Source organism: Papaver somniferum, chromosome 8 (genome assembly GCF_003573695.1).
Source record: "Papaver somniferum cultivar HN1 chromosome 8, ASM357369v1, whole genome shotgun sequence".
NCBI lineage: Eukaryota > Viridiplantae > Streptophyta > Magnoliopsida > Ranunculales > Papaveraceae > Papaver > Papaver somniferum.
The window spans coordinates 74,007,452-74,079,540 of NC_039365.1; the positions used below are offsets into that span (position 1 = coordinate 74,007,452).

At 37.8% G+C, this 72,089-nt stretch overlaps 1 protein-coding gene and 2 pseudogenes across 1 annotated transcript; all 3 read right to left on the reverse strand.

The window, feature by feature from the left end:
• Positions 1-23,103: 23,103 nt before the first annotated feature.
• On the reverse strand, positions 23,104-23,203 carry LOC113307176 (annotated as a pseudogene).
• An 8,742-nt stretch (positions 23,204-31,945) lies between these two features.
• On the reverse strand, positions 31,946-41,711 carry LOC113301583 (annotated as a pseudogene).
• Positions 41,712-44,513: 2,802 nt separating this feature from the next.
• On the reverse strand, positions 44,514-45,955 carry LOC113301585. Its single transcript, XM_026550362.1, has 2 exons — positions 45,474-45,955; positions 44,514-45,341 (listed from the first exon to the last, which is right to left on the reverse strand). Exons 1-2 carry the CDS (start codon positions 45,918-45,920, stop codon positions 44,871-44,873), a joined length of 918 nt encoding a protein of 305 aa, XP_026406147.1. The 5' UTR covers positions 45,921-45,955; the 3' UTR covers positions 44,514-44,870.
• Positions 45,956-72,089: the final 26,134 nt, after the last annotated feature.

The following is a 72,089-nucleotide window of genomic DNA, read 5'->3' on the forward strand; positions in this document are numbered from 1 at the left end:
ATCAACTGGACTAAACAAATGATCCCGTATTTTTGTTAAGCCATAAACAATACACGCAAACCAAAATACATTGACTTGCACAATTATATTCTTAACCGGAAGCAATTGAACAAGTATAAACATTACAACACCGTAATTGGACCGTATGTCGTCAAGCAAAAACACTTGATACCCAACAATAAAGAAGATACCAAACAATAAGCCAAATAAATTAACATGGTTTTTATTAACCGGAAACAATTGAATCACATAAAAAATCCATACAACATAATGGAACATATCAATTATACCGATTTTGTCAAGCAAAAGCAAAATATATACAATATAAACATGCTTTTCTTAAACAGGCAAAAGACTAACTAACAAATTTGTTACCTCAATTTCCGCAGCCACTACTCCCAAAAGAGATATATCATTAAGCGCAAATATGAACTCTCCCTCAGTGTGATGTCATCCTCTCACAAGAACAAAAGAACAACAACAAAAGAAACCTTTGCCAGAGAAAGGTTGAAACAGTTTTAACTAATGCGTGCCAATAACAAAATTTGAAAACCCAGAAGACATATGTTATGCTAAACACAACTCATGTAAACACAAATTAATTCAACATATTATGACTTTTCACATATGAGTTTCAATCGGAAAACCTTATGATCCTTTGATAAAGCCTACAAGCATGGTCTAGAACTTAATCCCTCACTAAATAAAAAAGCCACACAAATCATAAGGGTTACATCATATGAGATCGAATATTAAGGTTAATAAAAACCGAAATCAGACATCTCATAAACCGAAAAGACATAGCAAAAATAAAGACATTCATTCACAGGCTATGTAATAGGAAACTATCACATGAAACAAATATTATAAAATAATAATTTTATTCATAAATAATAATGATAGTTTTACTCAAAATAGACTTTGTAAAATTCTTGAAGTAAATCAAAACATTGATGTCTATTTCCGAAGCAGGGACAGAATCAAATCTCTTCATGATATTGAGATCTCTTTCGCTTGATAGGAATAATTCTCCGAATTCTTTAAAGAGATCCTTGATCGAAGAATAATTCCTCAACCTTGAGTAGGTTAGGTTCTCCTTCGTTTACTCTTTTCATAAGTAATTCTTGTTGCTTGACAAGAAGAGCTTGAGTAGGTTAGGTTCTCCTTCGTTTACTTTGCACAAGTTCGTGCCATTTTGTGAAACTCTTTCTCATAATCGATCATGGAATATGAAAGATTGATCTGATTGCAAGAGGTGGTTCCGATTTCATTGGAGTTATAGAACCCAGAAGGATCACATGCCATTTTTTCATCATACCTTTATGAAACCCTTGCAGAGTGCTTTGCATGGTAATCTGTATTGTACATAATTCTTGTTCTGGGAGCAATAGACAAGATTTTTCTCCTCAAGAGACAAAGATTACCGAAACATATATATCAATAGTTTCCAAATACCTGGTCACCGATTATGGAAATCAAAAATACTCTTCTTTAATATAGAGGAACCGAAAATTTTCAATACTAAAGATTTTAAGAAAGTGCCTTCATGTGAGTATATCCATAGATCTCGCAAGTTTTAGACTATTTGTGCTATATACACTGAACTCATCAAACAATAGTTTGAGCACTTCATGAGTCAGTGTATATAATCAAGATACTAAGTATCTAGTTGGGACAAACTATTCTCTTTAACAATTATAGAGAATCTTCCTTTATCGGTTCTCTTAGGAATCTTATTCTTGTTATAAGACACACCAAACTTATCACAGAAATGACTATCATCAAGATATGTAGGTATTACCTTATGTATTGATGAACTGGGGAATTTTCCTTGTTTTGTTCCACTATCTTCTTTGGTACCCATTTCTACGAGTTGCTAGTCTTTAGATCCTCTTTCCTCTTGTGATGTACTACACTTTGACATCTCTTTTGAGCATTCTTGTGAGAATTCTTTGATTAGAGAAAATTAGAGTTATGTATGATTGCTTTCGAAAAAGGTCTCATGTTATAACCTTGACTAGAAGTTGTTCTCTCAGATCTTGAACAAGGTAATTGTTGACAATCTCTTACAACATGACCTTTAATTCCACAATGAAAACATCGTCTGTAATGATGTTTATAATGTTGTGGAAGACTCTGATGTGAGTAGTTCGTGTTAGGATTAAAGGTTCGCATGTTATGTTTTCAATATAACATGACTTGAAAGATACGTTAGGAATTGAAACAAGTTCAAGTCAATATTATTAACCTCAAGTGGAAGGACGATGCCGTCGTTGTATTCGTTACTTCTTCTCATTCTTCAGGTCTTCGGAGTAATACTTGTATGTCTCAACATTCGACTCTAGATGAATTTTGATACTAAAATATGACAACCAACCTTGACACACCAATGTTATGGTGATTTCAACTGAGCTATGCTCTAATACAAGGACATCAAGGAATGAAGAAAGTGATTGGAGGGAGACGGTGGTACGTATATTACTAATTGTGTTTGTATATGTTTATATATATATATATTTTTATTATCTATGAATAATTACAGTTTGTGTGTTTGATATGAAAAAATAGGTGGAACGAGTTAATTGGGTGGTCAAGGACATGACCCATAACATTAATTTGGGCGAGAATTTAAAGTCCCTGAATAAAGATTACTTCAGAATCGAGTTAAAGGCATAATAATCCTTGAGAAAGGAGGTATATATGCTTATGAAGAGGACTGACCAAGGAGAAGTAAGAGGGCTAGGTCTCCTTCTTCTAGCGACGACTCAGATACTCCCTCCGGTGAGCATGTTCAATCAAAGCAAGGAAATGTGATTTAGGCGGTCGAGGTGGTCGAGGCGGTCGAGGTGGAGGTAAAAAAGGCGAAAAAGGTGGTCGTGGTAGAGGTGAAAAAGTTGGTCGTGCTGGAACAAGTTCTCGAGGTGGACGTGGTGGAAGAGACGCCAATACAAGGTGGATGTAGAAGAGGTAAAAAATCTAGAGTTGTAGAACATGTTGTGCAAGAGGATAAAGAGGACGACGATTTGGATTCGGAGGAGGAATCCAGTGAATGACTAACGCAGATGTAGTGGCTGTTTGGTATTTTACTTCATGGTTTTTTTATTATCTCAGACTTTGTCTATTTACTTTTTTCGTTGTTTGGTTATGGATTTGGACGGATGAATTTTTATAACTTTGCATGTACTAGTGAATTTTAGTATTTCCATTTGTCTAATCTAAGAAAAATGATGAAACAATCAACATTATTGAAAATTTTGAGCACTTTCGGCTAGGTCGATGCTTCAAATAACTTAGCCGTAAATGCATATAATTGTTGTCAAAAAACTTGCACAGGTTCTCGGTTAGAAACTCCCGGCCGTTAACCAACAAGCGGATAGGAAAACCATCCGCAAACGGTTTACGGTTAGAAAAAACCTAGCTGTATGTTACTCTGATAACCCAAAAAGAAATTTACTCCTAGTTACGACTAGATATCCAAGCTGTGTTTCATCGTCACGGTTAGGACTCCAAACCGTAATTCTGACATATACCAACAACTCTGGTTTACGGAGTGAATTCTTAGTCGTAAACAAAGAACGGTTGGAAAAAGCATCCGTAATTTGTTTACGGTTGGGAAATACCTGGCCGCATATTGCATTGATAACTCATAAATAAATTGACTCTTAGTTGCGGCTACATATCCAGACCGTTTTTTGTGTCAAGGTTAGGACTCCAAGCCGTAAATCTGACATAGAGTAAAAACCAAGTTCTACGGCCTGGATTCCTAGCCGTTAATCTGACATATCCCCAAACCTACAGGTTTATGCTTAGTTACGGCTTGGTCGACATACCCATTTCCTAGCCGTAAATACCACAAGATACCCCTTTCTACCACATCCTATCAGCTATTTTTTGAATTTTGAAAAATAGATCCTTTATAAAGATGATTTATAGAAGGTTCTAGTTTCTCAACCACTTATTTATGCTAGAAATAACTCCACATCCATATAACCCCCCATTCCAAATCAAAATCACACCTTCTACCTCAATAATCTCCAACAAAACCCCTAAAAAATGAATGCAATGTACTCAAAGGATAAAACCAACTTTACTTTGGAAGAAGACTTATCTCTTTGCAAAAAAATTTGTATTATGTTATCCAAAGAGGGGATAAGAACAAAGGAAAGGTGGTTTAGCTAGTCAATCGTATTGGAGTAATGATACAGATGAGCAAGTTATAACACACGCGCTGGATTATTTGGAAGTTAAGGACCCGAATGTCGTAACTTAGCTCAAGAGGAGTCCATTTTGATGGGAAACAACCCAAATATCAAGACAAATTCCATCTATAGATCCACATGGTCACCAGAATTTTGCCAAATTCCATCGTTTAGGGCTTCAAAATGCCGTTTTTGGAAAGTTTTTTTTTTCTTAATAACTTATCGTTGGGAGTCCGTTTGGGTCGCCGTTTGTGGCATATTGTTTTATTTAGCGAGTACTTTAATTACTTTAGATAACCTAAAATTTGCCAAAAGTAGCAAATTAGGGTTTGAGTCGGTTTTGGGTAGTTTTAATCCTTTCGTGTTGCACAAGTTAGGGTTTTGTCCCAAGTTTATTTAAGAGTCTGCAAAGTTATTATTCTGGACAGTTGAGTTTGATTAATATAATTATTTTATTGAACTTGTTCAAGTTTAATTCTGATCTTTATTTATAGTCGTGAGAAAAAGGTCTAAATAATTATCTTCGTTCATAGTCGTTATTCCTAGGAATAATTCGAGGTCTGAACAAACTATCCTTTTTTTGTCTTTTGATAATATCCGTTGCACTAAGTAAGATTTTTGAAAAAATTTGTAGTGAAACATGTAACACTAACAACCGCGATGGGGTTGAATTTTATCTTCGATTTTCAGACATACGCAAAAAAGTGGAAGAATATATGGTATTACTTCGTATGTGCAAGCAACTTCAACTTAGAGGTGAGACTGATGAAGAATTCGTAGCTCAAGCTAAGAAGGAATGAAAAAAATGGAAAGGTTATAATTTCAACTTTGAAGCTCAATTCGCCATCATCAAAGACTTCTTGATGCATCGAAAGGGATGTTTTTAAAACCAACTTTGTAACGGGGATCTATTAAGTATGAATGGGTTTTATTGTGGTCTAATTAATGAAAGTATTACTTCTTTTCAATCGTAGTATGTATTCATGTTGAAACTCAAAATTTCTCAACTTACATAATCATTTACAGACGGAAACATTTCCTTCTAAACATGGTGACCCAGCCGTAATACAGACTCAGGTGATTCTGGGAAAAATAACGTCCATAAGTTCTTCGCTTCCCATCCGTTATTAGTATTTGCGGCTTGGAGTTCCTCGATTCCAACCATACTAACCTATTTATGACTGGTTCGACATATTGTCCCAGCCGTAACTGGTAAAAAACTCAGATTTGCTATGATTTTTAATGGATGTGAATCGATAAAATTATTATTGGGAGTTGATTATAAGGTTTTCCTTTGTATTGTGACAAAGGGTTTCATCATTTTTCTTCAAACAAAAATACAAAGTGCAAGTTCGACATACTTCCTTAACTGGGCAAAATACGAAAACAGTTCCAAGAAATCTAATCCAATTTTTTATATCAATGGATCATGAGTTAAGAAAGATATCAGTAGAATTAAAAAAATTATTTTTGAATTCCTCAATTTGGAATCAATTTCGCATAAGACCTTGTTCAATTTTGTTAGGACAAACTAATGGACCTTTCGTTTTTTAAACAACCCATTTTCGGCTGATAAGAGAAGCAGCGGTGGGGCTGGTGATTTTAACAGTTGCGAGGCTTGGGAGGTCTAAAATTATTTAGACTAAAGCAAGAAGATAACTAGGTTGGGTGATGGTTACCTGGACTAAATTTGGTTCATAATTAAAAGGAAACTGAGTAGTGGGTTGCATTTAGGAAAAGCATAGGTGGTAAATAGGTAAAACCTTGATTTTGATGAATCAAAGTTTCAGTTTACTAGTAATTGAATTGAATCTATTTAGAAAATTACACAGCCAGTTTTTTAGAGTATTTTTTGTTATTATGCATGATGTTTCATTTAGTTTTCTAATTCATTTTTTTACAGTTAATTAAAGTTGTGTGCTTGCTAAATGTAAATCACCAAACTGTACGTTAACGAACAAAAAAAACCAAAAAAATTGGACGGCCTTCGGCCGCCTAGTGTTGAGGTGTCAACTTTGTATGCAAAAAAATTATTCTCTATATTCTGAAGTTCTGCCTTACTCTTAGAAAAATCTCATTTCAACTATCTTCAAAAAAAAATAGTGAAAAGGCTAATTAACCCACACTGTTAATGATGTGAATGTAATTAAGTTTGTGTATATGGGGTTGTAGATGGGGAAAAACGAGTCGCTGGTTTTTCAGGGAATTGAAGAGACGAGCGTTTTGTCGAGACTCCTCAACCGAGCAAACTGTTCAACCTCACACAGATGCACTGTAAAGGAAGTGCTTAGATTCGAGAGATCAATCTGTAGGACTACGTCCTAAACCAAGTCAATGGCTGTTCCAGATTCAATTCGGTCGCAAAGAGGGAAATGGGTTGATCTGTAGGAGGGAAGCTGAGAATTGTGTGGGATCAATGATGATCAAGGATTGTGGATGTGTTGAAGGTTTCTGCAATAATGATGAACTGTTGAGTTCGAATAAGGTCTGGTAGATTGATGAATTCCTGAGAGTAATTACTCGAGAAATTCTATGTTGACAATTGCTGATAGCTAGTGATCATTCGTTGTCTGTTGTTTTTAATCATGGATTCAGAGACTTATTTATATCATCAGAGTTGTGAACACCTTGATCCCTGTAAGTGTGACGGTTTCTTGAGTGAAAGAGTGGGAAAGTGGGAGATCGTGGTGCAACCAGTTCCAGGTCGTGCGGAGACTGGGTTGATCATTTACCCACTACTTTGCTAACTCCTTCAACCGTTGACACGACTTACTCAAATTTCTCATTGTGGATGAATCCACGTGATGTAGGCCGCCAGACCAAAACCCTAGTTGTTATCCCCCAATTTGACGTGATTCATGTCTCACGAATCGTGGAGTCTGAATGACAGACGTGTATTGATTAGTCAGTTGTTGACTGATTAGACAGTGAGTGAGTCTAGGTTTTGTTGAATCGAGCATAAGTGGTGAATGCTCAGCGATTCATGGATCGAACATGTAATTCTCTGAAATGGTGTCAGTATTGTAGATTCGGTGATGAATTACTGACCAGCGAGAGCAAGTATCGCTCGATTCGACGAATTACTGAATATTGAGAATTTGACGAGCAACTGAGCAAGTATTGCTCAATTCGACAAAATACTGAATGTTGATAATTTATCGTGCAATCGAGCAAGAATGCTCAATTCGAAAAATTACTGAGAATTCACTAAATTTTGATAGTTGGATCAATATTTGAGCAATTGAGCAAGTATGCTCAATTCGACGAAATATTTATTGGTGACGTGACCCAATAAAATATTAAAATATTGGTATATTACCAAATAATATATGACTAATTCCGACGTTGGTTGCTGAATCAATATAAATTCATTAGTTCTTTAATCTTTCTCAGAATGATTATTCGTAGAACATTTATTCGAAACCCTAATTTCATATCATAGTTGATGAATCGCTGAAAATAGGTCATGAGTGAGAGAGGGATCGATCACATGGGATGATGGGCGTCCATGTGGTTCCCAGTGCTCGAGTGAGCATGCACCAGAGTTCTCAGTTTGAGGATTGGTAAAAGAATGATGATTAAATGCCGGTTTCATCATTACTGAAATATCGCTGGGTTCAGCATTAGGTGATAAAACCTAGGTATGAAGGATAGAGGACCGACCAAGAGAGCATGGACCGGCTCTTGGTGGTCACGAGACCAGTTGTTGGCCGTTTGACCAATCCCCAGGTTGGCTGGAGAGAGTTTGGGCGCAAATTAGGTCAGAATTTGAAAACATGTGGGACCAGCTTTGTGCAAGCCCTAAGGATGACTCTGGCCGGTCATGAAGGCATGCACGCTTTTCCGTGGTGTTTGTGTCTCCGTGCTGAGAGTTTCAATATTTTCTGATGTGCGTTCGAGCAACATTGTGAATTTTCATAAGAGTTTCATCTTGACTGAAATTATTGATTTTTGTCAGAATGAGCATGCATGCTCAATTGATCAATATTTTGTAAATATTAAAATAAGTGTATTTTAAGATTTAAAATTGTCGTGGGAGGCTAGCCGGTCGTGTGACCATGTTGGCTTTTGGTTTTTCATGATTCGAGCAAAATTTGAGAATTTATGACGAAATCGTGATTTTTGCTCAAACCAAAGAGTTTCATGAATTGAGGAAAATAATAATTATAAAAGACTAGGGATTGCAAGGTGTGGGACAGGGCACGGCTTGGGCATGGCTGGTTGGCTATGTTGCCCGTCCCGCACACCTTTCCCTATTTTATAATATTATTTTTCATGAATCCGTGAAGTTATGGAGAATCCATGAGTTTTGTTGAAACGGAGGAGTTTCATGAGATTAGGGAATAATAATTATAAAAAGCTAGGGATTGTGAGGTATGGGACCGGCCACGGCTCGGGCATGGCCGGTCAGCTAGGTTGCCCGGTCCCGCACACCTTTCCCTATTTTATAATAATATTTTCATGAATCCATAAAGTTATGGGGAATTCATGAGTTTTGCACAAACAAGGAAAGTTGCTAAATTGAAGGAGTTTTTCATGAGTTCATGAAAATAACAAAATAGGGCAAAATAATGGAAGAGGCATGGGACCGTCCACGGCTAGGGCATGGCCGGCCGGCCGGTGGGCCCGGCCCCTGGGCGCCTCTTATTATTTTATTATTGTTTGTTGTTTTCTCATGTTTTGCGTAGGATTCCTCATCTGTCCATATTTTTGGATGCTCGTTTGTGCATCCGGGTGCTCAGTCGTGCATCATTGTCGAGTACACTTGCACCATTTTTGTGGGGCTTACTCAGTGATGGTCCAGATGCCCGGTTTGTTGAGTATTTATTACTGATTGATGAAATTCGGTGGAGAATGATTCATAAAACTGAGCAATAAAGTGAGCAGTCATTTATTATCAGTCCATAGAATCAGCTGTGGATTTGACCATGGATTCGGAATAATAAAATGATAATTTTATTACCGTCTCATGGAATCGTAGATTTGACCATGAAATCGGAGTAATAAGATAGGTGGTGATATTACCATTTCATGAGATCAGCGTGAATTCGACCATGAAATCGGAGTAATATCTATTACCATTTCATGAGATCAGTCGTGGATTCGATCATGAAATCGGAGTAATACATTTATCTATTACCATTCCAATAGAACCAGTAGCGAGTTTGACCATGGAATAGGAGCAATAAGATAAGATAGGTTATCTTCTAGGAATTCAGTGGTGAATATGACGTAGAATTTAATTTCTTGCGTATAGTCAGTGAATCAGCGAGTGTTGCCAATGTCCCGAATACGTTTTGCCCTCTCAACATTTCATGTATGGAGGACCGCCTGGGTCTATACACGGACACTCTACATATTCAGGGAACAGTGAGTGTCACCGGCCTCCTGAAGGCGTTATTTCTCTCAATCTTACGGAGAACTGCCCAATCGTTCTTCTATGTAGAGGCGAATTCCTCTATGTAGTCAGGGAACAGTGAGTATCACCGACATCCTGAAGGCGTCAAGCTCTCAATCTTATGGAGAACCGCCTAATTACATTATTCTACATAGAGGCTATGATGAAATGCCCGGTGTCGAACGCTCCGTAGAGGCCTTTCGAGCGACATATGCATCATACTTCGTAAAACACGAATCATCACATGGATCCCTGAAACCGTGTCGGAAACATGCAGTATCATGATTTTACGGTTTTGACCTTTGTTGAAAATCCACCATCAACATTAATTCCCCTGCTTAGTGAGGGACAATCATGTTCTGTAGTAAGCACTAGATGGTGATTTTCAGTCGACAAGAGATCAGTGGTTGAACTCAGTCTACAAAGGTATTCTCAGAATCTCCAATTTACTCCAATGACACCATATGCGAGCAAATGTTCAGGTGGATACCCTTTAATGTGATAGAGCGTCAACCCGTGAGCACGGAGAAATGAGGCACTGCTGATTTGAGCGACCGAAGGTCTAGTTTTGGTCGGTTTAGCGTTTGCGGGCCCGAGCCCGAAAAAGAAATCTTTGTTTTAGGAACAGACGTTCGTTCGTTTGTTAGTTTAAGAAACAAACAAAATAGAATTGAGTCTAATGATAAAGATTTTTTCTATGCGCTTTCACGGAAGCCAAAATTTTATTTTTTAAATATGTGAGATTTCCAACAGGGAATAAAATCTCGTTTCAAAGGTGGATGCTCGCGAGAGGGAGCAAAATATATACATATATTTTCAAAGTTAAGTGAGTTTCACGTTAAAATATATATTTTATAAAATCAATGTTTTGATTTTGAACAACTGTTGGAAATAGACAATTATTCATGGTGAAATAATGTCTGTATGTGAGTTTTCACAATTGTAGAATGGACGGTTGTCCAATTTTTAAAAAACCAGTGAATGTTCACACAGTGAAAACTTATGTGAAATTAAGTTTTTGATTTTCAGTAATTGCTAGAAGTAAACAATTTTTGATGAAATATTGTTTGCATGGATTTTGTGATCTGGTAGTGTATGCACAAAACCAATGAGTGTTCACTCGATGGGAGTTGCTCACACGGTGAAAATAACGTGAACTGTTCACATGATGGAAGTTTCGTGAATTTTTCATAGTTTTATAAAAATCATGTTATGGTTTTGAATAACGAATTTTGTTCGTCTTTGCAGGTTTAAAGGAGCGAACAAATTCTCGAGATTGTAATCACTACGGCTAGTGAAATTGTAAATAGGTAAGAGTTGGATGGTTACCATTTTTGTAGACGCTGTTGTGAGCACCTTTATTCCATGATTCATTGTTTTGTCGAATCCTGCGCTTTGTATGAACGATGTGCTGAAGTAGCCACTTTGCAAGAATGACTGACTCCCATGATGATACTCCCAAGGATGGCGTTTCCATAGATGACATCTCTACGGATGTAACTTTAAGAAATGGTACTTTTGGGACCTCTGAGTGATGGTGATAGATCCTTCATACTGGGTTGTACTTCTGGTTATTTCATTAGCTTTAACACGGGATGATCGTATACTGAGATCACGGATCAATGTAGACTCCATGGAAATGGGAGAAAGTCTACGGGAGCGGAGAACCCAGAAGTAAGGACTACAGGATGTTAGCAAATTATGTGCAGTCCCTAGACGTTTCTTTGGTGAGTTGTAGCGCTCTTTGTGTCATGACTTTTCCATGCCCGTGCAATTAGGATCACGAGACCAAGATTTGTTATTTCTTTTCAGACTTTTGCTCCATCGATTGACGGCCTCCAACTTGTTCCCGGGCAAACAATCCAGCACTGATGAAGAAGTCGATGTAAGCATCTCTTTCGTGCAGGCGATCGTGGCATCTCCTTGAATCAAATAATAATAACTATTGTTGATGAATCCAGGAAGAAATCACTATAGATAAGCAGCATGTTGATGAAGTGCACTCTTCCTTGGGGCATAGGAATATGGAGAATTCCCGAAATCCCGAACCGAATGGAGATAGCGGCGTTGTCAATGGAGATTCCGGCATTGTCGATCCAGAAAATTTCAGAATTCCGCCTTTTAATAGAAATGTTGTAGAATCTTCTTCCGAAGTCGGATTTTCACGGTCTGCATATGTATCTTCGTGCCCAGATAATTTTTTAGCAAAGAAGATTTTTGAGTTTTGAGCATGTTTAGGGCCTGAAAAGGGAGAAACAGTAAACTTCCAGGAGACTTTCAGAACTTTTTCAGATTGTATGTTGTCTAATGTTTTGGCCACATCTCCTTGCTCGTTTCTTCAATTGCTTTGAGTTTTGGATATGTTGTAGAGGACATCCATAAGAAGAGAATGGTATATGATCCATACCTATATTCTTCACCAATTGATCCCGGCTCGTCGGTTTGTACAGGATAGTGTAAAATCATCTCAGACGAGCTTGCTGTAAAACACTCATGTTCTGTCTTTAGACTATTCTCTTGTGTCTTAAACGGTTGATGAAGGATTTTAATGTCATTGATTCATTTGAGATCATGAAACCTTGATTTATACATGAGTGTGGTGCTTGCAGTGTCATCTTGTTTCTGTTAGTCGCGGAAACATCACTTCTGAAACCCTGGTCACGGGACCATAACTGAGGTTGCTCTCGAGAGGGGGTAATGTAATGACCATGGTTTCATGTCCCGGTGGTAGAATTCCTTTTATGATGAATGATCAGCACATGAGAGTCCGGTGCCACGGGTCTTGGACTGTGAAACAAATCGCCATAATCAGTGGACCGTCAGTCCCCAGTATTTTGTCAGATCTCTCCTTTTTGTTTTCCTTTCTTCTGGCAAGACCTAGATAGAGGACCCAGGTAGAGAAATTGATATAAATACATAGATGGTCGGAGTTGGAGATACCTTTATGAAGGACTTAGTGGGAAGACGTGGTGGACACCGATCGACTGTGGAAGTTATGAATCCCGTCTAAGAATTGCTGCTTGCATGTTGTATGCTCTGGAAGCTGTATGAACCTCATACGACGTCGGAATTCGATGCTTGACCCCAAATTTTGAAGCTAAGAGACTGAGTTATCACATGAGAAACGAATCACTCAATTCGGGGTTGCAGAGGTCAGACAACGAAGCGCGCACATTTGTAATTTGTAATCCCGTACAAAATTTTCAGATTTCGTAGACCTGACGGTAAAAGCCATATCTTTCAGCTCGTATGTCCAACTGATGCTCCCTTTTGGTATGTTGTAGAAGATACATAGACGAACATCTTTCGTTGAGGAAGTATTGTCCTATTACCCACCCATTGGTACATTTTTGTAAACCCATGACCTGAAGTGTGTTGTATTTCATTTGTAGAAGTGATGAAAACATCTTGTAGAAGACTTTGGTTTATGCCCGTCTGTCGTGTAAGCTTTGGGAAGATGTTCATGTTACCATATTTTCAGGTATAAACATATTGATATGAATCATTAGAGCTTGAATAAGTATGATCCATAGAGTGACGCTTCATAGAATGGATAGTTGATGAAGCCGGATGTTTCGTCTGAGGCTGATGAGACCACAGTTGAATTTTCTCCAGAAATTCTTGTTTATGTTGAGACGATGAACAAATTTCCTCCACGCGTCCTTTTTGATGCCGATACTATGGTTGGAGTTGCTCCAGAGACCGAGAATGATAGTCTTTGCTCTTTCATCCAGTGAGCCTTTACATGCACGAATCAATTGGTGAATTGAGCACTCCTTAGATGAAGGTGTACTAGGATTTCAACCCAAATTCTCCTGAATATGACTTCACTTTGAAGTGGTTTCTTCAGTGAATCAATGTTCTTGTGGCTGATAACAGCGACAGTCTCCATTCTGTATGTGATTGGTGAAGAGAGGAAGTTCCCCAGTCGTGCAGGGGCTTGTGATGTAGAGAGGTTCTGTTTGACGACGTTTCATGGAATCACATCAGGTTGTGATAACTTATGTGGATAACATTTATTGAAATAGATTGAATTGATATTTCCAATAAAATCAAGTCCCCGGTGCATCCCTCATTCACTTAGCAGAGTTGAAGGAGTTTGTAGCATCCATTGATGAATGATGTTGCATCTGCTTCAGAAGTCTTATCATGGGATAGTGAAGACTTATCGATTTTAATTCAGCTACACTTTGATCGTGTCGGTATTGAACCAGTGTGTCATCGTCGAGATGTTGTGCTGAAGCTATAAGCGTCGAATGTCTTATGCTTGATCGTCTCGGCTCCGTGTATCTTCTGTCAATTCAGTATTCCGCTTTGAGGGATTCAACACTTGTGCATACATCAGAGATTTCTGATTTTGTGGCACTCGTGGACATTCCTGCAAGTGAAATTCCCAAAGTGTTATTTTCCATGCTTTCGTCATCTCTCAGTGGTGAATATCACGGTGATTTGCTCGATTCGAAGCGGTGTCATGTTCAACCACTTGGTGAAATATTGCTGGAGTGAGATTACCCACTCATAGCGTCTTGTAATAGCAGAGATGCTAGCTGAATTGAGTCCCCATGCTAGAATAACATGTGAGGGAATGAAAGACATAGACATGGAAGGAGTGAGACTTGCCTGAATGTGAAACCTCTTGATGAATTTCTATGTATATTTTGCAGGTTATTGTTTTAACCTCGTCAGAGTTCGAATTTCCTCCAAGTGCTCTGATGATGGAACATCCGCCAAATCTTCTGCATCAGAACTTTCTTTGTTGGAGATATGTGCAACAAAAGACGCTTTGTTTGTAGTCATGTTTTCAGCATTGGTCCGTGCTATCACGTCATATCTTGGATTTTCCTGATTATGTGAAACTTGTTATATGTTCAGGTTGAACGTATTTTCTCCTTGAGAGTGATGTAGATATAAGCATCTCTGAGCGTTCCTTCATGGTCTCTGATTGAGATGGGTGCATGAGTAGCTTCTTGTCGAATGATGCCTATGACTCTAAGGGATTTCAGTGTAATGATGTTGATGACGGTGTCAGCATCGATCAACATTCTTTCGAATTGATTTCCCCTTGTTTCAAGTAGTCCCCAATCATGCATCTCCTTTTCTGTGGATGAAGGTTCAAGGAGTATTTCCGAGATGGACGGACGTCTGACACAATGTACTTTGGTGCTTTGAACATGTCTTTCCCTTGGGATTATTCATTTCTTCTTCAGTTGGCTGTCTCCTGATGAATGTCAACTTGGTTGCACCATCTTGAATCCAGACTTCCAGTAACTCGATCACTTCTTCAATGAGAAGAGAGAAGTTTGAATCTGTCTGATCATTTCCTTGTTTGTTGATGCAGGGTTGAGGTTTGTGCATTTCAGGATTGGTTATCCTTTCTTTGAGCTTCCGAAGGATCCTGAGAGATTGGAGAAGTATGCTTCTGCTGTGGTGCTTCGGATTTCCTTTGCTTCCTTCAGCAACAACGTTCATGGAATGTTGGAGGTTGTGTTGTCTATTGAAGCGACGCTGAGTATCACGAGGTTCTCAGTCTAGGTCTTTCTCTTTCAGTAAAGCATGCGCGGTAATTGCTGATCGCTTGCTTGCTTCATGAAGTTCTGAAAAAGTTTGGAAATCGCAGATTCTCCGGCAAGGCTCTGTAGACAGGGATCATTCCATTGATGCACAAGTCCACCAGTTGTTGTTCGGTAACATTCAGATCATGGCAATCCAAGGCTTGAACCCTGAACCTCTTCACATATTCGTTCGGGTGTTCAGTGTTCTTCTGAGTCATCCTTCCTAAGTCATAAAGAGTAATCTGCTCTGAGACGAAGAAGTATTTCATGTAGAAGGCATTGATCATTTCTACCCAACTTGCGATGCTTCCTGGTGCAATGTTATTGTACCATGTGTACGCTCGGCCCGTCAAAGATTTTGAAATTTCTTTCAAACGGACGACATGGTTGTGCTCATGTTCGTCTAGCGCTTCTAGGAACCGAGAGACATGTTCTAGAGCGTTCCCCGTTCCGTTGTACAACGTGAATGTTGGAGAAGTGTAGCCTTTTGGGAGAGGGATCTTTTGTATAGCAGCAGGGTACGGAGGTTGACGACGGTGGACAGTTGGCGTAGTTCCTTTCCCACGGTCCTCCATGAAGCGTTCCAGATCTTCACGAGTGATGAAACCGTCGAGCTCCTTTGATGTCGGTTTCTCCGCATATTTGTGGACTTCATCATCGTCGACTACATGGACTGGGACAACTTCTGGATCGACGGTTGAAGCTGCTTCTTGGCGTTTTCCCTTCTCTTGAGTTTTTTCTGACATCTTGTCAGTGAGAGTTTCGAGATAATTGCATAGATCCTTCTGTGTTGCAGCCATGTCAGTTTGATTTTTGGCAAGATTCTCTTGCGCCTTCATGAGATCAGCTATGGTAGGAGGATTCTCTCTGAGTTCCTCGGGATATAGACCAAAGCGAGGATGATTTTTGATGTTGGTGTGAGGAGGAGTAGTATCAACAACACCGATGTTGGGAGCAGGAGTGGTTTCTAGAGTACCACCGTTTTTGATAATGCTAGCGTTGTTCGGGTTAGGATTTGTAATTGAACATGACCCAAGATCAATCATTTTGTGAAAATGCAAGATTGTGACCGAGAGATTAATCTCCCATTGTGGTCGCCAATCTGTAGATGGGGAAAAACGAGTCACTGGTTTTTCAGGGAATTGAAGAGACGAGCGTGTTTTCGAGACTCCTCAACCGAGCAAACAATTCAACCTCACACAGATGCACTGCAAAGGGAGTGCTTAGATTCGAGAGATCAATCTGTAGGACTCCAGCCTAAACCAAGTCAATGGCCATTCCAGAGTCAATTTGGTCGCAAAGAGGGAAATGGGTTGATCTGTATGAGGGAAGCTGAGAATTGTGTGGGATCAATGATGATCAAGGATTGTGGATGTGTTGAAGGTTTCTGCAATAATGATGAACTGTTGAGTTCGAATAAGTTCTGGTAGATTGATGAATTCCTGAGAGTAATTACTCGAGAAATTCTATGTTGACAATTGCTGATAGCTAGTGATCATTCGTTGTCTGTTGTTTTTAATCATGGATTCAGAGACTTATTTATATTGTCATAGTTTTGAACACCTTGATACCTGTAAGTGTGACGGTTTCTTGAGTGAAAGAGTGGGAAAGTGGGAGATGTGGTACAACCAGTTCCAGGTCGTGCGGAGACTGGGTTGATCGCTTACCCACTACTTTGCTAACTCCTCCAACCGTTGACACGACTTACTCACATTTCTCGTTGTGGATGAATCCACGTGATGTAGGTCGCAGACCAAAACCCTAGTTGTTATCCCCCAATTTGACGTGATTGATGTCTCACGAATCGTGGAGTCTGAATGACAGACGTGTATTGATTAGTCAGTTGTTGACTGATTAGACAGTGAGTGAGTCTAGGTTTTGTTGAATCGAGCATAACTGGTGAATACTCAGCGATTCATGGATCGAACATGTAATTCTCTGAAATGGTGTCAGTATTGTAGATTCAGTGATGAATTACTGACCAGCGAGCGCAAGTATCGCTCGATTCGACGAATTACTGAATATTGAGAATTTGACGAGCAACTGAGCAAGTATTGCTCAATTCGACAAAATACTGAATGTTGATAATTTATCATGCAATCGAGCAAGTATTCTCAATTCGACAAATTACTGATAATTCACTAAATATTGATAGCTGGATCAATATTTGAGCAATTGAGCAAGTATGCTCAATTCGACGAAATATTTATTGGTGAAGTGACCCAATAAAATATTAAAATATTGACAGATTACCAAATATTATATGATTAATTCAGACGTTGGTTGCTGAATCAATATAAATTCAGTAGTTCTTGAATCTTGCTCAGAATGATGATTCGTATAACATTTATTCGAAACCCTAATTTCATATCATAGTTGATGAATCACTGAAAAATAGGTCATGAGTGAGAGAGGGACCGACCACATGGGATGATGGGCGTCCATGTGGTGCCCAGTGCTCGAGTAAGCATGCACCAGAGTTCTCAGTTTGAGGATTGGTGAAAGAATGATGATTAAATGACGGTTTCATCATTACTGAAATATTGCTGGGTTCAGCATTAGGTGATAAAACCTAGGTATGAAGGATGGGGGACCGACCAAGAGAGCATGGGACTGGCTCTTGGTGGTCACGAGACCAGTTGTTGGCTGTTTGACCAATCCCCATGTTGGTTGGAGAGAGTTTGGGCGCAAATTATGTCAGAATTATGAAAACGTGTGGGACCGTCTTTGTGCAATCCCTAAGGATGACTCTGGTCGGTCATGAAGGCATGCACGCTTTGTCGTGGTGTCCGTGTCTCCGTACTGAGAGTTTCAGTATTTTCTGATGTGCGTTCGAGCAACATTGTGAATTTTTAGAAGAGTTTCATCTTGACTGAAATTCTTGATTTTTGTCAGAATGAGTATGTATGCTCAATTGATCAATATTTTGTAAATATTAAAATAAGTGTATTTTAACATTTAAAATTGTCGTGGGAGGCTAGCCGGTCGTGTGTCCATGTTGGCTTTTGGTTTTACATGATTCGAGCAAAATTTGAGAAGTTATGACGAAATCATGATTTTTGCTCAAACCAAGGAGTTTCATGAATTGAGGAAAATAATAATTATAAAAGACTAGGGATTGCAAGGTGTGGGACAGGGCACGGCTTGGGCATGGCTGGTTGGCTATGTTGCCCGTCCCGCACACCTTTCCCTATTTTATAATATTATTTTTCATGAATCCGTGAAGTTATGGAGAATCCATGAGTTTTGTTGAAATGGAGGAGTTTCATGAGATTAGGGAATATTTATAAAAAGCTAGGGATTGTGAGGTGTGGGACCGGCCACAGCTCGGGCATGGCTTGCCGGCTTGGTTACCCGGTCCCGCACACCTTTTTCCATTTTATAATAATATTTTCATGAATCCATAAAGTTATGGGGAATTCATGAGTTTTGCACAAACAAGGAAAGTTGCTAAATTGAAGGAGTTTTTCATGAGTTCATGAAAATAACAAAATATGGCAAAATAATGGAAGAGACATGGGACCGGCCACGACTAGGGCATGGCCGGCCGGCCGGTGGGTCCTGCCCCCTGGACTCCTCTTATTATTTTATTATTATTTGTTTTTTTCTCCTGTTTTGCGTAGGATTCCTCATATGTCCATTTTTTTTGATGCTCGTTTGTGCATCCGGGTGCTCAGTCGTGCATCATTGTCGAGTACACTTGCACCATTTTTTGTGGGTCTTACTCAGTGATGGTCCAGATGCCCGGTTGTTGAGTATTTATTACTGATTTATGAAATTCGGTGGAGAATGATTCATAAAACTGAGCAATAAAGTGAACAGTCATTTATTATCAGTCCATAGAGTCAGCTGTGGATTTGACCGTGGATTCGGAATAATAAAATGATAATTTTATTACCATCTTATGGAATCATAGATTTGACCATGAAATCGGAGTAATAAGATAGGTGGTGATATTACCATTTCATGAGATCAATCGTGGATTCGACCATGAAATCGGAGTAATATCTATTACCATTTCATGAGATCAGCCGTAGATTCGATCATGAAATCGAAGTAATACATTTATCTATTACCATTCCATAGAACCATACGTGAGTTTGACCATGGAATAGGAGCAATAAGATAAGATAGATTATCTTCTAGGAATTCAATGGTGAATATGGCATAGAATTTAATCTCTTGATTATAGTCAGTGAATTAGCGAGTGTTGCCAATGTCCCGAAGACGTTTTGCCCTCTCAACATTTCATGTATGGAGGACAGCTTGAGTCTATACACGGACACTCTACATAGTCAGGGAACAGTGAGTGTCACCGGCCTCCTGAAGGCGTTATTGCTCTCAATCTTAAGGAGAACTGATAGAGACATTTTTGTGTCTAATTTGTCTCGATTCTATATATTGTTAGAGCTCATTTTTGTACTTATTATGGTGTTTTATGTGTGTGTAGGTATTTTTGGCCAATAAACATTTTTGGAAAAATCGGCTCGAAAAGTTGTCTAAAGAACCTGGAGGAAATGATATTGGCACCCACAGATTGGATAAGGGGCACCCCATGGCACCCCCAAGAGAGCCGCTATCTACACCCCTACTCTGGATAGGGGGAATCCTTTATCTTCACCAGAATTTTGGTGGGAAAAACTAAATTCAAATTCAGTTTTGCAGCGGAATTTTCAGGCGAGATTTTGCTGGAGTTTTGGGCGGATTCAATGGGCTCTTTGGATTGAATATATCCTATTATGACTAAACAGGGCTGGTAGGTGCGATTTGATCGAATGAGTTGGGCTAGATAAGCCGGAAGAAGAAATCAGAGGTGTGGAGTTTCACGGGACTGTTGAGATTTCATGAATCGGATTTGGAGTGATTCAGCTGCATATTTTTGTTGGGCTGGACTTCTTAAATCATAACAGGGTTGGAGTGTATGTTTGGATCAAGTATTTTGGGCTGAAAAACCATGTTGGAGCGAAACAGAGGAGCTGGATGTTTATCAAAGTTCTGTTGATGACTAGGAGGAGATTTAGTCGGAGTTTGACGTGGAGATGGATTGGAATTTATTTGATGAGTCAAAAAAGGATTGGTATGAGCTTTAGATTCGATAAAACAGTGACAAATCTTCGGTTTGAGCGAAACAGGGAAGTGAAGTTATTATCGGACTTTCTGGTTATATATGGGAGTTGGCGAGATTCTGGAGAGGATGTTTATCAAAGTTCTGTTGATGACTAGGAGGAGATTTAGTCGGAGTTTGACGTGGAGATGGATTGGAATTTATTTGATGAGTCAAAAAAGGATTGGTATGAGCTTTAGATTCGATAAAACAGTGACAAATCTTCGGTTTGAGCGAAACAGGGAAGTGAAGTTATTATCGGACTTTCTGGTTATATATATGGGAGTTGGCGAGATTCTGGAGAGGTTAACTATATTTGGGACTTTATCTTACCTTATTTGAGAAGTTTACAACTCACAGAACCTCGTAGAGAAGCTTGGCAGGGAAAGAAATCCCGAGACTTGAGGTGGAGGAAAGATAAGAATAGCCGAAGATTTCTTGAAGTTCAATCGACCTGTGGGCTATAAAAGGAGTTGGGATAGCTCATAGAATACCTACGCACACTTTGGGAAAGTTTAGAACATAGCAGAGCATAAAAACACCAAGTTGCAGAGATACATGCGAGAGGAAGAAGAAGAACACATAACAGCAGTAAAAGACAGTCGCAGAATCCGTGGCCTTTTCTTTCAAATTCAATCACTTTGTCACAATTTGTGTAACAATTATTCAGTGTTCGCAACAGTTCTGTGTTAGGGTACTTTGTAACAGTGGTTCGTAACAATTATATCCGTTACAAACACACTGTTTTATACCTTCTCTTCTTTTTAATCAACTTTTGAGCAACAAACATGTATTTTGAGCAAGTGGTTAATATGAGGAGATAAACCCCATTTCTGAGGCGATAGAGGAAGCTATTTTTCCAACAAAAAGTGGTATATTCTTATTTATTTATTTATCGCAATTATTTTTATGATTGTTTTGCCTTGAGTGAAAATTGTTTGAATGATTCTTGTTAAGCAATTGTTATTTCTTTTGATAGAGCATGCTTGGACCTAGGTTTTTGATGTTCTATGCTTCGGATTTACACTTGTTATTTTGAGAATCTACTTGTTGCAATAGTTTGGAATCAAATTGAACGAAAAAATTGCATGAATATAAATATAGGATTAAATCACTTTGAACTTGGAAAATAGTGGAATCTTAGCCTCAGTGTTCTTTTAATATTGATATCAACTCTGATTGAGTTTGCTATAATTTTTAGTGAGTTTTCTATTTTAATATTAGAATTTAAGTCTAATTAATATCCCTCGCAAGTCTGAGAATCGAACCACTTTAACCACTATCTACAAATCACATCAATTTTTATTTTTTTATTATTTTTGTTCTTTTTTATGTTTTTGGGTATTTATCTTGTGTCTACAGGTTCTGGATCATAAAGAAAATTGAGCCAAAGAGTTTGGTGATTTCATAAAGACTTGGAGCTAAAGATTAAAGCAAAAAGAACAGAAAAGAAGACAATTTTATTTTAGACAATTTTAGTTTAGGGTTTGTTTATTTTCTTTTAAAAAAAAAAACTGTATTAGGGTTTATTATTTTTTTAATTTTTCTTTACTTTTTGGACTTTGGGACATTATTTTTTTATTACCCTACGGAAGGGTACTTTAAATATAAATTGTTTGCGGAGAAGGAGTACAATTACGATATTGTCTCTGCACCTTGGGTTCGTACACTTGACATCGGAGTCAGTGGCCCGAGTCGACTACAACTGATTCATCCCCCGTCTGGAACGGGAGGTAAGATTCTAAACACTCGCGAATCCCCTGTCAGCGAGTTACTGGACTCCTTCGTATGCATATATGTTGAGGACTAAATACGGACATTTATTTTTCTAGTAAAGGGCAAGGCCTGGCCATACAAGATAAGGGTTCGGATTTCATCACCGTTCTCTTCTTGCCCGCTTTAGGAACACGTAACCTACGCGAACCTAAGCCTAAAATTTTGACTAGAACGAGACCGATAGGGTAACGAGCTTAACAGGAAAGTCATTCGAAAAATATTGGTTACTCTTTTAAGCATACTTCGAAGTTCTTGACGGTTTCTGTAAGTTGAATGCGTGACTGCGCCGCCTTGTAATACCGGTGAGGCCTTGGGTATCAAAGCTCCACCGAGCTTCCCTCGCCTCTATTCAACTTACGTTAACTCGGATTGATTCCAGAGGGGTTTGCTTAAATTGTAACGAATTCCCTTCGAAGGATTAGAAGCTGGTCTAGAAACAATCTAAGTGGAGCCATCATGCTTTTTGTTTGCTAGAAATCAATAGGTTTGATTTGGTTGAGTCGGCCTTGATCTGTGTTTGCTTACCCTTCCAATTTAGAAAATTCTATTGTATGCCTGAACGTAAAAGAGACGCACTAGGTAGATTTGTTAAAGAGAAACCTAGTAGTTCGAAGCGTCTCGATTACCTTAATCTAGAAAGTCCGACTTTTGAAGAGTCTGTTTTTGAACGTCCGACTGAGGAGAGAATCCATGTTCCGATAGCGCCAGAAATGGCAACTTTGAAAGCTTTGTTGAATCCAACTAGGACTACTCGTCCTTCGTGTATTAAGTTAGCTGAAACGGAGGCACCCTATGAACTGAAACCTGGGACCTTACAGATGCTCCCAATCTTTTTAGGGAAAGAAAATGAAAACCCTTATTACCATGTTAGGGATTTTGAGGAAATTTGTAGTACTCTAAGAATTAGAGGCTTAGATGATGATGCTTTGAAACTTAGGTTATTCCCATTTTCCCTGAAAGATAAGGCCAAGTCGTGGCTGTATAGTTTGGACTCCGAGTCAATTGAGACATATGAACAACTTACATCTGCCTTTTTCAATAAGTTTTTCCCTAGGCACAAAACATCGTCTATTAGGACGCAAATATGCACATTTTCACAACAAGAGGGAGAATCTTTATATAGGTATTTGGAAAGGTTCAATGATTTATTATCCCAGTGTCCTCATCATGGTTTAGAAAAGGTTAGGCTAGTTCAGATCCTTTATGAGGGTTTAGATTATTCCACAACGACCATGGTTGAGTCTCTATGCACTGGTGGATTTGAAAACCAAACTGTTGATGCGGCGATGGAATTTTTTAATGAAATCGCCGAAAAAACCCAGCAATGGGAAAATAGTAGGGCACCCCAGAAAACAATTCTTTTAAGTAGAGGAAACGTTAATAGGGTAGAAGGAGGCTATGAATCAGATGCCAAAATTGCTGCTATAGCAAAAAGGTTAGAAGCCTTAGAAGTGGGCCAGACTAGTGGTAGAGTGGAGCCTTTTTGGGAAGGCCAGAATATTGAAGAGCAAGCCAATGCTCTTTATAATAACACTAGATTTGATAACCGTCAAAAGATTGACCCATATTCAGAAACCTATAATCCTGGTTGGAGAAACCATCCGAACCTTTCGTGGTCTAAGGGCCAAAGTCAAGGTCAGTTTAGTAATTCTAATGCTCCCCCAGGTTTTGGCTATACTAAGAATCCTTCAGGACTAGCTCAGTTTCAGAATCAGTCAGATAAGAAAATCCTAAGTTTAGAGGAATCTCTCGCCTTGTTAACTCAGCAAACTGCAAAATTCAGTTATCCGTAGAACAGAGTCTACAAGCTAGTAACAGGATAGGACAAGAAAATAGTCAGGCTATTTCCGAGTTAAAAACCCAGGTTGGTCTGATAAGTGATTCTTTGAGAGAAAAAGGTAAGTTTCCTAGTCAAACACAACCCAACCCTAGAGGAGTTCATGAATTAGGTGCAAAACCATCGAATCAATTGAATGTTTAGAACCCTTAGAAGTGGTAGAGTTGTAGACAATAAGGTAACCATGCCCGATAGTGAACATACTGTAGTTCACCCCTCAGGATCTCACCTCTCAGGACCAGTAGCTGAGAGACTGATAAAGTTTCTGATGATGTGAATTCGGTTCCTGAAAGGTCTGATTTTAGCCTAGAGCCCCATTTCCTCAGCTATTAGTACCAACAAAAAAGAAACTTTAATGACATAGTGGAGGTTTTTAAGCAAGTTACCATAAACCTTCCCTTATTAGATGCAATTAGGCAAATTCCTGCTTATGCCAAGTTCCTTAAGGATATGTGTACGCGAAAGCGAAAACTTAGCGTCCATAAGAAAGCCTTTTTAGCTAGTCACGTAAGTTCAATCATTCAGAACACCACAACTCCAAAGTACAAAGACCCAGGTTCTCCTACCATTGCTTGCACAATAGGTAACTTCCGGGTAGAAAAAGCTTTACTTGACTTAGGAGCCAGTGTGAACTTACTGCCATTCCATGTATACTTACAGCTAGGACTTGGTGAAATGAAACCTACTCAGATGACACTGCAGTTAGCTGATAGGTCTGTTAAAATCCCTCGAGGTGTTATCGAGGATGTTCTTATTGAGGTCGACAAGTTTATTTATCCAGTGGATTTCGTGGTCCTAGATACCCAACCTGTCCCTGACCCAGAGAACCAGATACCTGTGATTTTAGGTCGCCCATTTTTAGCTACGTCTAATGCGATCATTAACTGTCGAAATGGTGTGATGAGTTTATCTTTTGGTAATATGACTATGGAGATGAACATTTTTAATGTCAGTAAGCAACCTCATGAGCTAGATGACACATGTGTTGAAGAGGTGAACATGATAGAAGCCTTAGTTCAGGAGTCATTACCAAACATTTGTCTGAAGACCCATTAGAAAGTTGTCTATCCCATTTTGGTTTAGATTTTGACGACGATAGCACTATTGAACAGGTGAATGCTCTATTAGATTCTACCCCTGTGTTAGACACTGATAGATGGAAAGCTAGGTTCGAACCGTTACCAGTTTCTGAGACTACCCTAATTCCTTCTTTAGAAGAGCCCCCAAAGTTGGACCTTAAACCACTACCCGATACTCTAAAGTATGTGTTTTTAGGCCCATCTGAGACTTTACCTGTGATTGTAGCTTCCATTTGGATAGTGATCAGGAAAGTAGGCTAGTAAATGTACTTCAAGACAATAAGGAAGCTTTAGGGTGGACTATAGCAGACATTAAGGGTATAAGTCCTACTGTGTGTATGCATCAGATTCATTTAGAGGAAGACTCCAAACCTTCTAGGGAGATGCAACGTCGACTGAACCCTAACATGAAAGAGGTAGTTCGAAAAGAGGTGCTTAAGTTGTTAGATGCGGGTATTATTTACCCAATTTCAGACAGTAAGTGGGTCAGCCCTGTTCAGGTTGTCCCCAAGAAATCAGGTATCACTGTAGTCCAGAATGATAATAATGAATTAATCCCAACCCGAGTGACCACGGGATGGCGTGTTGTATTGACTATAGGAAATTGAACAAGGTCACAAGGAAGGATCACTTTCCCCTTCCTTTTATCGACCAAATGCTAGAGCGATTAGCTGGACATAGTCACTATTGCTTCTTAGATGGCTACTCCGGTTATAATCAGATCGTTATTGCCCCAGAAGACCAAGAGAAAACCACTTTTACCTGTCCCTTTGGTACCTTTGCGTATAGACGCATGCCTTTCGGGCTATGTAATGCCCCTGCAACTTTTCAGCGTTGTATGATGAGCATATTTTCTGATATGGTAGAACGGTTCTTAGAGGTCTTTATGGATGATTTTTCAGTGTTTGGTTCATCTTTCGATGAGTGCTTGCATCATTTGACATTAGTGTTGACTAGGTGTAAGGAAAAAAATTTAGTGCTTAATTGGGAAAAATGCCATTTCATGGTTAAATCAGGAATTGTTTAGGGCACATCGTCTCTTCAAAGGGTATAGAGGTAGACAAAGCCAAAGTTGACCTTATTAAGACTTTACAGGTCCCAAAAACCGTAAAAGATATTAGGTCATTCCTAGGGCATGCAGGTTTTTACCGTCGATTCATTAAGGATTTTAGCTTGATTTCTAGACCTCTTTGCAATTTGCTTGCAAAAGATGTTAAGTTTGTCTTTGATGATGCTTGTTTAGAGGCTTTTGAGAAGCTTAAAACTTTACTCACTACTGCCCCGATAGTCCAGGCACCTAACTGGAACCTACCCTTTGAGATTATGTGTGATTCTTCAGATTATGCTATAGGCGTCGTTTAGGACAACGAGAAAACAAATTACTCATGTGATTTATTATGCTAGCAAAACTCTGAATGATGCCCAAATGAACTATACAACTACCGAGAAGGAATTTTAGCCATCGTGTTTGCCTTGGATAAGTTTAGGTCCTATATTAGGTTCTAAGATCGTAATCTATACTGATCATGCTGCTTTGAAATACCTTTTATCTAAGGATACCAAACCTAGATTGATTAGATGGATCCTTGTTACAGAATTTTCCAGACATTAGAGACAAAAAGGGTGCAGAAATGTAGTAGCAGACCACTTGTCTAGGCTAGTTGTTAGTTCCCCTAGTGATTCCCTTCCTATAAGGGATAGTTTCCTGATGAACAATTGTTCTCTGTTTCCCAATCACCTTGGTATGCAAATATAGTGAATTATTGTTTGTTACTGGTCGAACCTCAACATTGGGGTAAGCAAGATCGTTCTAGGTTTTTAGCCGAGGTTAAGCATTTCTTTTGGGACGATCCTTATCTGTTTAAGTATTGTCCGGACCAGATTATTAGGAGATGTGTATCTGAGAGTGACCAGTCTAGTATTATCTCCTTTTGTCATGAACATGCATGTGGGGGTCATTTTAGTGCTAAGAAGACTGCTGCTAAGATTTTGCAGTGTGGATTTTATCTGGCCTTCGTTGTTTAAAGATTCCCATAGTCATTGTGTTTCTTGTGAGCGTTGCCAGAAGTTAGGAACCATTTCCCGTAGAAATATGATGCCTTTGAACCCTATTTTAGTGATTGAGGTCTTTGATGTGTGGGGCATTGATTTTATGGGTCCATTTCCTATTTCGTTTGGTTATCTTTACATACTTGTCGTGTAGACTATGTGTCTAAGTGGGTTGAGGCGGTTCCGTGTAAAACGAATGACCACAGGGTCGTAGTCCAGTTTTTGAAAGAGAATATACTTACACGTTTTGGTACGCCGCGAGCTATAATTAGTGATGGAGGTTCACACTTTTGTAATAGACCGTTTGCTCTTTTAATGAAAAAATACGGTATTACCCATAAAGTAGCAACCCCATATCACCCTCAGACTAGTGGTCAGGTAGAGGTTTCCAATAGGGAAATTAAACGTATTCTAGAGAAAACAGTTAATCCAAATAGGAAAGACTGGTCGTCGAGGCTTACTGATGCCTTATGGGCTTACCGTACTGCGTTTAAGACACCCATTGGAATGTCACCTTATCGTTTAGTGTTTGGCAAGGCATGTCACCTGCCTGTTGAGTTAGAGCATCGAGCCTATTGGGCTATTAAGAACTTAAACTTTTCACTTGACAAGGCAGGAGCTCAAAGAAAGCTCCAGCTCAATGAGTTGGACGAGATTCGTAGAGATGCATACGATAGTGCTAAGGAGTATAAGAAAAAAATGAAACTTGTGCATTATAGGAATATTTTACGAAAGTCATTTTCTCCAGGTCAAAAAGTTCTTCTGTATGAAACTTGTTTGCATCTATTCCCCGGGAAGTTGCGCTCTCGGTGGACCGGTCCTTTTGTGGTCCGTACTGTTTTTTCTCACGGCGTTGTTGAGATTGAGACACCAGATGGTAGTAGTTCTTCGAAGGTTAATGGTCAGCGATTGAAGCCCTTTTTGGAGCCTTTTCCTACAGGTGATGTTGAGGAGGTCCCTCTAGAGGACCCTGTTTACCTTGATTGACCATCGAGGCAATTTTGTATGTTGTATATTATTTTTGTAGGTTTTTGGTTACACTTCACCCAGGTACTATCTTTCCAACTTTTCTCTTTACTATTTCCTCATGTTACTTATATTTTTGGTACTGTTCTTTAATTAGAAACATTGAGGACAATGTTATATTTAAGTTTGGGGGTGGGGTAGAACTTTTTGTTACTTTTTAGTTGCATAATTAAACTCCAGAGCCTAGAAATTTATGCCTATTAAGGATGGCACTAACCAATCTAAGTGGATGGAAGCATTTTGGTTGCAGGAGTTTAGGAACCAATCTGACTAGATGGCAACATCTAAAGAGTCTATTCATAAAAGCACAGAGCTCAGGTGTTAGAAATAACATGATAGTTTCACCATATCTCGTTGAGTCCTTTTCACTTCTGTTTTTATTTTATTTTGTTTATAAACTATGTTTCTCTAAGTGATTAGCTGGGGCTCACGATTCAAGTTTTTACCAATGGTAGGGTGAATTAGAGTGATTGAGATACAAAAAAAAAAGTTGAAAAAAAAACAAGAGAGAAAAAAAAAGAAACTGAGACCAGACTATCAGACCAACCGGAATAAATTCAATAAAGTCGACCGCTGGTACCCTTGTATGTGCCAGTGTGTTGACCTAGAGTTAGGATTATCAATCACTGGTTCCCTTGTATATGCCAGTGTGTTGATATTAGTCAGACTAGTATCTCAGTCCATTAGGATAGGTTCATTTTGGCAGAGGCCTTCAGACAGATATGAGAAACACCGTTCACCTAGTAAACATCAAAACCATCTATGTTTTTCTCTAAACCCATCTTCTTGATCTATCCATGTGATTAGTTTTGACTCCGGATATTGATGTCATAGTGCGATTATCTGAGTAGAGCTCTGTCACTTATATATGAATTTTAGTATGCTTGAGTGCAAACTCGTGTACAACAATTGGAATTTCACATCAGGGTACTTCCTCATGTAGTCAATAAGTATGCCAACCAAGGAGATTCTTTAGTGCCTTCCAAGGTTCTGCGTAGATAGCTAGGATCTGGAGTAAAGGTTTTGTGGGTATACCTATGGTAAGCCTTCCCGAGACTATAACTCGGCCACTAGGTACACCTAGGGGTTTAAAGGCTTATTGCATACGCTAAATGCAATCGATGATGTCTGCGACAGTGAGTTAGGATTTTATTTTATTTTTTCTCGAGGACTAGCAAATAATAGGTTTGGGGGTATTTGATAGACACATTTTTGTGTCTAATTTGTCTCGATTCTATATATTGTTAGAGCTCATTTTTGTACTTATTATGGTGTTTTATGTGTGTGTAGGTATTTTTGGCCAATAAACATTTTTGGAAAAATCGGCTCGAAAAGTTGTCTAAAGCACCTGGAGGAAATGATATTGGCACCCACAGATTGGATAAGGGGCACCCCATGGCACCCCCAAGAGAGCTGCTATCTACACCCCTACTCTGGATAGGGGGAATCCTTTATCTTCACCAGAATTTTGGTGGGAAAAACTAAATTCAAATTCAGTTTTGCAGCGGAATTTTCAGGCGAGATTTTGCTGGAGTTTTGGGCGGATTCAATGGGCTCTTTGGATTGAATATATCCTATTATGACTAAACAGGGCTGGTAGGTGCGATTTGATCGAATGAGTTGGGCTAGATAAGCCGGAAGAAGAAATCAGAGGTGTGGAGTTTCACGGGACTGTTGAGATTTCATGAATCGGATTTGGAGTGATTCAGCTGCATATTTTTGTTGGGCTGGACTTCTTAAATCATAACAGGGTTGGTGTGTATGTTTGGATCAAGTATTTTGGGCTGAAAAACCATGTTGGAGCGAAACAGAGGAGCTGGATGTTTATCAAAGTTCTGTTGATGACTAGGAGGAGATTTAGTCGGAGTTTGACGTGGAGATGGATTGGAATTTATTTGATGAGTCAAAAAAGGATTGGTATGAGCTTTAGATTCGATAAAACAGTGACAAATCTTCGGTTTGAGCGAAACAGGGAAGTGAAGTTATTATCGGACTTTCTGGTTATATATATGGGAGTTGGCGAGATTCTGGAGAGGTTAACTATATTTGGGACTTTATCTTACCTTATTTGAGAAGTTTACAACTCACAGAACCTCGTAAAGAAGCTTGGCAGGGAAAGAAATCCCGAGACTTGAGGTGGAGGAAAGATAAGAATAGCCGAAGATTTCTTGAAGTTCAATCGACCTGTGGGCTATAAAAGGAGTTGGGATAGCTCATAGAAGACCTACGTACACTTTGAGGAAGTTTAGAACATAGCAGAGCATAAAAACACCAAGTTGCAGAGATACAGGCGAGAGGAAGAAGAAGAACACAGAACAACAGTAAGAGACAGTCGCAGAATCCGTGGCCTTTTCTTTCAAATTCAATCACTTTGTCACAATTTCTGTAACAATTATTTAGAGTTCGCAACAGTTCTGTGTTAGGATACTTTGTAACAGTGGTTCGTAACAATTATATTCGTTACAAACACACTGTTTTATACCTTCTCTTCTTTTTAATCAACTTTTGAGCAACAAACATGTATTTTGAGCAAGTGGTTAATATGAGGAGCTAAACCCCATTTCTGAGGCGATAGAGGAAGCTATTTTTCCAACAAAAAGTGGTATATTCTTATTTATTTATTTATCGCAATTATTTTTATGATTGTTTTGCCTTGAGTAAAAATTATTTGAATGATTCTTGTTAAGCAATTGTTATTTCTTTTGATAGAGCATGCTTGGACCTAGGTTTTTGATGTTCTATGCTTCGGATTTACACTTGTTATTTTGAGAATCTACTTGTTGCAATATAAATATTAGATTAAATCACTTTGAACTTGGAAAATAGTGGAATCTTAGCCTCGGTGTTCTTTTAATATTGATATCAACTTTGATTGAGTTTGCTATAATTTTTAGTGAGTTTTCTATTTTAATATTAGAATTTAAGTCTAATTAATATCCTTCGCAAGTCTGAGAATCGAACCACTTTTACCACTATCTACAAATCACATCAAGAACCACCCAATCGTTCTTCTATGTAGAGGCGAATTCCTCTATGTAGTCAGGGAACAGTGAGTGTCACCGACATCCTGAAGGCGTTAAGCTCTCAATCTTACGGAGAACCGTCCAATTACGTTATTCTACATAAAGACTATGATGAAATGCCCGGTGTCGAACGCTCCGGAGAGGCCATTCGAGCGACATATGCATCATACTTCGTAAAACACGAATCGTCACATGGATCCCTGAAGCCGTGTCAGAAATATGCAGTATCATGATTTTACGGTTTTGACCTTTGTTGAAAATCCACCATCAACAGGGGTAAAAGATATATTATCCACTTTGGGACAAAAATTTGTCAGGAACGGCGCAGGAGCCATATATTTAATAGATTTATCGGATTATTTTAATAAAAACGGGCCTCATTTAACTCAAAAGAAATTACTCCCTCCGCCCCGAATTAGATGAGCTAGTTGTAGTTTGCAATTTTTAAGGAAGAGGAAAATGAAGTACATTTAAGTGTTTTTTTACAATTATACTCTTATGGATAATAACTAGTAAAATTTAGAAATGATTTATCTCTTAAACTATACCACGGTTTTTCGTAAACTTTATACCGCTGAAAAACATTTTAAACACTTACGCAACAAATATAAACATGACTATCAAATTATACATATTTCTTGTAGTAACAATAATCAATTAAAAGGGTAGTTTTAGAAATATCCCCTTGATTAGTGAAATAACTCTGTCTATTTTGGGACAAAATTTTAAACCAACTAGCTTATCTAATTTAGGACAGAGGGATCATTAGTTTATACAAAAAACGGGTCTCACTAGTTAGATTTGCCCATTTATCACTGTCCGAAAATGAGTCAGATATACCAGTCTTCACAGGAATTGCCGTAGCCATCTGAATATAAACCACATTCCATATGTATTTATCTGCTAAAAATCTAACAAAATTTTATTAAATATAGGCTATAGTACATAATATATGAATATAATGTAGTTACACAGGGGATGGTGAGAGTAAAAACTCAGGTTGCAGTCTCTGCAATAAAATCCCACAAAACGGACAAAAGGGTTTTCAAGATACTTGTGTTTCCTCTAGAGAATTCAGACATGAAGGGTATCCACGCATAGTAAACAAAGTTTGAGGTGGTAGTTTCCAGACCCACCTACAACAACAAACACACAACCACAATGGAGTGGTTGGACAAACCTGCATTGAAGCCGCACAGCGCGATAGCTTGTGGCGATCATGTACTCCATCACTGGTCTTTGAACCAGCACACGAATAAACTTCTGGAGATTCAAATGGAACTGGAGCAGGACAAAAGTTGCATCGCTCCTTTGTAACATATTCAGAAACCGAATGGAGCTTGCTGTTACAAAAAAGGTAAGACACTTATTGAGACTCAAATAAAGATGGTGCAAGACCCCTTAACAATTTTGAGAGCAGTATACAAATGCCTAGACACTTCCATTCTCAATGCAAGATTTCAAACCACAGCCGGAGGGACAGAGGGAGAGTTGCAATTTTTAGGAGTGAGAAAACATCTTTATTGATATGCTTTTTGCAGACAGGCGATTAGCCTTCTGTGACAGCCCCTTCAGATTTCAATAAAATATAATGATGTTGTGGTTTTTCTCTCCTCTTCCTTATGTTATTATTTCTGGGTTGTCATTTAAAAATCCTACACTAACAAAATCCAGACTTCCTTTCTAGAAAAAAACAATTCCAAAGACTCTTAAATGCTGGAGACTTGTAAGAAATGCTTGAGACTTGTAAGAAAGAGACAATGTAAACAGCATCGAAACAATTCAAAACCAAATAGAAGGTGTACCTCTTGTTCAGCTTGCTTACTTCAGATGCAAGACGGATCTTTTTTTGATCGATTGCTACCCATTGTTCCATCTGTGCAACTCCATGTGGCACCCAATATTTAACATTAGAATTATTTGTGGGGGACAAAGAAGCAAGACTCAGTACAGTTGTGAAACTAAATGTGACAAGCCTTTCTCCTAATTGTCTTTCATTGCTAGTAAGCAAGAGAAACCACAACTTAAGGTTCTCATTTTCAGCAATACCCAACTCTTCCGACCCATCCTTTTTATTAAGTGTATCCACCTTCAGTTCAGATAGCATCAACTGTCGGCAGAAATGTTGAGGAGGTGAATATGGCGGGAATGTATTTCAGACAAAGAATCCCGAGCATGTAACAAGATCTTGTCAATGGAAAAGCCAAGATTGGAGTCCAAAAACCAACTTGACAGCCATTTTACTAGAATCTTTTCTGCAAATTTTGGTGTGGACTTCTTTAGAGCTGATAATGCTGTTATGACATCCCAGAGAACTAGTGGTTTATCTAGGTTATCATACTGATTAAGAGATAATAATATGTTAGACTCCCAAAACATCATTTCCCTCTGCGACAGACCAGGACAAGGTTCGGTTTTGAACCCTTCATTTACATCAGATAAAACTTCAAGGTGCTGCCCACCAACCCAAAAGAACTCTACAGCTGCCTTCTGAGTCCTGGAGGGGAAAAGAGTTTTTGCCGCTAATTAAGTTTCAAGTGTTTGACTAAACAGAGACATGAAAAAGCTTAAGTACGCTACACAAACCCCTGAACCTTTTCGACAAGATTAAATCATTAGAAAAAACTATTACCTTGCCTGATACATTGGATTCAAAAGAGCACTATTAAAGCCACGAGCCTGGGAGGACCAAGTAAATTATTAGTTGATTCTGGATTCCTAGGGTCGAATGATAAAAGTTACGGTTGCAGAAATCAAGTTCTGAGTTGTCACTTTGTGAATTTCTTCAAAATATTATAGGTTGAGTAATTTAACCTGGTCCCATTAACAGCTAGGGACCCAAAAATAGGATGTGTGCTGATAAACTATCAAGTGAGCAACAAAGAATGTAATTCCTACTAGGTGTTATAGACAATAAAGCTCGAAAACATTTGTTCAAAAGGTAAATAACTTACCACAACAAACACCAAGTTTCCAGGGGAAACTGCTAAACCAAAGCATGAATCGGACACGTGAGGAAGCTGTAGAAAAGATTTTGTTTTTGTCATCAAAACTAGAACTGATATAAACACAAGAAAACTGAGACGAATTATATCATACATCAGTAGAAGGCCAGGGACCAAGAGCATTTGAAGGAATTGGAGCCTTGTGGAGAGTGCATCCATGTAAAATCCAGCAATGTATAGTGTTATCCTATTTATTATCACCAGCAAACAATAAACTATCAATCAGAATGTGGAAAATTTCCCGATGGAAAACATGGTTTAAAATATATATTCAACCGAGTAACATGAAGATAAACATCTACCAGGGGGAACTTAGCCAAAGGGCAGGCTAGAAATTAAAGAAAATGTAAATAAAGAGAGAACTAGCTATCATTTTATCTGTTTACAGCATATCGGGAAAAAGATAGTAGTTGCCATCCAATAGTTTATTAATAATGTTCCCACATCTCCATCGTATGAAATGCAAAAGTGGAGCTGCACATGAAGTGGCATGTGCTCTTCTGTTGCTACTTTTTATCATCTCCAGATGATGGAAATAATGAACTGTTCAAGTAAACTATGTGATTTTTTCTTTTACTGCGTAAGGGTTAATTTTTATTTTCAGTAACAGTGTTTCAGAGGTACCCACCATAACTGAAGGAAAGTATAAATTCAAGACCTTATGGAAGTCTTTAAACTGAAAGTCTTTTACACTCAAATAACTGATTTAGGGTTCAATGAGAAGGGTTCAATTCGTCTCCGCTGTTTCTCAGAGCTGTATAACTTTAGATTGTCATCATCACTGCTGGATATTGACAAAAAATTGAACTCGGAGCTAATTAATTACCTGGCCACAGCTGTACAAACAACAACCATCAAAGGCCCAAGCTAGACCTGTTACCTGGAATGTGTTCAAGAACAGGCCAGACATCATCAGAAAATGAAAACCTCTAATAAAATGTATGGTAACCTTAAAGCAACTGAAATAACGTGGTTCTATGCTGATAGGTGCCATTATATAAAAATCGTACAGATAAGACCAAACACGGGGCGAATAACTTACCACTTGACCATGTGCATTGTATAAGCCAGCAAACTGAAATTTGCAATTAGTTGTGTGACAGATCCACAATTCCAATTTTCCAGAGCCTCTCCCAACTGCTAATGACATCTTGCCTGTGGACCTTGAAGTCAATGAAAGAACTGATACTGGAGAAGGAGCAGCTGCCGTTACCTATAAAAGTTAAAAAATTTACAGAAAAAACATATTAATTAGCAAGTAATTGTAACTAACATGAAATGAAATGAAACGAGCAGAAAAAATTTCATCTCACCTCTTTCAGCAAGGAAAATGGAGCAGAATTGACTTCTGAAGAAGTGAGCATTGCTTCAGTATCACCCAGCCAAATTCTTACACTATTAAAAGTACGAACTAGATTATACCTCCAGCAAAAGCATTGTGATTTGGTACACTAACAAGTATTTCTGTTAAACGGGGTCAATCTTCCAAGTCCCTATGTGTGCTATTGTTTCCCACATTATATAAGCAGCTATGCCAAAAAAAGAGGAAACCATTTCACTGAAACAACACTGCACTAGATTATACTTTAGTGAAAGCGTTGTGATTTAGTTTACTACCAAAGTACCAGTGGTTCAGTTAAAGAGGTTTTATGTTTTAAAGCACTAGGTGTTTAACTACTTTCCACATAATATAACTATTGGGATGTGGGTATATGAAAAAGAGAAAGAGAATAAATAATTCACCTTCCATCAGAACTCCCAGTGACTAAAAGAACCTGGTGTTCTAAAGCTTCAGCAGAAAGTTCCCAGCAGATTGCGGTGATCCATGTCTTATGAGCCTGAATGAGTCCACCAAGGACGGCATCAACAGAATCCGTACTTTGCTCAACAGAATAGCAAAGAGGTTCATGTATTCTCCAGAAATAAATTTTACCCATCTTCCCTCCAACAGCTAGTATAGCACAGTCATTGGATGGTCTAATTTGAGAATTTGGATAAATTCCAGATGATAAATGCAGGGTTGGTGACCAGACAACAATAACAGATGACAACATCGAACTGCGAGAAGCATATTTCTCTGCACTTAACAATGAACAAGTGCCACTTCCTCGTGTACTCTTGAGAGACTTCTCTATGACCTTTTGAGGTTCCACCTCAACTATCTGTACAGTGACAAATAAATAAAACATGAATTATTAAGGTATTATAGTCTAATATATACACGGTTCAAATGACATATGAAAGAAATTACCTAGTTATTATCTTTTATCATAAAAAAAATAAAAAATAAAAAGGATGTCCACCACAAAATTTCTGACTCTTATGAGTCACATGTGATGATCCAGGGTTCGTGTTCAAGTGAAGATGTTTCACTCATAACACAGACCATCTAATCCGGATATTAGCCCGACTAGGACATAAAAAGTTCACTGGAAAAACAGGGAGCAAAAACGTTGTGAACATTACATCTGCCCCTGGATCATCTCCATCTGAAATCCACAAAAGGTCTGCTACCACAAAGTGTGTAGTGTATCCCATCTCTATAGAATAAAACAAGAAAAGAGATGATAGGGAACACCTCCAACAACTGTCGATTACTTGACTCAATCTTGACAACAGTAACTTGCCATGATTTAATTTCACCGTTCCATACCGGCGCCATTCTAACTGACATAGTGTTTAACTCAACACAGTCTGCATCACCTGTGTTGAAAGTGAACAAATTAGCAACATACCATCATGACTCACAGGCACGGTAGGAGAAGCATATAAGTATTTATATTCACAAACATATAAATATATAAATATTTGTATATTTATATGATAAGTATAAATATAAATATTTCTCGGCCTATGATAAGCATATAAATATGATAAGTATTTCTCGGCCTCTTCTTGTGTATTGGTGTAGTTACATGGGTACCACAAACAGCTAAATATTTCTGTAACATGTTCACAACTAAAGCTTTGGACATTAAAAAGTCGAAGACACAAAAACATGGTGATTCGGGACCTCCTGATGGCTAGTCCTGAATAAACTGCTATTGGCATGCACTAGTTCCAAGCTTAATTCATGTAGCTAGCCTGGATAAAGAATCTATGAACATGAACCAACTTGAAAGAGGTGATCAGCCAAACTGAAGTTGAGTGAGTAAATCAACGAAGCCTGCTATGAGGACCACAACTAATTGTAATTAAGCAAATACCGCTGAAGGAGAATGCTAAATGTGGTCAATGTAGAGACAGCATATAGCATATTTGATATGGCGGCATTTGAACAGCTTATATCTTGATTTTTCTCTTTAAGCCAATATATGCAGTAACTGGAGTTTCCATCGATCATTTGGTTCAAAACTTACCCGAAAGTTTCACTGTTAGGTTATTGCCATTATTATAAGAAACTCTTGCTGCCCCTGTTAGGTTATATGCATTAAATCCCATAAATAAACCCTCCACCCACCTGCCAATAAATTTATTATAAGAAACTCTTGCTGCCCCGTAACGCAGATAAACAATTGGAATGGTCAATGCACAGAAATTTCAGTCTCATTAGTCCAATGGAAATCAAACCATACAACAAAAACGGCTTACATGAGTGCCAGGCCTTTTTACAAATTGAAGAGGCATAATTTTAATTAAGATTGAAAAGAAAAATATCCATAGTTAACTATGGTTTGATACCTGTAGAAGGTTACGAACAGTAAATAATATTTTCATATGGATGAATAACACGAGTATGTGAAGTTATTTACAAAATATATCTTTCACGAGATAATTTAAAAATCACTGCAATTTATCATACTCGACCCGCGAGTCAAATTGTGGCGTCATTCCATCTGCACTGTTTCCTCTTTAACGAGGGATTAGCAAACCCCAGTTTCACCCAATTCTTACTTAATGCAGCTACTTCTTTTTTTCTAAGAGTCAACTCGTTGCCATTTTTCAACACAAATTGTATGTTTGGCATTATATAGAAAATACTCAAACAGGTGTTAAGGGATACACATGAACAAGTTACACACAGAAACAATGGCATTGTAAGAGGTTCAGGAGAAATACTGATTTTAACAGCATAATCAAATACAGCTTACAAGAAATTGCTCGATTAAGATTCAAGAGAGTGTCACCATACATCTTAATAAGAAATGAATGACCCAATTTTCAATCAGAAACAAATAGGTTTACCTCTCATTCGTCCAAGCTTCTACATTTTTCCCAATACTGAGAATTCCTTCCACATCATTACTTTGTACCAAAGCAATTTCTTCTGGAAGATTACCAACATCCATAGAGGGACGAATTCTGAGAGATGAGGTATTCTTATTAGGTGTATTACCAATGAGGACACTATCATGTCCGCCGATCAGTTCTACCCATTCATCTTGCTTTTCTGAAAAGTAAAAGCCACAAGAACCACATTATGATAATCGTCGTGCCTTTGAAGATTAACTTTTAAAAGAACAAGTTTACCATATTTCATTTTTTCCCGAAACAGAACAAGAGCTTTTGCTTTTACCACGCGCTTTATTACACCGCCAACCCAAATACGTTGATCCCCATTCTGTACAAGAACCTACACAACGCAGATGTATCAAACATAAGGAACGACAACAAATTTGTTCCATAAGCATTCAACCCCAACCACTAATACTACTAGCAACCTCTACAGACGATCGCTTTTTCAATAAGGAGCATGGGAAGCAGGCCAACTCTGTGCATGTAGTATATAGTTTCGCACTATGTGTACAGCCACCGTTCTCATCCTTCTTTGTCAAATCAAATGAAAGTTGATCACCCAAATCTCCTGGACTAGTACTGCACCATGTTTTTCAAAAAGCAAAATTCAAAAGTTCACAGTACTAAAGACAAATTCTTGAAACGTTGAGTTTATGATAATGATAAAAGCAATGCTAGAGAAAGGTAAATGACAACAGCACCAAACATACTTATTAAGGCAATTAAAATCTAACAGATATACAGGATAGGATGAATTTGAAGGTTTACATTTTCCCCTTACGCTTCTTACTGACCCGAGAGTTCTGCAGATCATTGCAAGATCCCGTCACTATGTCATTTTCGACTGCTTGTTCCTAAAAATCGTTAGCTTAAATAAGATGGCAATAAGGGTGAAAATTGTCTGGTTCATAGTAAAAACAACTTCAAATTGTTCCACAATAAGAGATCAAACTAGCGTGAAATATAATTGAAAATACACATTCATAGTTAAAAACTAAAAGAATTGACTGGAAACGGTTTAGTGAAGGGCATGCTAACCTCTCCATAGTTGATACTTATTAGATAATCAAACAACAAATCGGAAATGTCTTTAACCTACAAACGGAATCATAGAAAAGACTGTTGTCATAAACTGTAGCCCTTTATGAAGAAAACCATTCATCCAGAAGTTTGGCTGATCCCTACCAGATCTCCACCCAAGAACCCATACATCAGTTAGAGTTTCCTTATTGCATACCTCTATCCACTCAGCACAAAACTCCCAACATGGTGAGCGGTAAAGCTTCACACGACCTTCTGTAGTGCAAACAGCGAGCAAGCACCTACACCAAATTAACATTGAAGTCTTTAAATGGACATAAGATAACATAAGATAACCTAAGTAATATACACATAGAGTGTTATGCATGTTAATGTACCCAGAATTAGGAGCCAGTCCAAGACGAGACCATGATAGTGATCGCACACACAGCCGGGCATCACGTGACAGACAGGTGGGCAATAAACAGCTGGTAACCAGATCTGGATAATACAGAATTATCAAACACAGACATGAAGACGATAAGCCAAGACAGATGTACCAAAACTTCCAAAACGCGCTGTGATTAAACATGATAACAGCTCGAGTGTTTAAATGAATCAGGGACATGGCAAGTGAACATGTGCATGAATAAGGACACGATGGATAAGCCAGTTTGGAAAAACACCAAATTTTAAATGGACATGTTGGCCTGATCAATACCCTGCTTCTTACCTCAAATTAAGGTTTAGCCAAAATCTCAATGAATTTGACTGGAACCTATGAGTTGCTAGCTTAGTAAAGGTGTTAAGAATCTAGTAGCTGATGCCTTACGAGACACAAGATAAAAATAAGCTATGACACACGAGCAATACTATTTAAACCAAAGGAATCAAAAACCGATTCGGAACAACAGGCACCCAAGGAAGCTGATCCTAATGCGTGTTTATGTAGGGCCAATAGGTCCTGCACTCAACGGATATAATGCTTTTCAGTTTCTTGTTTTGCATTTCTTTTGTAACGAAAATGAAGCCGCTATAAGGTGAACCCTTTTCCTGATATAAAGATAAGGTTATAGTAATTTCTTTGTCCACATAGTACTTAAAGTTAAGCCAACTTACATTGTACTATTACGATTATGCACGAGAAATATTATTGGAACTACAAATCTATATAGTGAAGAATTTCCTGATGACTGGACTGTTATGTCTCGCAACCTGGGAAGGAAGATAGAACATATAAAAAGAGCATAAAAACACAGATTTAATTACAAACATACCATCTTTATTAACTACACCAATTGGAAAAGGCTTGCTTGCAGGAATCGTAATAAGTCCTCGAGGTCCATTAAGTCGTGACGGATTCTACGAAATAAATTTAAAACATAGAAATTGCTAATTACTTCTAAAGGCATCTTCAGAAGATATTTTACCACAGATTGAATCGAGATCAAAAGTTACCAAAGTTTCATCCTACCAACAGTAACTCCAAAAGCCACTCAGAAGAAGCTTAAATCGGGATCATCAAAAATAATATGATTGTAAAAGAGTTCTATCCATGAGTCATAATAACCAATTTAAATTCAAATTCAAATTCATCAGAGATAAAACTGAGGGTTTACAACATTAAACAGTGCTGCTTCAAAAAAAAAAAACATTAAACAGTGCTAACTGCTAAGCAAGTTGGTTGGTTTTCAAAAATCCTCACAAATAGCTCTGGAGAAGAGCATATTTTAAAATTCACAATCAATATAAACATATCCAGATTTGCCTTCAGCATCGCCAATCATATGATCTAATCTCTATGCATACATTTCGAGAAGATCGTTAACATAAATTGAACACCATCCTGTCTCGATTCAGAAGTAACTGAAGTTCAAAAAGAAAGATCATTTCTTTTTCTCTCTCAAAAAAATATCTGATAATTCAAACTTACATTATCAGAACCTTCTTTCTTTCGAAATAACTTAATACACTTACCAGAATCGTTACAAGATGTCCGGATGCAATAGCAACCAAATTCTCATCAGACCAAGCTACTGAGTTTGGATACGATGGAGAAGCAACAAGATAAGCTGATTGAAAATACGTTTCTTGATTCATCTTTTGCTCTCTTTCTCTATAAAAAAATCCAACATGAAATGGAACTCTGTGGTTTTAAATCCATTCAAGTTAGTTGTAACTTGTAACATTAGATTGGCGGGAAAGGGACGACGGGATTTCTAAAGACAGAAGGAGAGAAATGTGACGAGGGTTTGGATTTTCGAGGATCAAATCCGGTTGCCAACTACTTTCGAAAACTTGAAAATAAATTTGGTGGGAAGAGGAGTAGAGAGTGGTGACTGGAGATGAACGAAAACCCTAGGGTTCGAGTCTCTTTATGTAAGGTTTTAACTTTTAACTGTGAATTTCAAACTCAGTCCAAAAAATGTGAAATCAGCTTGGTGAGCGACTTTTTGATACCTGTTTCGAGGGATACTGATTTTTTTTTTTTTTTGAGGCATACATATATATGCCAAAAATAGTTCACTAAATAAAAAACAACATCATCCTTTATCCACCTTTTTTGATAATGGCATAACTACCCTTGCATAATTAGTGTTAATGATTATGTTTAGATTTGATTAATTAGAAATTTTAAGGATTGATTAAAAATTAAATTATTAGTGGTAAATTAGTAGAGAAATCAAATTTATGCGAGAGAGTTGGGATTTTAAGAGGAACAAGAAGAAGATGTGGAGGAGGAGTGAAAAAACTTGGGTTTGAGATTTTAGTGATTAGAAGTGACCAACATGTGTAATTCAAATCAGAGGTAGACTTCTATACGAGGTTTAATGTTCTTTTTATAAGTTGAATCTGTCAAAAAATTGAATTTTTAAAACCCAGATCTACTGACCAGATGAACGGTTCGGCTGATAACTTGTCAGCCGAACCTCTGTTTTTGAAAATATACCTAGGTTCAGCTGACAAGTTTTTCAAAAAAAAAAAAGAGGTCCGGCTGACAGGTTATCAACCGAATTTCACTCTGTAACTGACAAATTTAGGTTCCGCTCATTAGAACAAAATCTAGCAAAGTCGCATCAGCCGAACATAGTGTTTTTGTAAATCATATACTAGGTTCGGCTCAAAATTGATATTGCAAGATCAGCCGAACTGATCTTTTGAAAATTTAAAATGAAGAACAAGGCTAGGTTCGGTTGATTCGAACAAAATCTAGCAAAGCCGCATTAGCCGAACATAGTGTTTCTCTAAATCATATACTAGGTTCGGCTCAAAATTGATATTCCAAGATCAGCCGAACTGATCTTCTGAAAACCATAATTTCATCTTTGAAATCATATTTTATCGATCAAACAAAATAAAATCAATCAAAAACAAGATGGGTTTGTTACAAATACATTCTAAAATACATCTGAGAGCAATTGAGATTTGGATTTCGCACTCCAGCATCGCTCACTTCGATTCGTGTTTCTTTTGCTTGATTGAATTGGAGTCCAAGATGTTTAAGTTTAAAGGTTATTTTGATTTTTGATTTTAGGTTTTTGAGGATAAGGTCACTCTAGTAATTTAAATTGTTTAAGGATATGTAAGTAATTGCACTACCTTTAGATACCCCTTATAAACCCACCCTAGATGGGATAATGAATGAGCATGCCTCAAAAAAATTCAGTATGCCTCAAAACAAGTTTCACTTTTTTTCGGAAACTTACCCTCCCTAGAGGCCTATTCTATGCACTGTGGCAAAAAAAAAAAAAATTGTCAGGTGGCATGGCAAACTTGCACTATTATGGTAAAAGAGTTAAGCAATCTCTATCGGATAATATTGTCTATTTACTCTATCGATGGCTATTTTCGTAATATCGCTCATATGTTAATATCGCTAACGGTTGACTTTATAACACCTATAAATACCATACGCCTATCCTCGCATTCCTCTTCACACCTTCTCTTCTGTATCTTAAACAAAATTCTTTAGTTATCATTTTAAATATGAGTAAGAAAAAAAAGAAAAAAAAATATACTAGCACCCTAGCCAGTGGATTAAATTATGTGCGGGATAAAGAATATGAGTTTCAACATGTTAGACAACTAGCTGGTGATGGTGTACTCTCTGTATACATATCTGGCCATCCAGAAAGAGTTAATTCAGTCCCTCTAAGAAGTGGGTGGTCTGAGTTCCGTAAGGTGTTCGATTTACTTTTCCCTCATGTTCAAGAAAGAGTCCAGAGATATCCTTTATGGCGTTTATATGACATACAACCTAGAAACTGTATGACTCCAATAGTTCAAGTTATAGAGACTACAAATATGTTATTTTTCAAAGATTTTGAATATGGTAAGTTTGTATTTTTCTTGTTATTAAATTTTTAGATTTTTTTTTTAGTTGTATAAAATGCAACAAATTATAATTATGAATATGTTGTTAAATAGGAGTTATGCCGTTAGATGCGTACATGTTAACGGGAATTCCATGTGAAGAAATGTACTTCCATTAACAAATTAAAATGGGAGTCGGAAGATAGATGGAAAGAAAGACTTCATTTATACTTAAATGATCAAGAAGGAAATCCAGCATATAGACAAGTAAAAACATATGGATTAAAGGTGGTTGAGTTGAAAAGTTTTTGACAATTGTCTGCTAGGAAAATGGACAAAAACATGTTACAAAATACACAACTTTTGTACCCTAAACATTATAAGGAACTCGAATGTGTGTTTTTTTGTGGACAATAGGCCAATGTCCATTTCCAAATACTAGCTCAGTGGTATTAATTGGTTTTCTCGAATCATTAGAATATTTAGAGCAAGCACCAAGATGTGACCGGGGGTCTCCAATTTTATTAGAACTTTCCATAACTCTCAGAACATGCTCAACGTGTGTCAAAGAAAGCTCTGATGGTTTTTGGGAAATGTTGGGGGCATAAACCAATATGTGACATGGTAAATGTACTAACCAACAATGTTCTTATTTGCAGTATTGGTGGTATACATATTTCTGTGCTTGTGAACCTTCTCTTCACAATCACACTAATTTTTTTCCAGTCAAACAGAAATACAATGTGATAATTCGACAATAGATCAGATTGACGATGGTCAACATGCTTCCCTTGTTCAGAGTACTCAACAGTTGTGTAGAACAAACCTTAACCTTGTTCCATGCATATGCAACAATCTCTAATCCGAAGAACACAGCCTAAAATCGAATAAACGATTAATTTGATTAAATTTTGGATTGAGAGATTCATTACATGACCAATAGCTTATAAATCCCTCACTCACTACCAATAGCTTATAAAGCCCTCACTCACTATTCTAGAATCCAACGGCTTAATAGCTCCCAGGTAGTTACATTAGATCCACTATCACAATTACTAAAGACACCTAATAATAAGCTACTTACTACTAATAAGCCTAATACTAAGTATTGACACTGAATGTGATAAGGGACACCCTCTTCTCATCATATCGGGTACATGACATTCCCCACTCCTTAGAAACATCCTTGTCCTCAAGGATGAGAATCAAGCTGCCAAGTTCGCTTCTCATCATATCGGGTACAACATGATATTCAAACGTGGGTCAGCATGTTCAGAATCATAAAGTTCGCAGCTCGGGAAGCACTAGTAGAATTGGCACCAGTAAGAAGACGCATAGCTGCTGAGAGATGAACAAAAAACTCCATGTATGGTAGAAAAATGACGTACCATAGCCACAGGTGTAGTCCTAACAACCAAAGTTGCCACTGCAGATAGAAGTTGGTTAACATCTCACCGCTTTTTGGAAGTTTCCTGAAATCTGAAATGAAATTTGTCCAGTGACATTCCTTTGTCAGCACAGCATGCGGGTTCAGAAACAGATCAGGTGCCTTCTTAGTGAACTGCACTTTTCCTATGTCAAACACTAACCAGATATAACCCGTAGGACTAGTACCATTTTCTATTCTCCATAAAGTAGTGGTGACCAATCTGAATTTCCATCTCAGGTACCCAGCATCATGCCATAGTTGCGACAGTAGATTAACTGCAGCATGAAGATGCACCTGACAAAACCCACGAGTATACACAGTTGAAGTGCTGAATGGAAGTAGCGTTACAAAGATTGTTCTGAGAGTAAAAACGGCACAACAAAAACAATACAGAAATGTTTCTCTCTTTGTTTTCCCCTGCCATACCAGGAGCATAGTACTGTTGACAGTCCTCTTGGGCACATCCAGCAGTTCGCAAACATTACGATTGTTTTCACTTGCAGTCAACGAATAGACATTCTTATACATAGATGCATAACCGTATTCAGCGATCCATGTGGACATAAGAAACACAGTGACCCCATAAGTAATTGTAATCACACAACATTCATAAGTAGTTGTAAAAGAAAAATACCCTTGACTAGGAGACATCTTGCCTCGATCATATATCCAGCGAGTATACTTGATGAGAACTACGACTTTGTAACTCGTCGTATCCTTGTACTCAATAATTTGAGAAAGTCTAAAGAAGATAAAGCAACTTCTTGAATGTGTAAGCAGCAACATAGGACTATAAATATGAATTACAACAATTACAGTTGTTGAACTTACAACTTTAATGTCAGTTCTCAAGTAACAACTTTGTTTTTTCATGCAAATGGCTGTCAGGAGCTGAGAAGCGGGAGTTTCTTGTAACGTAGTGGGTCGCGAAACCCAGCTGGTGGCTAGGTACTCATCAGAAGCAAAATCTACATTAACCCAAGTAATGGCTCGCACAGTCCGGAAACCATTGAACAAAAAGTAGATCTCCACTCGAATGAATCTACCAACATCCCCACATATCGAATTTGAAAGACCATGCACGTGGCCTGAGTTCTCATGCTCCGTATAAAAAGGATGGTCCAAGTATAAGTTGCCTTTGTTGGAAATGCCAAACCCCACAAGAAACTGAAACTAGGAAGTAAGTATCCAGAGGAAATAAATGAGTACACCCCCACCACATGGCTGTAAACTGAAATCAGCCAGATGTTTTCAAGGAAATCCAAGTAGAATGCAAAATTTCCTGCATAAAGTTCTCGCAAACAGAATTACGCAGATATACTAACATAGGTTTGGCCACTGTCCACTTATGCTCATGTTCACTTGACACCCCTAACCATGCATCAAGTATGAATGTTGTAGCATCACCACAATGAAATCTCCGCACAAAACTCTGAACCAATGTACCCAAAATTTCATTCTGTGCAACCAGTTTAAGACACCACAAAAGAATGACACTAATATCACCAGTTTTGAATGCTAACAAGGTATGATTCAAAGAGAATGAATGTAATCGAAACCATCTTCTAGAAAACAGCTTAAAAACGAAATTCCCAGTTTTGCGCTTGAGACAAATCATATATATTTGAAATAATTTACCAAGCATCCGTGTACTAGAAACACCACTATACCCTGAATCTGACCAATAGCCATGTTCATGAATCAATTCTGGAACAGAAACTCTATAGCATCTGGCCAATAATTTCAAGCACACATCAATTTTAAACACAACATCAGCACATTTAGTAAAACAAGAAGTTCTTAAACCGAGCTCGATCTCTTTTCCTCAATCGAATAATGAACGTGCATAATCAAAAGAAGAGTAACGCAGTCCTTACAATTCAATTTTCTGGCAATCAAATCTCTTAAGCTTCTAAGGTGTTCACAACTAATTTCAATAGTATGTATTGTAGCAAACAAGAGTAATAAAAACCTACCCCTCCCAGGCATTTGATTCGCAATAGAATTAGCATAGGAAAGAGGAATCGAACTGATAAACCTCAAAGCTGAGTCATACCCTAGGCTAAGAAGCAATTGAAGAAGTAATTTCTCATAAGTAAATGATGAGATCACAGTACACTTACCTCGATAAAACAAGGAGTGAGTATAATCATAATGGAGACCAAAACAATCCATGTGAAGTAACTTGTTGTGAAGAAAGAAAAACTCCATCAAGTTTTCAGAAATATTAGAATTCTCCTCAAAAAATTTAACACAAAACTGCATTTCTATATCTTTGATAATGTCAATAGTAACTGGAGGTAACTCAGAGAAGCTGTTAGTTTCTGATTTTGCATTGTCTTCAATTTGTAAATTCATACCATTAAATGAATCAAATTCGGCAATAGAAACATATCACACTTAATGAGTTTGAAATATTTTCCACGATCAAACAATAACCGAGTATAAGCAGGGAGAATAGAAAAACAAAACTTCACCCATGTTGATGCGATTATTGCTATCAGAATTATTCACGGCAGCTTTACCGATTTTTTTAAGTTGAGAACTCGCAACATTAGTGGAAGCATCCGCTTCGGTTTCAGCAAGGGAAACTGGAGGAATATACTCTAATTCGAGAGAATCCTTTTCTTCATCAACAACTGGAAGAGTTGAGTCCAATTCCTCATATGGAGAGACACTGAAATCCTCAATTGAAATAGTAGACTCTTCCATGTTTGATGGCTGATATAGATCGATTCCAAGCAGATATAGAATACGATTCACTTTGGAATCCAAATTGTCGACAGAGGTCCTCAAGGAACCAATCTCTTCTTTGATGGAACCAATTTCATCTTTGATTTCGATGATAGATTCAGAATTCAGATGAATAGTGGTGGTGATTTCCTGAAGTTTTTCTGTGTTAGCCATGATAACAGGTGCCAGGATAGAGTCTGATACCAATTGTCATGTACCTGGATGTACAATGACAAGTTTTGGGTAGTAACCACTTGAATCATAGAATCAAGTTTCTCTGGTTCCGAATAATACAACCTAAAATCGAATAAACGATTAATTTGATTAAATTTTGGATTGAGAGTTTCATTACATGACCAATAGCTTATAAATCCCTCATTCACTACCCTAGAATCCAACGGCTTAACAGCTCCCAGGTGGTTACATTAGATCCATTATCACAACTACTAAAGACATAATAAGCTACTTACTACTAATAAGCCTAATACTAAGTATTGACACTGAATGTGATAAGGGACACCCTCTTCTCATCATATCGGGTACATGACAAAGGTTCGAGTCGTCAAAGCCGTGGAAGCCATAGAAGTGAAAGAAGTTTGAGAAGTCATTTTCTATGCAAAATGTAGTGGTTAATAGTTCTATTCCAAATTTAGTATTCTCAAGTACGTGGAGGTGATGAAAGTCATTGAAATGGAAACAACTCTTGGAGGCTTGTTTAACCAATTGTCAACTTACACTATGACTCCTGGTGGTGGCTTGAACGTCGAAGCAGTTGAGCAATCTAATCTCTTTACCCCAATTTCCTCAACCACATCAGCATTTCACGTATTTCAACCTCACGTATTTCAAGATTGCTGTCATGTTTCCCTTCGCCCGAGTGATCCCATTACTTTTCAAGGTTATGACGATTCCGATGAGACTCAACTACTAAGTCAGTCTCAAACCGGTTCAATCTCTGGTATGTTTAACAACACTCTTAATCCATAAAGCATGACTGATTTGATCTATAATGGTAAGGGAAATGAGTAGTTTATGGATGTAATTTAATTTTAATATCTCTAATATATGTTTTTATTTTATTAATGAAACTATCTTTAAGTTAATGCTCAAATCCAAACTAGTTTTACATTTCATTAAGTTCCAACATTTAATTTAAAAAACGGTATCGCATTACATAACACTTAATCAAAATTAAATCCCTCCACTAGGATCTTATAAAGTTGGTAACATTTATCATGCTTAACCTGTCTTCAATAAATTTCGAATCAGCTATAATTTTTAATTCACCGATGGAAAACCTAGGATGATCCCCCTCAGTCATCCGCAAAATTTGCGCATACTTTCTCGCATCGTTATTGATAAAGCAAAATCTTTGTTAAAATCTCCAATTTTTTATTTTTGGATTTACATGACCTAACGTCATAAACCTTTGAAACACGGTATTTTATAAATTAAAAGTAGCTAAATTGAAATCTCTTTCGCTTGCAACTGATACCCAACATCGAATTAGAGAAACATTTTCTTCTCGGGTAAAGCGAGTATTAGCAACTTTGGTATAGCGAGCACTAATTATGTTAAAATAAATTTGAAGTTGAGATGGTGTGATTTGAAAATAATTTGAAGTCGTTTATTTATAGGGGTGACTTCCTAGCCGCTATATGAACTACTAAGCAATGATCATATCGAAGATTGATAAAAAGACTAGCGCTGGCGTTATAAAGACCATCAAGCGATGGAGTCTCTATCGCTCGCTAAATACTCTATCACATATTCCCAAGTGGTATATTTGACACTTAGCCACTTATTTTTTCCATTTTTCCATACCCATAATAGGTACGAAAATGGAAAACTGGGTGTTTTGACTAGTGCATAGGAATAGGTCTAACATTGGGTTAAAACACTTGTTGAGTTAAGATTATGATTATGTTAGACAAAGTAAGAATTGACATTTAGTCCCTTTTTCTTATGGAATTTAGACTCTATATTCATGTCCCTCAAAGCCAGGTACTTTGTAATTTTATTTTTTTTCATTTCACAAATGTTTAAATTCTTTTCTTATACGGGTTAATTCAAATTTCGACTGATCTAGAAAAGTCAAATTTTTATATTACCCTAAATACCATTCCATATATAATAAAGAGAGGGAGTCTAAATTTTTCATACCTGAGATTTTAGAGAAAGAGGCGAATTAGGTTTTGGAATTTCTAGCGGTTTCTTCTTCCTTTTATCGGTCGAGTGATAATCTCCACCAAATCCAGAGTCCATCGCAGTTTAATATCCAACACTGTTTAGTGTTTGATCTTTCATAACATCCTTCTTCATTAATTTTTTCATTTTTTCTCCTTTATGAATTTTGTTTTTTATTTGGCCTTTTATTTTTAATTGATACGTGATGTCCATCTGACATTTTGATGTTTTGATTATTGTTTTTTACTTAATCTTTGATTATTTTTTGATTTCTCATTTGATGATTCATTTTTTTTCTCGGACTATATATTTTCGATTTTATTTTAGGTTATAGTTTTTGCTAAAACTTTGATTTGTTTTTGTTTGTTTTTGATGTTAAGTTTAATTCAAAAATTAGCAGAATGGTTTTGGTCGATTTGTTAGATCTTCTTTGTTTCCATTTTTCTATATATGATTGAGAACTAATTTTTTTTGCTTTTTTTTGTTTTTCTTTTTTTTTTTGTATTATTCAGGTGACATTATTGTGCACTGTACTTTTATTCATGGTGGCGAATTGTAATCTTCATTTGATGTAGTATGTGTACGTTATTGTATATTTTTATTATAATGATGACATTATAGGTGAAATGATAATCTTCATTTATATAATATGTGCATTTTATGGTACCATGTTTTTGTTTAAGAACACAATAAAAAATTTCATGGTGATGGATTTGGAGAAGAAATGATAATTTTCATTTATTCAGTTAGTGCATATTATTGTACACTTATTCTTGTTTTTTCTCTTATTTTTATGACTTATTCTTGTTGTATATTTTTTTGTATATTTTTTTTTTGTAATATGCAGTTTGTTCCACAAAAGTAGGTGGGTATATTTTGGTGCACTAGTGTATTTCACATGAAAAGTAGGCATATGTGTGGGGTATTAATGATCGCTTTTTTCCATGTTTAGTACGCGTGCAGATAGTTACCGAATCATATATTTCTCACAAAAAAATAAGTTGGTGTGTACATGATGGTGCACTAGTGTATTTTCCATGAAATTGTTGATCTGTTTGTGGATATGGATGGTTGATTTGTTCCAATTTTGTAGGTGTGTACATATTTATGCACTAGTATGTTTCCTATGAAAAAGTGGGTTTTTCTCACCGTCCAACAAATCTCTTCCCCAAGGGATATGTCTCTCTCCCCCATTCTCACTCTATGATGGGACTGGAAACGATCATGAGCATGTCTCACCCTTCCCCTAGTCATTAGGGGAGCATAATTATAGACAAAGCCTTATACAGAAAGTGTTTCTTTATCTTTGAGGAAATCACCTTATCAAATCTGGGAAGATTGTTCCAGAGAGACAGTGAACATCATGATGACTATAAACTTCGACTCAGAATCCAGGCTCTTAACTGTCATGACCAAACGTGACTCAATTAAACTGGTCGAACTTTGTATCAACGGAATGATACCGGTCTATTATGATCTACTGGAGAACTGCGATTCCATACTTTAATCCGAATATTATGAATCTGCCAAGTGATCATCCACGAATGCACTTGCCTTGCTAAAGATCCATAACTTTCAAGGATATATAAAGCATGGAGATACTCATGAGATAAGACGCGTCATCAACAAACACTCAATGCCAGACCAACCATGGTTTTGATAATAAGGTATCAGGACATCATTAGTGCTGCTCAACAGCCCAGACGTTGATGCTGGATTATACTTCCAGTCAACTTCCTTCTTCAAGCGGATCCAGGTGAGCTACGCTTGGGGACTGAATGCCCTCTCACTTCTGAAGACTCAATATAGTCACCTCCTTCAATCAGAAGGTTCGAATAACGGTGGTGCTAGCGACAAGACCATCCACATCAAAACACATATCCTCGTGACAAGGTAACGACCACTTCCCCTGCGATCTACCTCCACCTCCTCTATAACATAACTTCATCCCTCGTTGGGAGATAGATGTTGGGGATAACCTCGTCTTTTCAAACGATACCGAGGAGGACTTGACGAAGATTGAAGATATAAATCTTAGTATCTAAACTGTTTAGACAAGTAGATCAGTAACTCCTGCATGAGATTATTGATGGTGGATTTTCTGCAAAGGTCAAATCGTAAAATCATGATACTGCATGTTTCTGACCCGGCTTCAGGAACGCATGAATTCATATTTTATGATCCGTGAACCGTTTCACGATCTCTGACTGAGCGAAAAATCCTCTCATAGCCATGATGAACAAGCTTCTCGAAAGGCCTCCCCGGCTGAGCGTTCGATGCTACACATTTTATCATGATCTCTATGTAGTATCAAATAATTGGGCGGTTTTCTGGACATAATTGTTTGTCGGAGAGCTTAACGCTTTCAGGACGTCGACGTTGCACATTGTTCCCTAACTACATAGAGATACCCACCTCTACATAGAATAATGATTGGGCGCTTCTCTAGACATAATTATTTGTTAGAGGGCTCAACGCATTCAGGACGTCGACGCTGCACGTTGTTCCCTGACTATGTAGAGAGACCGTGTATAGATTCAGGCGGTTCTCTAGACATAATTGTTTGTTAGGGGGCTAAACGCCTTCAGAGCGTCGACGTTGCACGTTGTTCCCTGACTATGCACCTTTCAAAACGAGTATGATGCCTCAACTATCTCATATATCGATTATGCAAATAGATTAATTCTACCATGACATTCGTCCACTGAGTTCCTAGAAAATAATCTATCTTATCTCATTACTCCGTTCCTTGAATTCCCCGGTTGGATTCATGGATTAGTAATAGATAACCATTTTATCTAATTACTCCGTTCTTTGAATTCCCCGACTGGATTTCACGGATTAGTATTAGATACTCAATTCGTTTTATTACTATGTTTCATGAATCATTCTCTGCTGAATTTCATGAATTAATAATAATTACTCAACAAGCGGGCATCTGGACTATCACCGAGTAAGCCCCAAGAAAATGGTGCAAGTGTACTCAATGATTATGCACAAACGAGCACCCTAATGCACGAACGAGCATTCAAAAATATGGACAAATGAGGAATCCTACGCAAAGTAGGAGAGAAAATATAATAATAAAAATATAAAAGAGGCGCCCAGGTACCGGGCTCTTCCTTTATTTTTTCTTATTTTATTATTTTCATGATCTCATGAAGAATCCTTCATTCGAGCAACTTTCCTTGTTTGAGCAAAACTCACGGCTTCTCCATATTTTCCTAAAACGATGAAAAATAATAAAAATAGGGGAAAGTATCACGGGACCGGGCTACCTAGATGACAGATCATGCCCTAGCCATGACCGGTCCTACACTTTGCAATCCCTTGTTTTCACAATTATTATTTCCCTCATCTCTGAAATTCCCCCGTTTGAGCAAAAACCCTGGTTTTTCCATATTTTCTCGAATACTGTTCAAACCATGAAAAAGCCAAAAAGTCAAACGACCACACGACCGGCTAGGCTACTCACGTCAAATATTAAAATATTATTATTTTAATATTCTGAAAATATTGGTCACAAGAGCAAAGTTCTACTTGCTCATTCGAGCAAAATCAAGAATTTCAGTCAAAGATCAAACTCTTCTAAAAATCCATAATATTGCTCAAACGCACACCAGAAAATACCAAAACTCTCAGGAATGAGACACGAACATTATGGTAACACGGGCATGCTTCCTTGACCGACCAAGGCTGGTCCTAAGGCTTGCAAGGAGACGGTCCCGCACATCTTTACAATTCTAACCTAATTTGCTCAATTGCTCATATTGGGTCCAAACTCTTTCCAACCAACTTGGAATTTGCTCAATTGACCGTCAGCTGGTCCCACACCACCCAGGGCCGGTTCTATGCTCCCTTGGCTGGTCCGTCACTTCTCTATAATTAGGTTTTATCATCTAATGCTCAAACGAGCACTATTCTAATAAGTGATTAAACCAGCATTTAATCATCCTTTCACCAACCATTCAACAAAGGACTTTGGTGCACGCTCACTCGAGCACTTGGGAACTACATGGTCGTCCATCATCCCATGTAGTCGGTCACTCCTTCACTCAGTGACCAATTTTCAGTAAATCATCAATTGATGAACAATTGATCAAAAATTAGGGTTCCGAACAAATGCTGCAAATCACGATTTTGAGCAATTTAAACACGAATAAATTTATGTTGATCCAAGCAATCAACATCTGGATTAATTGTATAATATTTGGTAGGCTACCAATATTTTAATTAATATTTTATTGGGTCACATTATCAATAATTCATCGAATTGAGCAATACTTGCTCGGTTGCTCGAATATTGATCCAACTATCAATATTCAGTAATTTTTCGAGTTGAGCAATACTGGCTCCGTTGCTTGAATATTTATCCAACTATCAATATTCAGTAAATTGTCAGAATTGAGCAATACTTGCTCGGTTACTCGAATATTGATCCAACTATCAATATTCAGTAATTTGTCGAATTGAGCAATACTTGCTCAGTTGCTTGAATATTGATCCAACTATCAATATTTAGTAAATTGTCAGAATTGAGCAATACTTGCTCAGTTGCTCGAATACTGATCCAACTATCAATATTCGAATTGAGCAATACTTTCTCGGTGCTCGAATATTGATCCAACTATCAATATCCAGTAATAATTCGAATTGAGCAATACTTGCTCAGTTGCTTGAACATTGATCCAACTATCAATATTCAGTAAATTTTCATAATTGAGCAATACTTGCTCAGTTGCTCGAATATTGATCCAACTATCAATATTCAGTAATTTATCGAATTGAGCAATACTTGCTCAGTTGCTTGAATATTGATCCAACTATCAATATTCAGTAATTCGTCGAATTGAGCAACACTTGCTCAGTTGCTCGAATATTGATACAACTATCAATATTCAGTAATTTGTCGAATTTACATTATTTGATCAGACGAGAAATATCAACATCGTTTAATCCATGAATCACTGAGAATTTGTCAATCATGCCCAATTCAACAAAACCTAGACTCACTGTCTAATCAAGTTAAAGACTGACTAATCAAATACACGTCTGCTTTGCAGATTCCACGTTCGTGAGGCATCAATCACGTCACATGGGGGACATCAATTAGGGTTTTGGTCTGACGGCCTACAACACGTGTGTTCATCCACGATGAGAAATGTCAGTAAGTCGTGCAAGCGGTTGGGGGAGTTAACAAAGTAGTGGGTGGGCGATCAACCAAGTCTCCACACGACATGGAACTGATTTTACCACGATCTCCCACTTTCCCACTCTTTCACTCAAGAAACCGTACTGGGATAAATGTGTTCACTATTCTGACAATATAAACAAGTCCAAAATCGATGACTGAGGACAACATCCGTCTACAGACAACTCTCTCGATCGAAACTTATTCACAGAACTCAGCACTCAGCAGTTCATCAATTTGCATAAACCCACAACACATCCACAATCCTTGATCATCATTGATCCCACACAATTCTCAGCTTCCATCCTACAGATAAACCCATCTCCCTCTTTGTGACCGAATTGACTCTGGAACGGCCATTGACTTGGTTTAGGCCGGGGTCCTACAGATTGATCTCTCGAAATCAAAGCACTCTCATGCAGTGCATCTGTGTGAGGTTAAGCAGGTTGCTCGATTGAGGAGTCTCGTCTGAACCGTCGCCTCTTCACTTTCCTAAAAAAACAGCGAATCGTTTTTCCCCATCTACAGATTGGCGACCACAGTGGGGGATTAATCTCTCGGTAGAAATCTCAAACTTTCACAAAATGGTTGATCTTAGGTCAGGTTCAGTTATAAATCCTAATACAAACAATGCTAGCACTAGTAACAACGGCGGTACTCCAGAAACTACCCCTGCTTCCAACACCGGTGTTGTTGATATCACTCCTCCTCAAACCAACATTGGAGACCATCCACTGTTCGTCCGCTCTCCAGAAGAAAACAGATAAAATCCGCCTACCATAGATAATCTCATGAAGGTGCAAGAGACTCTCGCCAAAAACCAGATTGACATGGCCACCACTCAGAAAGAGCTATGCAATTATCTCAAAACTCTCACTGACAAGATGTCAGAGAAAGCTCAGGAGAAAGGAAAATCCAAAGAAACATCTCTGGTTTCTGATCTTGAAGTCACTCTGATCCATGTAGCAGATGATGATGAGGTTCACAAGGCTGCAGATAACCCACCAACAAAGGAACCTGGAGGCTTCATCACTCGTGAAGACCTAGAACGCTTCATGGAGGATCGAGGAAAAGGAAAAACATCATCTGTTCACCATCATCAACCTTAATATCCTGCTGCTATGCAAAGAATTCCTCTCCCGAAGAGCTACACTTCCCCAACGTTCACACTATACAACGAAATAGGGAATGCTCGAGAACACGTCTCTCGATTCCTGGAGGCACTGGGAGAGCACGAACACAATCATGTCGTCCGCCTGAAGGAATTATCGAAATCTCTGACAGGCCGAGCATACACCTGGTACAACAACATTGCACTTGGGAGCATCACTAGTTGGGGAGAAATGGTTAACGCCTTCTACAGGAAATAATTCTTCGTCTCTGAGCAGATTACTCTATCTGACTTAGGAAAAATGGCTCAGAAGAACACCGAACATCCAAACGACTATGTGAAGAGGTTCAGAATTCAAGATTTGGATTGTCATGACCCTAATGTCACTGAACAACAATTGGTGGACTTGTGCATCAACGGGATGATAATAGTCTACAGAGCCTTGCTGGAAAATCTTTGATTCCAGACTTTCTCAGAACTTCATGAAGCAGCCAAGCGATCAGCAACTACTGCTCCGACCTTACTAGAAATAACAAGAGATACAAAAGTCGAGGAACCGCGAGAAACTCGAGGCAGTGTCAGGCGTTTGATCAACAAACAATATTATCTCCAACCTTCCATGAATATTGCTGAAGGAAGAAAGAGGAAAGCAGAAGCGTCGCAGCATAAGAACGTTTCTCCAATGTCCCATCCTACAAAAGCATCAAAGAAGGACAACCAAACTCGAAATACACAAATACCGACTTAGCGTCAGCAGAATGACCAAGAAGAACCAGACTTTCATTTTCCCACTGAAAAAAGATCGAGTTACTGGAAGTCTGGGTTCAAGATGATGCAATCAAATTGCTGTTCATCAGAGAGAGCCAACTAAAGAAAAAATGGAGAATCCCAGATATTGTCACCTTCATAGATTCATCAATCATCCAACAAGTAACTACAATATGTTGAAGCACATCTTCAAAGAGAAGGTTGATCCACAATAGCTTCAATTGAGGACTGAAGGAGTACACAAGAATCCTCTCCCAATCAGAACATTTACACTCTCTGAACAATCAGTCAAAGAAGCAGTTCAATCGTTGATCGAGCATATCTGTGAAATTGCTTTATATGTCTAAGGCACAAAGGAAAGACATGTTCGCATCACCGAATTACATTGTGTCAGAGTCTGTCCATCCCGTAAATACTCCTTGAACATTCATTCACAGACAAGGAGATGCACGACTAGGGACTTCTTACCACAATCCATCTCAGAGTAAATGAATTCGGAAGAATATTGATCGATGCTGACATCGCCATCAACATCATTCCACTAAAAACCCTCAAAGACGCAGGGACAAGAAGCTACTTGTGATCCCATCTCAATCAGAGACCTTGAAGGAAGGCTCGAAAATACTTATGGCTACATCACTCTCAAAGTGCACATAAGTTCAACCTAGACAGAAACCAAGTTCCACATAATCAGGAAGATCCAGGATATGAAATATTCTTTAGACGAGCGTGTATCCACGTTGAAAAGATGGCTACTGACAAAGCGCCTTTGGTTGCACATCTCTCCAACGAAGAAATTTTTGATCCAGAAGATTTGGAGGACATCCCATCATCAGAGGACTTGGAGGAATTTCGAACTTTGACGAGGTTGAAGCAAGAACCTGAAAAAATGCATAGACATTCATCAATAGGTTCCGCACTTAGGAAAGTCTCATTCCTTCCATGTCTATTTCATTTATTTCCTCACATGTTATCCTAGCACGGGGACTTCTGCTAGCAACTTTGCAAGACGTTATGAATGGTAGATTCACCGCATTAGTATTTTACCAAGTGGTTGAATATGACATTTCTCCGAATCGAGCACTGAGATATTCATTACTGAGATAATGTCCAAGCATTGCAAAGGACACTTTGGGCGTTTGTCTATAGCCTTGCAGGAGTGTCCATGTGTTCTACAAAATCAGAAATCTCTAATATCTGCACAAGTTTTGAATCCCACTATCGCAACAAAAGGGATGCTGAATCAAAGATAATCAGGGCTGAGACGATCACACCTAAGACATTCGATGATTAAGGGATATGATGCTTCAACGCTCGAGCATCTAATAAGCCTTCAAATTGTACTCCCAATCAAAGAGTATGCCTTCGATAATGGCGTATCTGGCTTCAGCACAAATATCTCGACGATGACACATTGATTCAACACCAGCACGATCAAAGTATAACTGAACTACGACCGATAAGTCTTCATGATAAGGCTTCTGAAGCAGATGCAACATCATTCATCCATGTATGACACAAACTCCTTCAACATACACTGGGGACTTGATCTTATTGGAAAGATCAATTCAATATATTTCAATAAATGTTATCCACATAACAAGTCATTGGAATCTGATGTGATTGCATGAAACGTCATCAAACGGGACCTCTCTATATCACAAATCTTGCACGACCAAGGAACCTTTTCTCCTCACATCCAAAATGGAGACTGTCGTTGCTATCTTCCACAACAACACCGATTCCCTGATGAATCCACTTCACATAGAATTTGGGTTGAAATCCTGGTCCACCTTCATATTAGGAATGCTCAACTCACTAATTAGTTTTTGCATGTAAAGTCTCACTGGATGGAGGAGCAAAGACCATGTCGATAATCTAGCCTTTTCGGTCTCTGGAGCGACTCCAACCATAGTATCGGCATCAACAAGAATAGTGGAGGAACTTCATTCATGATCTCAGCATCAAAAAGAATTTCTGGAGAAAATTCAATCGTGATCTCAGCATCAACAACGGTCTCAAGAGCAACATCCTCATGACAGGGCTTCATCAATTAACCATTCTCCGAAGTATTGCTCGATGAAGCGGACTTCTCCAAGCACTAATGATTCATATCAAGTATGTAGACATGAAATATGCTCACATTAAAGTCTTTCCAAAGCTTTCACGACGGGTGGGCACAATCCCAAGTCTTCTACAATATGTTCTCATCACCTCTATAAATGAGATACAACATACTTCAGCCCATGGGTTTAAAAAAACGTACCAATGTATAAGGAATGGTACGATGCTTCCTCAACAAAACATGTTCTTATATGTCTCTTCTACAACATACCAAAAGGGCGTATCAATCGGACATACGAGCTGAAATATATGGCCTTTACCGTCAGGTCTATGAAATCTGAAAGTCTTGTACGGGATTACAAATTACAAACGTGCACACTTCATTGGCTGAATTATGCAACTCCAAATTGAGTTATTATTTTCTCATATGATGACTCAATCTATTAGCTTCAAAATTTGGAGTCAAGCACCGAATTCCGATATCGTATGAGGTTCCTACAGCTTCCAGAGCATACAACATGCAAGCAGCAACTCTTAGACGGGATTCATAACCTCCACAGTCGATCGATGTCCACCATGTCCTTCCATTAAGTCCTTCATAAAGGTACCTCCAATTTTGACCACCTAGGTCTTTACATCAAGTTTTGGTGCCTGTGTCCTCTATCTAGGTCCTGCCAGAAGAAGGGAAAACGAAAAAGGAGATTTAACTAAATACCAGGGACTGACGATCCACTGATCATAACGGTCAGTTTCACAGTCCAAGACACGTGACTGACATCAAGCTCGCTTATTCTAATCATTCATCATAAAACGAATGCTACAACCGAGACACATAACCATGGTCATTACATCATCCCCTCTTGAGAGAAACCTCAGTGAAGTGATGTTTCTATGACTGACAGAAACAAAAAATGGTACGGCAAGCACTAGGCTCATGTATCAACCAAGGGTTTCAGATTTCAAATTAATCAATGGCATTGAAATCCTTCATCAAGCGCTCGAGACACAAGCAAATGGTCTAAAGACACAACAGGGGCGTTTTACAACAAGCTCGTCTAAGACGATTTTACACTGTCACGCACAAAGAAGGGATATGAGAACAATTGGCGAAAAATCTAAGGTTGAGTCATATGTCATTCTCTTCATATGGATGTCCTCTACAACATATACAAAATTCACAGCAATCGGATGAACGAGCAAAAATATGTGGCCAAAACCCTGGGCTACATGATAGTTAAAAATTTTCTGAAAACCTCCTGGAAGTTTACTGTTTCGTCGATTTCGGCCCTTAAACGTACTCAAAAGCCGAAAAGCTTCGTTGATAAAGATTGGAAATTTTCTGAGGATGAAGAAACATGGGTAGATCACAAAAATCCGACATCGTATAACTTCTGAATTTTCTGATGACGAATTATGACGAAATTCTTCATTCATCCACATCTGAATCAGGAGCTACACCATCAACGCAAAGCCGAACTTCATCTTCAGCCAATAGTCTCACTTGCTGAAGTTGGGGTGCTTCTGCTGATGAGATATGAGCTTTTCATCTTCAGCTCTTTTCTTCTGTGATATTTCATCACGTCCCTGCTTTCTCTCTGCATCTGCTAATACCAAGAAAGCATATATCTTAGCACGGACGACTCTCAGATGATCGAGAGTCATACAATGTGTCAACTTTCCGGCGTCTCTGAAAGGTTGATTCACCTCGGCATGAGCATCTGCAGAAGTCTTCATCTTTGACTTGATATTTTTGGAGCGTTCCCCGAAAGAGCCAGAAGAGTGGTTGTAACCAGAAGTCGCCACTATCTGAGGCGAAAGTCATGGATAAACCAATAACAAACGCGTAACAAAAATGGTAACAATCTAACTCTTACCTATTTGCAATTTCACTAGCTGTAGTGATTATAACGTCAGAATTTCGAAAACTTGCTCATTTCCTCAAACCTGCAAAGACGAGCAAAATTCATTATTCACAATCATGACTTGATTTTCATAAAACCGTGAACAACCCACGTGAATTTTAACATCCACTGTTTTATTCAAAAATCGGACAGACGTCCATTCTACAATTGTGAAAACTCACATACAGACATTATTTCACCATGTATAATTGTCTACTTTCAACAGTTGTTCAAAATCAAAACATTGATTTTACAATATATATAACGTGAAACACACATGAATTTGAAATATATATATATATATTTTATATTTTAGCTCCCTCGCGCGAGCATCTGTCTTTAAAACGAGAGTATATTTTCAAAGATTTCTGAAAGTTCGAAGATAAAAAAATTCATGAAACCTCATAAACAAAATTTTTATTACTAACAGACGCACGTCTATTAAAAAAAATCTCTTCTCTCGTACGAGCATCCACCTTTGAAACGAGAGTTTATTCCATTTTGTGAAATCTCGCATATTTAAAAAAAATAAAAATTTGGTTTTCGTGAAATATCATAATAAAAATTTGTATCATTAGACTCAGGTCTATTTTGTTTGTTTCTTAAACTAACGAATGAACGAACGCTTGTTCCTAAAACAAGGATTTCCTTTTTAGGAAGGGACCATAAACGCTAAACAGACAAAAACACTGGACGACTAATCGTCCAAATCAGCAGTGCCTAATTTCGTCGACTGGAAAATCACCATCTAATGCTTGCTGCGGAACATGACTGTCCGTCACTAAGCATGGGACTTAATGTTGATGTTGGATTTTCTGCAAAGGTCAAATCGTAAAATCATGATACTGCATGTTTCTGACCCGGCTTCAGGAACGCATGAATTCATATTTTATGATCCGTGAACCGTTTCACGATCTCTGGCTGAGCGAAAAATCCTCTCAGAGCCATGATGAACAAGCTTCTCGAAAGGCCTCCCCGGCTGAGCGTTCGATGCTACACATTTCATCATGACCTCTATGTAGAATCAAATAATTGGGCGGTTTTCTGGACATAATTGTTTGTCGGAGAGCTTAACGCTTTCAGGACGTCGACGTTGCACATTGTTCCCTGACTACATAGAGATACCCACCTCTACATAGAATAATGATTGGGCGCTTCTCTAGACATAATTATTTGTTAGAGGGCTCAACGCATTCAGGACGTCGACGCTGCACGTTGTTCCCTGACTATGTAGAGAGACCGTGTATAGATTCAGGCGGTTCTCTAGACATAATTGTTTGTTAGGGGGCTAAACGCCATCAGAGCGTCGACGTTGCACGTTGTTCCCTGACTATGCACCTTTCAAAACGAGTATGATGCCTCAACTATCTCATATATCGATTCTGCAAATAGATTAATTCTACCATGACATTCATCCACTGAGTTCCTAGAAAATAATCTATTTTATCTCATTACTCCGTTCCTTGAATTCCCGGTTGGATTCATGGATTAGTAACAGATAACCATTTTATCTAATTACTCCGTTCTTTGAATTCCCCGACTGGATTTCACGGATTAGTATTAGATACTCAATTCGTTTTATTACTATGTTTCATGAATCATTCTCTGCTGAATTTCATGAATTAATAATAATTACTCAACAAGCGGGCATCTGGACTATCACCGAGTAAGCCCCAAGAAAATGGTGCAAGTGTACTCAACGATTATGCACAAACGAGCATTCAAAAATATGGACAAATGAGGAATCCTACACAAAATAGGAGAGAGAATATATTAATAAAAAAATATAAAAGAGGCGCCTAGGGACCGGGCTCTTCCTTTATTTTTTTCTTATTTTATTATTTTCATGATTTCATGAAGAATCCTTCATTCAAGCAACTTTCCTTGTTTGAGCAAAACTCACGGTTTCTCCATATTTTCCTAAAACGATGAAAAATAATAAAAATAGGGGAAAGTATCATGGTACAAGGCTACCTAGCCGACCGGTCATGCCCTAGCCATGGACGGTCCTACACTTTGAAATCCCTTGTTTTCACAATTATTATTTCCCTCATCTCATGAAATTCCTCCGTTTGAGCAAAAACCCTGGTTTTTCCATATTTTCTCGAATATTGTTCAAACCATGAAAAAGCCAAAAAGTCAAATGATCACACGACCGGCTAGGCTAATCACGTCAAATATTAAAATATTATTATTTTAATATTCTCAAAATATTGGTCACAAGAGCAAAGTTCTACTTGCTCATTCGAGCAAAATCAAGAATTTCAATCAAAGATCAAACTCTTTTGAAAATCCATAATATTGCTCAAACGCACACCAGAAAATACCAAAACTCTCGGGACTGAGACATGGACATTATGGTAACACGGGCATGCTTCCTTGACCTACCAAGGCTGGCCCTAAGGCTTGTAAAGAGCCGGTCCCATGCATCTTTACAATTCTAACCTAATTTGCTCAATTGCTCATATTGGGTCCAAACTCTTTCCAACCAACTTGGAATTTGCTCAATCGACCGTCAGCTGGTCCCACACCACCAAGGCCGGTTCTATGTTCCCTTTTCCGGTCCCTCACTTCTCTATAATTAGGTTTTATCACCTAATGCTCAAACGATCACTATTCTAATAAGTGATTAAACCAGCATTTAATCATCCTTTCACCAACCAGTCAACAAAGAACATTGGTGCACGCTCACTCGAGCACCTGGGCGCTACATGATCGTCCATCATCCTATGTAGCCGGTCACTCCTTCACTCAGTGACCTATTTTCAGTAAATCATCAATTGATGAACAATTGATCAAAATTAGGGTTTCGAACAAGTGATCTGCAAATCACGATTTTGAGCAATTTAAACACTAATAAATTTATGTTGATCTAAAAAATGAACATACGGATTAATTATATAATATTTGGTAGGCTACCAATATTTTAATTAGTATTTTATTGGGTCACGTTATCAATAATTCATCGAATTGAGCAATACTTGCTCGGTTGCTCGAATATTGATCCAACTATCAATATTCAGTAATTTGTCGAATTGAGCAATACTTACTCAGTTGCTTGAATATTTATCCAACTATCAATATTCGGTAAATTTTTAGAATTGAGCAATACTTGCTCGGTTACTCGAATATTGATCCAACTATCAATATCCAGTAATTTTTCGAATTGAGCAATACCTGCTCAGTTGCTTGAATATTGATCCAACTATCAATATTCAGTAAATTGCTAGAATTGAGCAATACTTGCTCAGTTGCTCGAATATTAATCCAACTATCAATATTCAGTAATTTATCGAATTGAGCAATACTTGCCCGGTGCTCGAATATTGATCCAACTATCAATATTCAGTAATAATTCGAATTGAGCAATACTTGCTCAGTTGCTTGAACATTGATCCAACTATCAATATTCAGTAAATTTTCAGAATTGAACAATACTTTCACAGTTGCTCGAATATTGATCCAACTATCAATATTCAGTAATTTATCGAATTGAGAAATACTTGCTCAGTTGCTTGAATATTGATCCAACTATCAATATTCGGTAATTCGTCGAATTGAGCAACACTTGCTCAGTTGCTCGAATATTGATCCAACTATCAATATTCAGTAATTTGTCGAATTTACAATATTTGCTCATACGAGCAATATCAACATTGTTTGATCCATGAATCACTAAGCATTTATCAATCATGCTCAATTCAACAGAACCTAGACTCACTGTCTAATCAAGTCAACGGCTGACTAATCAAATACACGTCTTCTTTGCAGACTCCACGTTTTTGAGATATCAATCACGTCACATGGGGGATATCAATTAGGGTTTTGGTTTGCAGCCTACAACATGTGTGTTCATCCACGATGAGAAATGTGAGTAAGTCGTGCAAGTGTTTGAGGGAGTTAGCAAAGTAGTGGGTGGACGATCAACCAAGTCTTCGCACGATATGGAACTGATTTTACCACGATCTCCCACTTTCCCATTCTTTCACTCAAGAAACCGTCACACTTACTGGGATCAATGTGTTCACTATTCTGACAATATAAATAAGTCCAAAATCATGACTGAGGACAACATCCGTCTACATACAATTCTCTCGATTGAAACTTATTCACAGAACTCAACACTCAGCAGTTCATCAATTTGCATAAACCCACAACACATCCACAATCCTTGATCATCATTGATCCCACACAATTCTCAGCTTACGTCCTACAGATCAACCCATCTCCCTCTTTGTGACCGAATTGACTCTGGAACGTCCATTGACTTGGTTTAGGCCTGGGTCCTACAGATTGATCTCTCGAACTCAAAGCACTCTCGTGCAATGCATCTGTGTGAAGTTAAGCAGTTTGCTCGGTTGAGGAGTCTCGTCTGAACCGTCGTCTTTTCACTTTCCTAAAAAAAACCAGTGAACCGTTTTTCCCCATCTATAGAGATGACACATCTTCACGAAGATTTCTGTTTCTTTTCCCTTATTCTCACAACCATATTTCTTGATGATATCATCAAGATTATAGTTTCATTAAAAACATTTTCACTCAAATTTTTTAGGAGTTTAGCTTGAGATCGGGTTTGAGCATGCATCCTTGGTATAAGTTCTCAAACAAAATATGAGTACAAATACTAGAAGATTTCAACACATACCAAACATAGGTACCGAACTTATATAAATAAGCCTGATGCGAAAATAAATTCGTCTCTTATGTGTACATATACTCAGCAAAGATAATAAAATCTTATATTACTTTTAATTATCCAAATTAAAAGAAGTTCAAGCAGATGAACATAAGTACATAAGGGAAAAGAAACTCTTTCGAAGAAGAATCGACTTCAAAAAGAATTAATAGATATGAAGACCTTTGACAAGAAAAATCATTATGTTCACATGATTATCGCAAAATAAGTTTTCAACACATTAAGAATCATGATATATCCTTAAGTAGAATGTGTACTTTCTCTATGTTGAATAAGAGATACTAATAGGATTCTAGATGCCCAGATGCTTGTGCTTTCCTGAATCAAAAATATTGGGCACTGTAAGGGTGCACATTCGAACACTTTTAGTTAGTGTTCGGGTGAGATAAATATTTCTCACCAAGCACTACTGGAGTAGTATTTTCCTGTCGTTATGGAAGTGATCTTAAATCCTTGTACGATTTTTGAAAGAAGATGATACATCTTTCTCATCATGATTATTGTTAGAAGCTATTGAAAAAGCGGGGTTCTAACAACCACACCCAATATTTCGCTTAGCAATCTATATAGACTAACTCCAATATACTTTTAAGAGAATCAACTAGACAGTCAGACTCAATCTTAATAAAAATATATCAAAGAGTTATATCTCACTTTCTCGATTCAATACTTACTCAAGCAAATAGAAATCTGCGAGTCTAATTGAATACAAGAGAAATCACTTGAACGGTACCAAAGATCAATGTTCAAGGATCAATTAATTTCAATCAACAACCAAAGGTTGGATTTCCCAATTGATCGATTCAACGTATAACCTATGATATTTCAATTATATAACAAAATATAATGCGGAAAATAAATAACACAGACACCAGAAGTTTTGTTAACGAGGAAACCGCAAATGCAGAAAACCCCGGAGACCTAGTCCTGATTGAACACACATTGTATTAAGCCTCTACAGACACTAGCCTACTAAAAACTAACTTCGGCCTGGACCGTAGTTGAACCCCAATCAATCTCACACTTATCCAAGGTACAGTTGCGCTCCTTACGTTTCTGATCCCAGCAGAATACCACGCACTTGATTCCCTTAGCTGATCTCACCCACAACTAAGAGTTGCTACGATCCAAAGTCGAATACTTTAATAAACAAATCTGTATCACACAGAAAATTATACGGTAATAGATAAATCTGTCTCCCACAGAAATACCTACGAGTTTTCGTTCCGTCTTTTGATAAATCAAGGTGAACAAGAACCAATTGATAACCCGGACTTATATTCCCGAAGAACAACCTAGAATTATCAATCACCTCACAATAGTCTTAATCGACTAGCGAAAGAAGATATTGCGGAATCACAAACGATGAGACGAAGATGTTTGTGACTTCTTTTATATCTTTCCTATCGGAGAAATCAATCTCAAGCCAATCTTACGATTGTAATCAAACAAGATAGAAACGGCAAGATCAGATCACACAACTACAAGAAAAGTAGTGTCGGTCTGGCTTCACAATCCCAATGAAGTCTTCAAGTCGTTAACCTACAGTGTCTCGATAGAAACCTAAGGTTAAAGGAGAATCGACTCTGACTAATACAACTAGTATCACACAGGAGGTGTGGGGATTAGATTTCCCAGTTGTTAGAGTTCTCCTTTATATAGTCTTTCAAGTCAGGGTTTGTAATCAATGTGAGCTTAGTAACAAAGCATTCAATATTCATCGTTAGATGAAAACCTGATTAGATTCAAGCTAATATCTTTCAACCGTTAGATCGAAACTTAGCTTGTTACACACAAATGAAATGCACCTTTATTTAGGTTTGTGTAACCGTACCCAAACATGTACAGTTAATTGGTTCAACAGTAGTTAACCAAATGGTTAGCCGTATGAGCACTTTCATATCAACCATATTCTTCTTTACCACAACTAGTTCAAATGACTCAAATTAACTAGTTAGAGAGTTGTTCAATTGCGTAGATCTTATAGAAGTATACAAGACACAATCGAAGAAAAAACGATTTGATTCACTCGAATCGATTCATGAACTTTATAGCCACGGTTTGCAAATATGCATTCCTTAGTTTATATAAGTTTAAGTTCACGAATAATCGTTTTTAGAAAATAACCAACTTAAGTACGCATACTGGTACGCGGACTTATGTACCCGAAATAAGTTTGTTTTCATTTCACAAACTCCAGCAGAAATTCACGGGATGTGAACTTCCGACAGTACGCGTACTGGTAGCGGACTTTAGTTCTGGTTTTCCTGAGCAGCAAAGTACGCATACTTTGGTTCAAGGAATAAGGAATTACACATGTATGAGTTACCACACAATGCTTATATCCAACCATGGTTATATATTCTAAACTCTCATTTCAATCATTGAAACATTCTTAGAGGACGTTATATAGTTGTTGTTCACAAACCATTTTTCGTCAAAGCAATTTTCAAGTAATTGAAACTTAATATGACTTTCGTCACTAGTAAAGATGAACTTGGCCAAAGAGAAATCTTACCAACACATATTTCGAGAAATAGATAAGCGTGATAAACTCGGATCAAAATAGCAAATGTGTATAATCAAAGTCTATATAGCAATACGACTTTTGTCTCAAGATAGGAGATAGAGTAGATAGACTTTTGAGTGATAGATAAGTTCAAGTCTCCACATACCTTTTTAGTCGATGAAGTTCCACTAGTTCCTTGAGTAGTTCTTCGTATTTGTATGATGATCGCCATGGAGTCTAGAGCTCAACTACACTTTCTATCCTAGTCCGAGACTTAGCTATAAGTAGACTAGAAATCAAGACTTATAGTTTTGGCAACTAAAACTGACAACAAGCTTGAGATATCAACGCTTGCGAGTTCGACCGAGCAGTGCTCTAAAAATCTCCCCCGTTGTCAATTCAAGTGACAAAACTATCAATATATATGGAATACAAAATAAATAAATAAACTTTTGTAGCTTCTCTTCTACATGCCTGGTCTTCTTGGTTCTTAGACATTACTCGAAATCTTTGTCACTTCCAAGTACTCCAATGATTCCAAAGGTTGTAAGTTTAGCATCATCGTTGTTGAAAATCCGTAGCTATAACAATGAGAAAACAAGAATTCTCAATCATTGTTATGCAGTGTCATAGTATTATTATACAACATCAAATTTCAATTGTTTCACAACTTCGACAACAATACTATGGTGATATGTATCACTCCCCCTTAGTCAATACTCCATCTCACATGGAAACCACTCCCCCTTACATAATGATCCGAAAACCATATGTATTTGTAGTGTGAATTACACATTAATTCTCCCCCTTTCTGTCAATAAAATTGGCAAAGGTACGAAAACTAGTGGAGTCTTAATGAAATTTCCATAGAGACATTTCATGACCAAAAGAAAGCACATATCAACTTTTTAGATGCAATCATATAGCTGAAGTTAAATTCTTTCATCAAGGAGTTTATAAAGATACAAGATAACCCCTATAATATTCCACAACCGCATTCCCACAAAGATTTGGCAATTAAGCACAAGTTCAATTAAGAACTCTCCCCCATAAAATATCATCCCGGAAAGAACAACAAGAGCGACCTCACTTTCACAAGAAAAGAAGGATTTCTTTGGATTATTACACTAAGCAACTTGACAAAAAATAAACCTATTGAAGCAAATGCATAATTGAAGTAAACACTTACTGGAGTTCCAAACTCAATTTCCCAAAAGATTGAGATAAGCACGGGGGAAAGAGTTTTAGGAATAGCTAATGAACCAAAATAACACCAATAGACTGCCTTAAGTGTTGAAATGTAGTAGTGTCTAATGTTTTGGTAAGAATATCAGCCAATTGTTGTCCGGAAGGCACAAATTCCATATTTATGATACCATTTTCATAGAGATCTCGAATAAAATGGTACCTTATATCAATGTGCTTTGTTCTTGAGTGCTTGACGGGATTCTCAGTGATTCGAATCGCGCTAGAGTTATCACAAAAGATCTTCATTATTTCAGTATCAATTCCATAATCATCCAACATTTGTTTCATCCAGAGAAGTTGAGTAAAACATGAGCTGACAGCAATATATCATGCTTCACATGTGTACATGGATTGTGAATTTTGTTTCTTGCTATGCCAAGCCACAAGATTCAGTCCTACATAGTAGAAACCCCCTGATGTACTTTTTCTGTCTTCTACACATCCTGCCCAATCAGCATCAGAATAAGCAGAAAGGTTAGTGTTAGTATCAACATTGTAAGATAGACCATACCCGACCGTGTGATTTACATATCGTATGATCCGTTTTGCAGCTGCAAGATGAGATTCCTTTGGGTAGCCTGAAATCTAGCACAACAACCAACACTAAAATCAATATCAGGTTTAGTAGTTGTAAGATATAAAAGGCTACCGATAATAGATCGATACATTTTTTGATCCACATTTACTCCTTTCTCATCTTTGTGTCGTTTACCAGTGGTGGGTATAGGTGTCAGTTTTGGAGTTGACTTATCCAGACCGAACCTTGAGACAAGATTCTTAGCATATTTTTCTTGAGATAAGTAAATTTCATCCTTATGTTGTTGAATTTGTAATCCTAAGAAGAACTTTAATTCACCAACATTGCTCATTTCAAATTCTTTTCCAAGAGAGACTTGGAAATCTTTTGCAAGTTTCTCAAAAGTTGAACCATAAATGATATCATCTACATAGACTTGAGCAATGACAACATCTTTCCCACTCTATTTGGTAAACAAAGTTTTATCTGTTGGAGAAAATGAGTTTTAATAAAAGGTTTTATGGTCTTAGTGTGGTTTGATCTAATGACCTAAGGATCTAAGGATACTTACTCATTTTTTGGGTGAATGAAATGGAACCTTTAGTGCCACATTGTGGAAAACTAAAGAGGAGCTCCATTATATAATCATACTCTTATGTATGTATTGTAAAACGTGGGTAGAGCGGGTGGGCAAAAATACATGTTTTGACCCATGCGATATGCGCGTATGCCATGCACCAAGTCCGTTTTCTACACATATTTATTTTTAGCGAGTTTTTTTTAGGAAGTTAATTCCTAAATTATTTCTTAAGAGTTTTATTTATGGGTAAATTCTTTTTACGTGTTTTACTTGTTTATGAAGAAAACTGAAACCTAACTTGATTTGCAAGTATTGCATCCTATAAATACAACTCAAAATTTTGTTTTAAAAACACACAAGAAGCAATTCTTTTTATCATATTCTTCCTTTGTTTGTGCGGCGTTTTACTTCCATCCCCGTTGCTGAGTTCAAGAGTGGGTAACTTGCGTTGTGCTAACTCAAGTTATATCGTGCAGTGTTATCCTGGACACATCTTCGCTGTGAGGGGTTTAGCATTACTCAACTCGAGTATACCCGCGAACTAATGTGTTAAGGACAACTTGTTGAACCTGTGATTCTGCCCTCGTCAAGTTGATTCGGTAGAGTTGTTTCGGATTATTTATTTACATATTAGTTTTTGATACATCTAACGTGTTGTTTATTGTTGCAAGATCACAACAATCTTAATACATTATTCCTATATATGCAATAATGGCAACAACGACAACAAAGATCGATGTTGAAAGACCACGGAAGTTTAACAGAAAGGATTTCAAGAGATGGCAATCCAAGATGCTGTTTTTTCTGAGCAATCATGATTTGGACGCAGTACTGCAAGGTCCTCTTGATGTTTTGATGGCTGCTGAAGATAATACTGATGAAGATAAAGCGTAATATACAAGGGGTAACTATATGGCTAAAAATCATATCATGAACGGTTTGGAAGATGCGATGTATGATTTTGACAATGCTAAAGATAACTTGACTGCTTATGAGTTGTGGACTTCATTAGAAGCAAAGTATCAAGAGAAGACTATAGGGAGCAAGAAATTTCTGGTGGCGAAGTTTATGGACTTCAAGATGACGAATGATAAGCATGTTGTTGATCAATTCCTCGAACTTCAACAAATCATTAATGAGATTCTTGCTGAAGGTATGGTCATTGATGAGACGTTTCAAGTATCTGCGGTAATTGAGAAGTTACCATCTTCTTGTTCGGAGTACAAGAAAAAGCTAAGACATGAAACTGGCGATATCAACATGGTTGAATTGGGAAAGAAGATTCAAGTGGAAGAGATGTTGTGCACCAAATACAAAAACATGTCATCTTCAAGGGACATGACTAACAAGGCTCATATGTCCGAGCACAAGTCTTCCAAAGCTGGAAAAGGTGACAATAATTGTCGCAAATCGAAGCATAGTCCTAACAAGAAAGGTACGTTTCGTAAACCAGAGTCTAGCATTACTAAAATTAAAGGTCCTTGTTGGGTGTGTGAAAATTCTGGTCATATGGCAGTTCACTGTAGACAACGTAAGG

Bases quoted from the DNA above. Each gene is read 5' to 3' on its own strand.
- LOC113301585 (XM_026550362.1), bottom strand. From the start codon at position 45,920: ATGAAAAAACAAAGTTGTTACTTGAGAACTGACATTAAAGTTGTAAGT. The intron at 45,342-45,473 runs GTATGGCAGGGG...GGGTTTTGTCAG, and splicing joins TCAACAGTACTATGCTCCTG to GTGCATCTTCATGCTGCAGT.